The sequence below is a fragment of the Sminthopsis crassicaudata genome, chromosome 6, assembly GCF_048593235.1.
Source record: "Sminthopsis crassicaudata isolate SCR6 chromosome 6, ASM4859323v1, whole genome shotgun sequence".
Taxonomy (NCBI): Eukaryota; Metazoa; Chordata; class Mammalia; order Dasyuromorphia; family Dasyuridae; genus Sminthopsis; species Sminthopsis crassicaudata.
Genome location: NC_133622.1, coordinates 130715958 through 130788046, shown reverse-complemented (window position 1 = coordinate 130788046; position 72089 = coordinate 130715958).

Genomic DNA, 72089 nt, shown 5'->3' with positions numbered 1-72089 from the left:
CTTTCCTTTGGGAAAATCCATTCCTTTAGATACTTGTTCCTCTCTATTTCCCATTCGATATAGTCTAGTGTTCCTGATGGTTCCTTTTCAATAGGGAACTATATAATTGATGTTAATTCTCTCCCATTTGCTTCAATGGAACTTTTTGGGCAAAATCCATCATCTTCATTATATCTAAAGCTGATCAAAGGATTCTTAACAGGAATCCTATACAGTGGCATGAGTGAACGTGCAGGCTATAGTTCCAGTTATTTCCTTTGGGAAAATCCATTCCTTTGGATACTTGTTCCTCTCTATTAGCCATTCAATTGAGTCTAGTGTTCCTGATGTTTCCTTTTCAATTGGGAACTATATAGTTGATGTTAATTCTCTCCTGTTTGCTTAATGGAACTTTCTGGGCAAAATCCATCATCTTCTTTATATCTAAAGCTGAACAAAAGATTCTTAACAGGAATCCTATACAGTGGAATGAATCAATGTGCAGGCAATATTTCCAGTTCTTTCTTTGAGGAAAATCCATTCCTTTGGATACTTGTCCCTCTCAATTTCCCATTCTATTGAGTCTGTGTTCCTGATGTTTCCTTTGCATTTAAGAACATTATAGTTGATGATAATTCTCACTTATTTCCTTCATTGGAACATTTTGGGCAAAATATATCTTATTCTTTATATCTAAAGCTGATCAAAGGATTCTTAACAGGAATCCTATACAGTGGAATGAGTAAATGTGCTGGCAATAGTTCCAGTCCTTTCCTTTGGGAAAATCCATTCCTTTAGATACTTGTTCCTCTCTATTTCCCATTCAATTGAGTCTAGTGTTCCTGATGGTTCCTTTTCAATAGGGAACTATATAATTGATGTTAATACTCTCCCCTTTGCTTCAATGGAACTTTCTGGGCAAAATCCATCATCGTCTTTATATCTAAAGTTGATCAAAGGTTTCTTAACAGGAATCCTACACAGTGGAATGAGTGAAAGTGCTGGCAATAGTTCTGTTATTTCCTTTGGGAAAATCCATTACTTTGGATACTGGTTCCTCTCTATTAGCCATTCAATTGAGTCTAGTGTTCCTGATGTTTCCTTTTCAATTGGGAACTATATAGTTGATGTTAATTCTCTCCTGTTTGCTTAATGGAACTTTCTGGGCAAAATCCATCATCTTCTTTATATCTAAAGGATTCTTAACAGGAATCCTATACAGTGGAATGAATCAATGTGCAGGCAATATTTCCAGTTCTTTCTTTGAGGAAAATCCATTCCTTTGGATACTTGTTCCTCTCTATTTCCCATTCTATTGAGTCTGTGTTCCTGATGTTTCCTTTGCATTTAAGAACATTATAGTTGATGATAATTCTCACTTATTTGCAACAATGGAACATTTTGGGCAAAATATATCTTCTTCTTTATATCTAAAGCTGGTCAAAGGATTCTTAACAGGAATCCTATACAGTGGAATGAGTAAATATGCAGGCAATAGTTCCAGTCCTTTCCTTTGTGAAAATCAATTCCTTTAGATACTTCTTCCTCTCTATTTCCCATTCAATTGAGTCTAGTGTTCCTGATGGTTCCTTTTCAATAGGGAACTATATAATTGATGTTAATTCTCTCCCATTGGCTTCAATGGAACTTTTTGGGCAAAATCCATCATCTTCTTTATATCTAAAGCTGATCAAAGGATTCTTAACAGGAATCCTATACAATGGAATGAGTAAATGTGCAGGCAATAGTTCCAGTCCTTTCCTTTGGGAAAATCCATTCCTTTAGATACTTGTTCCTCTCTATTTCCCATTCAATTTAGTCTAGTTTTCCTGATGGTTCCTTTTCAATAGGTAACTATATAATTGATGTTAATTCTCTCCCATTTGCCTCAATGGAACTTTTTGTGCAAAATTCATCATCTTCTTTATATCTAAAGCTGATCAAAGGATTCTTAACAGGAATCCTATACAGTGGAATGAGTAAATGTGCAAGATATAGTTCCAGTCCTTTGCTTTGGGAAAATCCATTCCTTTAGATACTTGTTCCTCTCTATTTCCCATTCTATTGAGTCTAGTGTTGCTGATGGTTCCTTTTCAATAGGGAACTATATAATTGATGTTAATTCTCTCCCATTTGCTTCAATGGAACTTTTTGGGCAATATCGATCATCTTCTTTATATCTAAAGCTGATCAAAGGATTCTTAACAGGAATCCTATACAGTGGCATGAGTTAACGTGCAGGCTATAGTTCCAGTTATTTCCTTTGGGAAAATCCATTCCTTTGGATACTTGTTCCTCTCTATTAGCCATTCAATTGAGTCTAGTGTTCCTGATGTTTCCTTTTCAATTGGGAACTATATAGTTGATGTTAATTCTCTCCTGTTTGCTTAATGGAACTTTCTTGGCAAAATCCATCATCTTCTTTATATCTAAAGCTGAACAAAAGATTCTTAACAGGAATCCTATACAGTGGAATGAATCAATGTGCAGGCAATATTTCCAGTTCTTTCTTTGAGGAAAATCCATTCCTTTGGATACTTGTTCCTATCTATTTCCCATTCTATTGAGTCTCTGTTCCTGATGGTTCCTTTTCAATTGGGAACTATATAATTGATGTTAATTCTCTCCCGTTTGCTTCAATGGACCTTTCTGGGTAAAATCCATCATCTTCTTTATATCTAAAGCTGATCAAAGGATTCTTAACAGGAATCCTATACAGTGGAATGAGTAAATGTGCAGGCAATAGTTCCAGTCCTTTCCTTTGGGAAAATCCATTCCTTTAGATACTTGTTCCTCTCTATTTCCCATTCAATTGAGTCTAGTGTCCCTGATGTTTCCTTTTCAATAGGGAACTATATAATTGAGGTTAATTCTCTCCCCTTTGCTTCAATGGAACTTTCTGGGCAAAATCCATCATCTTCTTTATATCTAAAGCTGATCAAAGGTTTCTTAACAAGAATCCTATACAGTGGCATAAGTGAACGTGCAGGCTATAGTTCCAGTTATTTCCTTTGGGAAAATCCATTCCTTTGGATACTTGTTCCTCTCTATTTCCCATTCTATTGAGTCTGTGTTCCTGATGTTTCCTTTGCATTTAAGAACATTATAGTTGATGATAATTCTCACTTATTTGCTTCAATGGAACATTTTGGGCAAAATATATCTTCTTCTTTATATCTAAAGCTGGTCAAAGGATTCTTAACAGGAATCCTATACAGTGGAATGAGTAAATGTGCAGGCAATAGTTCCAGTCCTTTCCTTTGTGAAAATCCATTCCTTTAGATTCTTGTTCCTCTCTATTTCCCATTCAATTTAGTCTAGTGTTCCTGATGGTTCCTTTTCAATAGGGAACTATATAATTGATGTTAATTCTCTCCCCTTTGCTTCAATGGAACTTTCTGGGCAAAATCCATCATCTTCTTTATATCTAAAGCTGTTCAAAGGATTCTTAACAGGAATCCTATACAGTGGAATGAATCAATGTGCAGGCAATATTTCCAGTTCTTTCTTTGAGGAAAATCCATTCCTTTAGATACTTGTTCCTCTCTATTTCACATTCAATTGAGTCTAGTGTTCCTGATGGTTCCTTTTCAATAGGGAACTCTATAATTGATGTTAATTGTCTCCCCTTTGCTTCAATGGAACTTTTTGGGCAAAATCCATCATCTTCTTTATATCTAAAGCTGATCAAAGGATTCTTAACAGGAATCCTATACAATGGAATGAGTAAATGTACAAGCTATATTTCCAGTCCTTTCCTTTGGGAAAATCCATTCCTTTAGATACTTGTTCCACTCTATTTCCCTTTCAATTTAGTCTAGTGTTTCTGATGGTTCCTTTTCAATAGGGAACTATATAATTGATGTTAATTCTCTCCCATTTGCCTCAATGGAACTTTTTGGGCAAAATCCATCATCTTCTTTATATCTAAAGCTGATCAAAGGATTCTTAAAAGAATCCTATACAGTGGAATGAGTAAATGTGCAGGCAATAGTTCCAGTCCTTTCCTTTGGGAAAATCCATTCCTTTAGATACTTGTTCCTCTCTATTTCCCATTCAATTGAGTCTAGTGTTCCTGATGTTTCCTTTTCAATGGGGAACTATATATTTGATGTTAATTCTCTCCCATTTGCTTCAATGGAATTTTTTGGGCAAAATCCATCATCTTCTGTATATATAAAGCTGATCAAAGGATTCTTAACAGGAATCCTATACAGTGGAATGAGTAAATGGACAGGCAATAATTCCAGTCCTTTCCTTTGGGAAAATCCATTCCTTTAGATACTTGTTCCTCTCTATTTCCTATTCTATTGAGTCTAGTGTCCCTGATGTTTCCTTTTCAATAGGGAACTTTATAATTGAGGTTAATTCTCTCCCCTTTGCTTCAATGGAACTTTCTGGGCAAAATCCATCATCTTCTTTATATCTAAAGCTGATCAAAGGTTTCTTAACAAGAATCCTATACAGTGGCATAAGTGAACGTGCAGGCTATAGTTCCAGTTATTTCCTTTGGGAAAATCCATTCCTTTGGATACTTGTTCCTCTCTATTTCCCATTCTATTGAGTCTGTGTTCCTGATGTTTCCTTTGCATTTAAGAACATTATAGTTGATGATAATTCTCACTTATTTGCTTCAATGGAACATTTTGGGCAAAATATATCTTCTTCTTTATATCTAAAGCTGGTCAAAGGATTCTTAACAGGAATCCTATACAGTGGAATGAGTAAATATGCAGGCAATAGTTCCAGTCCTTTCCTTTGTGATAATCCATTCCTTTAGATTCTTGTTCCTCTCTATTTCCCCTTCAATTTAGTCTAGTGTTCCTGATGGTTCCTTTTCAATAGGGAACTATATAATTGATGTTAATTCTCTCCCCTTTGCTTCAATGGAACTTTCTGGGCAAAATCCATCATCTTCTTTATATCTAAAGCTGATCAAAGGATTCTTAACAGGAATCCTATACAGTGGAATGAATCAATGTGCAGGCAATATTTCCAGTTCTTTCTTTGAGGAAAATCCATTCCTTTGGATACTTGTTCCTCTCTATTTCCCATTCTATTGAGTCTGTGTTCCTGATGTTTCCTTTGCATTTAAGAACATTATAGTTGATGATAATTCTCACTTATTTGCTTCAATGGAACTTTTTGGGCAAAATCCATCATCTTCTTTATATCTAAAGCTGATCAAAGGATTCTTAACAGGAATCCTATACAATGGAATGAGTAAATGTACAAGCTATAGTTCCAGTCCTTTCCTTTGGGAAAATCCATTCCTTTAGATACTTGTTCCACTCTATTTCCCTTTCAATTTAGTCTAGTGTTCCTGATGGTTCCTTTTCAATAGGGAACTATATAATTGATGTTAATTCTCTCCCATTTGCCTCAATGGAACTTTTTGGGCAAAATCCATCATCTTCTTTATATCTAAAGCTGATCAAAGGATTCTTAAAAGAATCCTATACAGTGGAATGAGTAAATCTGCAGGCAATAGTTCCAGTCCTTACCTTTGGGAAAATCCATTCCTTTAGATACTTGTTCCTCTCTATTTCCCATTCAATTGAGTCTAGTGTTCCTGATGTTTCCTTTTCAATGGGGAACTATATAATTGATGTAAATTCTCTCCCCTGTGCTTCAATGGAACTTTCTGGGCAAAATCCATCATCTTCTTTATATCTAAAGCTGATCAAAGGATTCTTAAAAGGAATCCTATACAGTGGAATGAATCAATGTGCAGGCAATATTTCCAGTTCTTTCTTTCAGGAAAATCCATTCCTTTGGATACTGGTTCCTCTCTATTAGCCTTTCAATTGAGTCTAGTGTTCCTGATGGTTCCTTTTCAATTGGGAACTATATAATTGATGTTAATTCTCTCCCGTTTGCTTCAATGGAACTTTCTGGGTAAAATCCATCATCTTCTTTATATCTAAAGCTGATCAAAGGATTCTTAACTGGAACCCTGTTCAGTGGAAAGAGTAAATGTGCAGGCAATAGTTCCAGTCCTTTCCTTTGGGAAAATCCATTCCTTTAGAATATTGTTCCTCTCTATTTCCCTTTCAATTTAGTCTAGTGTTGTGATGGTTCCTTTTCAATAGGGAACTATATAATTGATGTTAATTCTCTCCCCTTTGCTTCAATGGAACTTTTTGGGCAAAATCCATCATCTTCTTTATATCTAAAGCTGATCAAAGGATTCTTAACAGGAATCCTATACAATGGAATGAGTAAATGTGCAAGCTATAGTTCCAGTCCTTTCCTTTGGGAAAATCCATTCCTTTAGATACTTGTTCCTCTCTATTTCCCTTTCAATTTAGTCTAGTGTTCCTGATGGTTCCTTTTCAATAGGTAAATATATAATTGATGTTAATTCTCTCCCATTTGCCTCAATGGAACTTTTTGGGCAAAATCCATCATCTTCTTTATATCTAAAGCTGATCAAAGGATTCTTAACAGGAATCCTATACAGTGGAATGAGTAAATGTGCAGGCAATAGTTCCAGTCCTTTCCTTTGGGAAAATCCATTCCTTTAGATACTTGTTCCTCTCTATTTCCCATTCAATTGAGTCTAGTGTTCCTGATGTTTCCTTTTCAATAGGGAACTATATAATTGATGTTAATTCTCTCCCCTTTGCTTCAATGGAACTTTTTGGGCAAAATCCATCATCTTCTTTATATCTAAAGCTGATCAAAGGATTCTTAACAGGAATCCTATACAGTGGCATGAGTGAACGTGCAGGCTATAGTTCCAGTTATTTCCTTTGGGAAAATCCATTCCTTTGGATACTTGTTCCTCTCTATTAGCCATTCAATTGAGTCTAGTGTTCCTGATGTTTCCTTTTCAATTGGGAACTATATAGTTGATGTTAATTCTCTCCTGTTTGCTTAATTGAACTTTCTGGGCAAAATCCATCATCTTCTTTATATCTAAAGCTGAATAAAAGATTCTTAACAGGAATCCTATACAGTGGAATGAATCAATGTGCAGGCAATATTTCCAGTTCTTTCTTTGAGGAAAATCCATTACTTTGGATACTTGTTCCTCTCTATTTCCCATTCTATTGAGTCTGTGTTCCTGATGTTTCCTTTGCATTTAAGAACATTATAGTTGATGATAATTCTCACTTATTTCCTTCAATGGAACATTTTGGGCAAAATATATCTTATTCTTTATATCTAAAGCTGATCAAAGGATTCTTAAAAGGAATCCTATACAGAGGAATGAGTAAATGTGCAGGCAATAGTTCCAGTCCTTTCCTTTGGGAAAATCCATTCCTTTAGATACTTGTTCCTCTCTATTTCCCATTTAATTGAGTCTAGTGTTCCTGATGTTTCCTTTTCAATAGGGAACTATATAATTGATGTTAATTCCCTCCCATTTGCTTCAATGGAACTTTTTGGGCAAAATCCATCATCTTCTGTATATATAAAGCTGATCCAAGGATTCTTAACAGGAATCCTATACAGTGGAATGAGTAAATGTGCAGGCAATAGTTCCAGTCCTTTCCTTTGGGAAAATCCATTCCTTTAGATACTTGTTCCTCTCTATTTCCTATTCTATTGAGTCTAGTGTTCCTGATGGTTCCTTTTCAATAGGGAACTATATAATTGTTGTTAATTCTCTCCCATTTGCTTCAATGGAACTTTTTGGGCAAAATCCATCATCTTCTTTATATCTAAAGCTGATCAAAGGATTCTTAACAGGAATCCTATACAATGGCATGAAGGAACGTGCAGGCCATAGTTCCAGTTATTTCCTTTGGGAAAATCCATTCCTTTGGATACTTGTTCCTCTCTATTAGCCATTCAATTGAGTCTAGTTTTCCTGATGTTTCCTTTTCAATTGGGAACTATATAGTTGTTGTTAATTCTCTCCTGTTTGCTTAATGGAACTTAATGGGCAAAATCCATCATCTTCTTTATATCTAAAGCTGAACAAAAGATTCTTAACAGGAATCCTATACAGTGGAATGAATCAATGTGCAGGCAATATTTCCAGTTCTTTCTTTGAGGAAAATCCATTCCTTTGGATACTTGTTCCTCTCTATTTCCCATTCTATTGAGTCTGTTTTCCTGATGTTTCCTTTGCATTTAAGAACATTATAAATGATGATAATTCTCACTTATTTGCTTCAATGGAACATTTTGGGCAAAATATATCTTCTTCTTTATATCTAAAGCTGATCAAAGGATTCTTAACAGGAATCCTATACAGTGGAATGAGTAAATATGCAGGCAATAGTTCCAGTCCTTTCCTTTGGGAAAATCCATTCCTTTAGATACTTGTTCCTCTCTATATCCCATTCAATTGAGTCTAGTGTTCCTGATGTTTCCTTTTCAATGGGGAACTATATAATTGATGTAAATTCTCTCCCCTTTGCTTCAATGGAACTTTCTGGGCAAAATCCATCATCTTCTTTATATCTAAAGCTGATCAAAGGATTCTTAACAGGAATCCTATACAGTGGAATGAATCAATGTGCAGGCAATATTTCCAGTTCTTTCTTTGAGGAAAATCCATTCCTTTGGATACTGGTTCCTCTCTATTAGCCTTTCAATTGAGTCTAGTGTTCCTGATGGTTCCTTTTCAATTGGGAACTATATAATTGATGTTAATTCTCTCCCGTTTGCTTCAATGGAACTTTCTGGGTAAAATCCATCATCTTCTTTATATCTAAAGCTGATCAAAGGATTCTTAACTGGAACCCTGTTCAGTGGAAAGAGTAAATGTGCAGGCAATAGTTCCAGTCCTTTCCTTTGGGAAAATCCATTCCTTTAGAATATTGTTCCTCTCTATTTCCCTTTCAATTTAGTCTAGTGTTCCTGATGGTTCCTTTTCAATAGGGAACTATATAATTGATGTTAATTCTCTCCCCTTTGCTTCAATGGAACTTTTTGGGCAAAATCCATCATCTTCTTTATATCTAAAGCTGATCAAAGGATTCTTAACAGGAATCCTATACAATGGAATGAGTAAATGTGCAAGCTATAGTTCCAGTCCTTTCCTTTGGGAAAATCCATTCCTTTAGATACTTGTTCCTCTCTATTTCCCTTTCAATTTAGTCTAGTGTTCCTGATGGTTCCTTTTCAATAGGTAAATATATAATTGATGTTAATTCTCTCCCATTTGCCTCAATGGAACTTTTTGGGCAAAATCCATCATCTTCTTTATATCTAAAGCTGATCAAAGGATTCTTAACAGGAATCCTATACAGTGGCATGAGTGAACGTGCAGGCTATAGTTCCAGTTATTTCCTTTGGGAAAATCCATTCCTTTGGATACTTGTTCCTCTCTATTAGCCATTCAATTGAGTCTAGTGTTCCTGATGTTTCCTTTTCAATTGGGAACTATATAGTTGATGTTAATTCTCTCCTGTTTGCTTAATGGAACTTTCTGGGCAAAATCCATCATCTTCTTTATATCTAAAGCTGAATAAAAGATTCTTAACAGGAATCCTATACAGTGGAATGAATCAATGTGCAGGCAATATTTCCAGTTCTTTCTTTGAGGAAAATCCATTACTTTGGATACTTGTTCCTCTCTATTTCCCATTCTATTGAGTCTGTGTTCCTGATGTTTCCTTTGCATTTAAGAACATTATAGTTGATGATAATTCTCACTTATTTCCTTCAATGGAACATTTTGGGCAAAATATATCTTATTCTTTATATCTAAAGCTGATCAAAGGATTCTTAAAAGGAATCCTATACAGAGGAATGAGTAAATGTGCAGGCAATAGTTCCAGTCCTTTCCTTTGGTAAAATCCATTCCTTTAGATACTTGTTCCTCTCTATTTCCCATTCAATTTAGTCTAGTGTTCCTGATGGTTCCTTTTTAATAGGGAACTATATAATTGATGTTAATTCTCTCCCCTTTGCTTCAATGGAACTTTCTGGGCAAAATCCATCATCTTCTTTATATCTAAAGCTGATCAAAGGATTCTTAACTGGAACCCTGTTCAGTGGAAAGAGTAAATGTGCAGGCAATAGTTCCAGTCCTTTCCTTTGGGAAAATCCATTCCTTTAGAATATTGTTCCTCTCTATTTCCCTTTCAATTTAGTCTAGTGTTGTGATGGTTCCTTTTCAATAGGGAACTATATAATTGATGTTAATTCTCTCCCCTTTGCTTCAATGGAACTTTTTGGGCAAAATCCATCATCTTCTTTATATCTAAAGCTGATCAAAGGATTCTTAACAGGAATCCTATACAATGGAATGAGTAAATGTGCAAGCTATAGTTCCAGTCCTTTCCTTTGGGAAAATCCATTCCTTTAGATACTTGTTCCTCTCTATTTCCCTTTCAATTTAGTCTAGTGTTCCTGATGGTTCCTTTTCAATAGGTAAATATATAATTGATGTTAATTCTCTCCCATTTGCCTCAATGGAACTTTTTGGGCAAAATCCATCATCTTCTTTATATCTAAAGCTGATCAAAGGATTCTTAACAGGAATCCTATACAGTGGAATGAGTAAATGTGCAGGCAATAGTTCCAGTCCTTTCCTTTGGGAAAATCCATTCCTTTAGATACTTGTTCCTCTCTATTTCCCATTCAATTGAGTCTAGTGTTCCTGATGTTTCCTTTTCAATAGGGAACTATATAATTGATGTTAATTCTCTCCCCTTTGCTTCAATGGAACTTTTTGGGCAAAATCCATCATCTTCTTTATATCTAAAGCTGATCAAAGGATTCTTAACAGGAATCCTATACAGTGGCATGAGTGAACGTGCAGGCTATAGTTCCAGTTATTTCCTTTGGGAAAATCCATTCCTTTGGATACTTGTTCCTCTCTATTAGCCATTCAATTGAGTCTAGTGTTCCTGATGTTTCCTTTTCAATTGGGAACTATATAGTTGATGTTAATTCTCTCCTGTTTGCTTAATGGAACTTTCTGGGCAAAATCCATCATCTTCTTTATATCTAAAGCTGAATAAAAGATTCTTAACAGGAATCCTATACAGTGGAATGAATCAATGTGCAGGCAATATTTCCAGTTCTTTCTTTGAGGAAAATCCATTCCTTTGGATACTTGTTGGTCTCTATTTCCCATTCTATTGAGTCTGTGTTCCTGATGTTTCCTTTGCATTTAAGAACATTATAGTTGATGATAATTCTCACTTATTTGCAACAATGGAACATTTTGGGCAAAATATATCTTCTTCTTTATATCTAAAGCTGGTCAAAGGATTCTTAACAGGAATCCTATACAGTGGAATGAGTAAATATGCAGGCAATAGTTCCAGTCCTTTCCTTTGTGAAAATCCATTCCTTTAGATACTTCTTCCTCTCTATTTCCCATTCAATTGAGTCTAGTGTTCCTGATGGTTCCTTTTCAATAGGGAACTATATAATTGATGTTAATTCTCTCCCATTTGCTTCAATGGAACTTTTTGGGCAAAATCCATCATCTTCTGTATATATAAAGCTGATCCAAGGATTCTTAACAGGAATCTTATACAATGGAATGAGTAAATGTGCAGGCAATAATTCCAGTCCTTTCCTTTGGGAAAATCCATTCCTTTAGATACTTGTTCCTCTCTATATCCCATTCAATTGAGTCTAGTGTTCCTGATGTTTCCTTTTCAATGGGGAACTATATATTTGATGTTAATTCTCTCCCATTTGCTTCAATGGAATTTTTTGGGCAAAATCCATCATCTTCTGTATATATAAAGCTGATCAAAGGATTCTTAACAGGAATCCTATACAGTGGAATGAGTAAATGGACAGGCAATAATTCCAGTCCTTTCCTTTGGGAAAATCCATTCCTTTAGATACTTGTTCCTCTCTATTTCCTATTCTATTGAGTCTAGTGTTCCTGATGGTTCCTTTTCAATAGGGAACTATATAATTGATGTTAATTCTCTCCCATTTGCTTCAATGGAACTTTTTGGGCAAAATCCATCATCTTCTTTATATCTAAAGCTGATCAAAGGATTCTTAACAGGAATCCTATACAGTGGAATGAGTAAATGTGCAGGCAATAGTTCCAGTCCTTTCCTTTGGGAAAATCCATTCCTTTAGATACTTGTTCCTCTCTATTTCCCATTTAATTGAGTCTAGTGTTCCTGATGTTTCCTTTTCAATAGGGAACTATATAATTGATGTTAATTCCCTCCCATTTGCTTCAATGGAACTTTTTGGGCAAAATCCATCATCTTCTGTATATATAAAGCTGATCCAAGGATTCTTAACAGGAATCCTATACAGTGGAATGAGTAAATGTGCAGGCAATAGTTCCAGTCCTTTCCTTTGGGAAAATCCATTCCTTTAGATACTTGTTCCTCTCTATTTCCTATTCTCTTGAGTCTAGTGTTCCTGATGGTTCCTTTTCAATAGGGAACTATATAATTGTTGTTAATTCTCTCCCATTTGCTTCAATGGAACTTTTTGGGCAAAATCCATCATCTTCTTTATATCTAAAGCTGATCAAAGGATTCTTAACAGGAATCCTATACAGTGGCATGAAGGAACGTGCAGGCCATAGTTCCAGTTATTTCCTTTGGGAAAATCCATTCCTTTGGATACTTGTTCCTCTCTATTTCCCATTCTATTGAGTCTGTTTTCCTGATGTTTCCTTTGCATTTAAGAACATTATAGTTGATGATAATTCTCACTTATTTGCTTCAATGGAACATTTTGGGCAAAATATATCTTCTTCTTTATATCTAAAGCTGATCAAAGGATTCTTAACAGGAATCCCATACAGTGGAATGAGTAAATATGCAGGCAATAGTTCCAGTCCTTTCCTTTGGGAAAATCCATTCCTTTAGATACTTGTTCCTCTCTATATCCCATTCAATTGAGTCTAGTGTTCCTGATGTTTCCTTTTCAATGGGGAACTATATAATTGATGTAAATTCTCTCCCCTTTGCTTCAATGGAACTTTCTGGGCAAAATCCATCATCTTCTTTATATCTAAAGCTGATCAAAGGATTCTTAACAGGAATCCTATACAGTGGAATGAGTCAATGTGCAGGCAATATTTCCAGTTCTTTCTTTGAGGAAAATCCATTCCTTTGGATACTGGTTCCTCTCTATTAGCCTTTCAATTGAGTCTAGTGTTCCTGATGGTTCCATTTCAATTGGGAACTATATAATTGATGTTAATTCTCTCCCGTTTGCTTCAATGGAACTTTCTGGGTAAAATCCATCATCTTCTTTATATCTAAAGCTGATCAAAGGATTCTTAACAGGAATCCTATACAGTGGCATGAGTGAACGTGCAGGCTATAGTTCCAGTTATTTCCTTTGGGAAAATCCATTCCTTTGGATACTTGTTCCTCTCTATTAGCCATTCAATTGAGTCTAGTGTTCCTGATGTTTCCTTTTCAATTGGGAACTATATAGTTGATGTTAATTCTCTCCTGTTTGCTTAATGGAACTTTCTGGGCAAAATCCATCATCTTCTTTATATCTAAAACTGAATAAAAGATTCTTAACAGGAATCCTATACAGTGGAATGAATCAATGTGCAGGCAATATTTCCAGTTCTTTCTTTGAGGAAAATCCATTACTTTGGATACTTGTTCCTCTCTATTTCCCATTCTATTGAGTCTGTGTTCCTGATGTTTCCTTTGCATTTAAGAACATTATAGTTGATGATAATTCTCACTTATTTCCTTCAATGGAACATTTTGGGCAAAATATATCTTATTCTTTATATCTAAAGCTGATCAAAGGATTCTTAAAAGGAATCCTATACAGAGGAATGAGTAAATGTGCAGGCAATAGTTCCAGTCCTTTCCTTTGGTAAAATCCATTCCTTTAGATACTTGTTCCTCTCTATTTCCCATTCAATTTAGTCTAGTGTTCCTGATGGTTCCTTTTCAATAGGGAACTATATAATTGATGTTAATTCTCTCCCCTTTGCTTCAATGGAACTTTCTGGGCAAAATCCATCATCTTCTTTATATCTAAAGCTGATCAAAGGTTTCTTAACAGGAATCCTACACAGTGGAATGAGTGAAAGTGCTGGCAATAGTTCTGTTATTTCCTTTGGGAAAATCCATTCCTTTGGATACTGGTTCCTCTCTATTAGGCATTCAATTGAGTCTAGTGTTCCTGATGTTTCCTTTTCAATAGGGAACTATATAATTGATGTTAATTCTCTCCCCTTTGCTTCAATGGAACTTTCTGGGCAAAATCCATCATCTTCTTTATATCTAAAGCTGATCAAAGGTTTCTTAACAGGAATCCTACACAGTGGAATGAGTGAAAGTGCTGGCAAATAGTTCTGTTATTTCCTTTGGGGAAAAGCCATTCCTTTGGATACTGGTTCCTCTCTATTAGGCATTCAATTGAGTCTAGTGTTCCTGATGTTTCCTTTTCAATTGGGAACTATATAATTGATGTTAATTCTCTCCCATTTGCTTCATTGGAATTTTTTGGGCAAAATCTATCATCTTCTGTATATCTAAATCAGATCAAAGGATTCTTTTTTTTTTTTTTAATTTTTTTTATTATATATATATATATTTTATAATATTATCCCTTGCATTCATTTTTCCAAATTACCCCCCCTTCCCTTATTCCCTCCCCCCGACGACAGGCAATACCATACATTTTACATGTGTTACAATATAGTCTAAGTACAATACATGTGTGTGAATATCATTTTCTTGTTGCACAATAAACATTAGGATCCGAAGGTACATGCAACCTGGGCAGACAGATATTAGTGCTAACAATTTCTCATTCCCCTCCCAGTGTTTCTTCTCTGGGTGTATCTACCTCTGTCCATCATTGATCAACTGAAGTGAGTTGGATCTTCTTTATGTTGAAGATTTCCACTTCCATCAGAATACATCCTCATACAGTATCGTTGTTGAAGTGTACAGTGATCTTCTGGTTCTGCTCATTTCACTCAGCATCAGTTAGATTTAAGTTCTCCTCCAACCCTCTCTGTATTCCTCCTGCTGGTCATTTCTTACTGAGCAATAATATTCCATAACTTTCATATACCACAATTTACCCAACCATTCTCCAACTGATGGACATCCATTTATCTTCCAGTTTCTAGCTACAACAAAAAGAGCTGCGACAAACATTTTGGCACATATATGTCTCTTTCCGCTCTTTAGTATTTCTTTGGGATATAATCCCAGTAGTAGCGCTGCTGGGTCAAAGGGTATGCACAGTTTGACAACTTTTTGGGCATAATTCCAGATTGCTCTCCAGAATGGCTGGATTCTTTCACAACTCCACCAGCAATGTATTAGTGTCCCAATTTCCCCACATCCCCTCCAACATTTGTCATTATTTGTTCCTGTCATCTTAGCCAATCTGACAGGTGTGTAGTGGTATCTCAGAGTGGTCTTAATTTGCATTTCTCTGATCAGTAGTGATTTGGAACACTCTTTCATGTGAGTGGATATAGTTTCAATTTCTTCCTCTGAGAATTGTCTGTTCATATCCTTTGACCATTTATCAATTGGAGAATGGTTTGGTTTCTTATAAATTATGGTCAGTTCTCTATATATTTTGGAAATGAGACCTTTGTCAGAACCTTTGTTTTTAAAAATATTTTCCCAATTTGTTACTTCCCTTCTAATCTGGTTTGCATTAGTATTATTTGTACAGACACTTTTTAGTTTGATGTAATCAAAATCTTCTTAACAGGAATCCTATACAGTGGAATGAATCAATGTGCAGGCAATATTTCCAGTTCTTTCTTTGAGGAAAATCCATTCCTTTGGATACTTGTTGGTCTCTATTTCCCATTCTATTGAGTCTGTGTTCCTGATGTTTCCTTTGCATTTAAGAACATTATAGTTGATGATAATTCTCACTTATTTGCAACAATGGAACATTTTGGGCAAAATATATCTTCTTCTTTATATCTAAAGCTGGTCAAAGGATTCTTAACAGGAATCCTATACAGTGGAATGAGTAAATATGCAGGCAATAGTTCCAGTCCTTTCCTTTGTGAAAATCCATTCCTTTAGATACTTCTTCCTCTCTATTTCCCATTCAATTGAGTCTAGTGTTCCTGATGGTTCCTTTTCAATAGGGAACTATATAATTGATGTTAATTCTCTCCCATTTGCTTCAATGGAACTTTTTGGGCAAAATCCATCATCTTCTGTATATATAAAGCTGATCCAAGGATTCTTAACAGGAATCTTATACAATGGAATGAGTAAATGTGCAGGCAATAATTCCAGTCCTTTCCTTTGGGAAAATCCATTCCTTTAGATACTTGTTCCTCTCTATATCCCATTCAATTGAGTCTAGTGTTCCTGATGTTTCCTTTTCAATGGGGAACTATATATTTGATGTTAATTCTCTCCCATTTGCTTCAATGGAATTTTTTGGGCAAAATCCATCATCTTCTGTATATATAAAGCTGATCAAAGGATTCTTAACAGGAATCCTATACAGTGGAATGAGTAAATGGACAGGCAATAATTCCAGTCCTTTCCTTTGGGAAAATCCATTCCTTTAGATACTTGTTCCTCTCTATTTCCTATTCTATTGAGTCTAGTGTTCCTGATGGTTCCTTTTCAATAGGGAACTATATAATTGATGTTAATTCTCTCCCATTTGCTTCAATGGAACTTTTTGGGCAAAATCCATCATCTTCTTTATATCTAAAGCTGATCAAAGGATTCTTAACAGGAATCCTATACAGTGGAATGAGTAAATGTGCAGGCAATAGTTCCAGTCCTTTCCTTTGGGAAAATCCATTCCTTTAGATACTTGTTCCTCTCTATTTCCCATTTAATTGAGTCTAGTGTTCCTGATGTTTCCTTTTCAATAGGGAACTATATAATTGATGTTAATTCCCTCCCATTTGCTTCAATGGAACTTTTTGGGCAAAATCCATCATCTTCTGTATATATAAAGCTGATCCAAGGATTCTTAACAGGAATCCTATACAGTGGAATGAGTAAATGTGCAGGCAATAGTTCCAGTCCTTTCCTTTGGGAAAATCCATTCCTTTAGATACTTGTTCCTCTCTATTTCCTATTCTCTTGAGTCTAGTGTTCCTGATGGTTCCTTTTCAATAGGGAACTATATAATTGTTGTTAATTCTCTCCCATTTGCTTCAATGGAACTTTTTGGGCAAAATCCATCATCTTCTTTATATCTAAAGCTGATCAAAGGATTCTTAACAGGAATCCTATACAGTGGCATGAAGGAACGTGCAGGCCATAGTTCCAGTTATTTCCTTTGGGAAAATCCATTCCTTTGGATACTTGTTCCTCTCTATTTCCCATTCTATTGAGTCTGTTTTCCTGATGTTTCCTTTGCATTTAAGAACATTATAGTTGATGATAATTCTCACTTATTTGCTTCAATGGAACATTTTGGGCAAAATATATCTTCTTCTTTATATCTAAAGCTGATCAAAGGATTCTTAACAGGAATCCCATACAGTGGAATGAGTAAATATGCAGGCAATAGTTCCAGTCCTTTCCTTTGGGAAAATCCATTCCTTTAGATACTTGTTCCTCTCTATATCCCATTCAATTGAGTCTAGTGTTCCTGATGTTTCCTTTTCAATGGGGAACTATATAATTGATGTAAATTCTCTCCCCTTTGCTTCAATGGAACTTTCTGGGCAAAATCCATCATCTTCTTTATATCTAAAGCTGATCAAAGGATTCTTAACAGGAATCCTATACAGTGGAATGAGTCAATGTGCAGGCAATATTTCCAGTTCTTTCTTTGAGGAAAATCCATTCCTTTGGATACTGGTTCCTCTCTATTAGCCTTTCAATTGAGTCTAGTGTTCCTGATGGTTCCATTTCAATTGGGAACTATATAATTGATGTTAATTCTCTCCCGTTTGCTTCAATGGAACTTTCTGGGTAAAATCCATCATCTTCTTTATATCTAAAGCTGATCAAAGGATTCTTAACTGGAACCCTGTTCAGTGGAAAGAGTAAATGTGCAGGCAATAGTTCCAGTCCTTTCCTTTGGGAAAATCCATTCCTTTAGAATATTGTTCCTCTCTATTTCCCTTTCAATTTAGTCTAGTGTTCCTGATGGTTCCTTTTCAATAGGGAACTATATAATTGATGTTAATTCTCTCCCCTTTGCTTCAATGGAACTTTTTGGGCAAAATCCATCATCTTCTTTATATCTAAAGGATTCTTAACAGGAATCCTATACAGTGGAATGAATCAATGTGCAGGCAATATTTCCAGTTCTTTCTTTGAGGAAAATCCATTCCTTTGGATACTTGTTCCTCTCTGTTTCCCATTCTATTGAGTCTGTGTTCCTGATGTTTCCTTTGCATTTAAGAACATTATAGTTGATGATAATTCTCACTTATTTGCAACAATGGAACATTTTCGGCAAAATATATCTTCTTCTTTATATCTAAAGCTGGTCAAAGGATTCTTAACAGGAATCCTATACAGTGGAATGAGTAAATATGCAGGCAATAGTTCCAGTCCTTTCCTTTGTGAAAATCCATTCCTTTAGATACTTCTTCCTCTCTATTTCCCATTCAATTGAGTCTAGTGTTCCTGATGGTTCCTTTTCAATAGGTAACTATATAATTGATGTTAATTCTCTCCCATTTGCCTCAATGGAACTTTTTGTGCAAAATTCATCATCATCTTTATATCTAAAGCTGATCAAAGGATTCTTAACAGGAATCCTATACAGTGGAATGAATAAATGTGCAAGCAATAGTTCCAGTCCTTTGCTTTGGGAAAATCCATTCCTTTAGATACTTGTTCCTCTCTATTTCCCATTCTATTGAGTCTAGTGTTGCTGATGGTTCCTTTTCAATAGGGAACTATATAATTGATGTTAATTCTCTCCCATTTGCTTCAATGGAACTTTTTGGGCAAAATCCATCATCTTCTTTATATCTAAAGCTGATCAAAGGATTCTTAACAGGAATCCTATACAGTGGCATGAGTGAACGTGCAGGCTATAGTTCCAGTTATTTCCTTTGGGAAAATCCATTCCTTTAGATACTTGTTCCTCTCTATTAGCCATTCAATTGAGTCTAGTGTTCCTGATGTTTCCTTTTCAATTGGGAACTATATAGTTGATGTTAATTCTCTCCTGTTTGCTTAATGGAACTTTCTGGGCAAAATCCATCATCTTCTTTATATCTAAAGCTGAACAAAAGATTCTTAACAGGAATCCTATACAGTGGAATGAATCAATGTGCAGGCAATATTTCCAGTTCTTTCTTTGAGGAAAATCCATTCCTTTGGATACTTGTCCCTCTCAATTTCCCATTCTATTGAGTCTGTGTTCCTGATGTTTCCTTTGCATTTAAGAACATTATAGTTGATGATAATTCTCACTTATTTCCTTCAATGGAACATTTTGGGCAAAATATATCTTATTCTTTATATCTAAAGCTGATCAAAGGATTCTTAACAGGAATCCTATACAGAGGAATGAGTAAATGTGCTGGCAATAGTTCCAGTCCTTTCCTTTGGGAAAATCCATTCCTTTAGATACTTGTTCCTCTCTATTTCCCATTCAATTTAGTCTAGTGTTCCTGATGGTTCCTTTTCAATAGGGAACTATATAATTGATGTTAATTCTCTCCCCTTTGCTTCAATGGAACTTTCTGGGCAAAATCCATCATCTTCTTTATATCTAAAGCTGATCAAAGGTTTCTTAACAGGAATCCTACACAGTGGAATGAGTGAAAGTGCTGGCAATAGTTCTGTTATTTCCTTTGGGAAAATCCATTCCTTTGGATACTGGTTCCTCTCTATTAGCCATTCAATTGAGTCTAGTGTTCCTGATGTTTCCTTTTCAATTGGGAACTATATAGTTGATGTTAATTCTCTCCTGTTTGCTTAATGGAACTTTCTGGGCAAAATCCATCATCTTCTTTATATCTAAAGCTGAACAAAAGATTCTTAACAGGAATCCTATACAGTGGAATGAATCAATGTGCAGGCAATATTTCCAGTTCTTTCTTTGAGGAAAATCCATTCCTTTGGATACTTGTCCCTCTCAATTTCCCATTCTATTGAGTCTGTGTTCCTGATGTTTCCTTTGCATTTAAGAACATTATAGTTGATGATAATTCTCACTTATTTCCTTCAATGGAACATTTTGGGCAAAATATATCTTATTCTTTATATCTAAAGCTGATCAAAGGATTCTTAACAGGAATCCTATACAGAGGAATGAGTAAATGTGCTGGCAATAGTTCCAGTCCTTTCCTTTGGGAAAATCCATTCCTTTAGATACTTGTTCCTCTCTATTTCCCATTCAATTTAGTCTAGTGTTCCTGATGGTTCCTTTTCAATAGGGAACTATATAATTGATGTTAATTCTCTCCCCTTTGCTTCAATGGAACTTTCTGGGCAAAATCCATCATCTTCTTTATATCTAAAGCTGATCAAAGGTTTCTTAACAGGAATCCTACACAGTGGAATGAGTGAAAGTGCTGGCAATAGTTCTGTTATTTCCTTTGGGAAAATCCATTCCTTTGGATACTGGTTCCTCTCTATTAGCCATTCAATTGAGTCTAGTGTTCCTGATGTTTCCTTTTCAATTGGGAACTATATAGTTGATGTTAATTCTCTCCTGTTTGCTTAATGGAACTTTCTGGGAAAAATCCATCATCTTCTTTATATCTAAAGGATTCTTAACAGGAATCCTATACAGTGGAATGAATCAATGTGCAGGCAATATTTCCAGTTCTTTCTTTGAGGAAAATCCATTCCTTTGGATACTTGTTCCTCTCTATTTCCCATTCTATTGAGTCTGTGTTCCTGATGTTTCCTTTGCATTTAAGAACATTATAGTTGATGATAATTCTCACTTATTTGCAACAATGGAACATTTTCGGCAAAATATATCTTCTTCTTTATATCTAAAGCTGGTCAAAGGATTCTTAACAGGAATCCTATACAGTGGAATGAGTAAATATGCAGGCAATAGTTCCAGTCCTTTCCTTTGTGAAAATCCATTCCTTTAGATACTTCTTCCTCTCTATTTCCCATTCAATTGAGTCTAGTGTTCCTGATGGTTCCTTTTCAATAGGGAACTATACAATTGATGTTAATTCTCTCCCATTTGCTTCAATGGAACTTTTTGGGCAAAATCCATCATCTTCTGTATATATAAAGCTGATCCAAGGATTCTTAACAGGAATCTTATACAATGGAATGAGTAAATGTGCAGGCAATAGTTCCAGTCCTTTCCTTTGGGAAAATCCATTCCTTTAGATACTTGTTCCTCTCTATTTCCCATTCTATTGAGTCTAGTGTTCCTGATGGTTCCTTTTCAATAGGGAACTATATAATTAATGTTAATTCTCTCCCATTTGCTTCAATGGAACTTTTTGGGCAAAATCCATCATCTTCTTTATATCTAAAGCTGATCAAAGGATTCTTAACAGGAATCCTATACAGTGGCATGAGTGAACGTGCAGGCTATAGTTCCAGTTATTTCCTTTGGGAAAATCCATTCCTTTAGATACTTGTTCCTCTCTATTAGCCATTCAATTGAGTCTAGTGTTCCTGATGTTTCCTTTTCAATTGGGAACTATATAGTTGATGTTAATTCTCTCCTGTTTGCTTAATGGAACTTTCTGGGCAAAATCCATCATCTTCTTTATATCTAAAGCTGAACAAAAGATTCTTAACAGGAATCCTATACAGTGGAATGAATCAATGTGCAGGCAATATTTCCAGTTCTTTCTTTGAGGAAAATCCATTCCTTTGGATACTTGTCCCTCTCAATTTCCCATTCAATTGAGTCTGTGTTCCTGATGTTTCCTTTGCATTTAAGAACATTATAGTTGATGATAATTCTCACTTATTTCCTTCAATGGAACATTTTGGGCAAAATATATCTTATTCTTTATATCTAAAGCTGATCAAAGGATTCTTAACAGGAATCCTATACAGAGGAATGAGTAAATGTGCTGGCAATAGTTCCAGTCCTTTCCTTTGGGAAAATCCATTCCTTTAGATACTTGTTCCTCTCTATTTCCCATTCAATTTAGTCTAGTGTTCCTGATGGTTCCTTTTCAATAGGGAACTATATAATTGATGTTAATTCTCTCCCCTTTGCTTCAATGGAACTTTCTGGGCAAAATCCATCATCTTCTTTATATCTAAAGCTGATCAAAGGTTTCTTAACAGGAATCCTACACAGTGGAATGAGTGAAAGTGCTGGCAATAGTTCTGTTATTTCCTTTGGGAAAATCCATTCCTTTGGATACTGGTTCCTCTCTATTAGCCATTCAATTGAGTCTAGTGTTCCTGATGTTTCCTTTTCAATTGGGAACTATATAGTTGATGTTAATTCTCTCCTGTTTGCTTAATGGAACTTTCTGGGCAAAATCCATCATCTTCTTTATATCTAAAGGATTCTTAACAGGAATCCTATACAGTGGAATGAATCAATGTGCAGGCAATATTTCCAGTTCTTTCTTTTAGGAAAATCCATTCCTTTGGATACTTGTTCCTCTCTATTTCCCATTCTATTGAGTCTGTGTTCCTGATGTTTCCTTTGCATTTAAGAACATTATAGTTGATGATAATTCTCACTTATTTGCAACAATGGAACATTTTCGGCAAAATATATCTTCTTCTTTATATCTAAAGCTGGTCAAAGGATTCTTAACAGGAATCCTATACAGTGGAATGAGTAAATATTCAGGCAATAGTTCCAGTCCTTTCCTTTGTGAAAATCCATTCCTTTAGATACTTCTTCCTCTCTATTTCCCATTCAATTGAGTCTAGTGTTCCTGATGGTTCCTTTTCAATAGGGAACTATATAATTGATGTTAATTCTCTCCCATTTGCTTCAATGGAACTTTTTGGGCAAAATCCATCATCTTCTGTATATATAAAGCTGATCCAAGGATTCTTAACAGGAATCTTATACAATGGAATGAGTAAATGTGCAGGCAATAGTTCCAGTCCTTTCCTTTGGGAAAATCCATTCCTTTAGATACTTGTTCCTCTCTATTTCCCATTCAATTGAGTCTAGTGTTCCTGATGGTTCCTTTTCAATAGGGAACTATATAATTAATGTTAATTCTCTCCCATTTGCTTCAATGGAACTTTTTGGGCAAAATCCATCATCTTCTTTATATCTAAAGCTGATCAAAGGATTCTTAACAGGAATCCTATACAGTGGCATGAGTGAACGTGCAGGCTATAGTTCCAGTTATTTCCTTTGGGAAAATCCATTCCTTTAGATACTTGTTCCTCTCTATTAGCCATTCAATTGAGTCTAGGGTTCCTGATGTTTCCTTTTCAATTGGGAACTATATAGTTGATGTTAATTCTCTCCTGTTTGCTTAATGGTACTTTCTGGGCAAAATCCATCATCTTCTTTATATCTAAAGCTGAACAAAAGATTCTTAACAGGAATCCTATACAGTGGAATGAATCAATGTGCAGGCAATATTTCCAGTTCTTTCTTTGAGGAAAATCCATTCCTTTGGATACTTGTCCCTCTCAATTTCCCATTCTATTGAGTCTGTGTTCCTGATGTTTCCTTTGCATTTAAGAACATTATAGTTGATGATAATTATCACTTATTTGCAAAAATGGAACATTTTGGGCAAAATATATCTTCTTCTTTATATCTAAAGCTGGTCAAAGGATTCTTAACAGGAATCCTATACAGTGGAATGAGTAAATATGCAGGCAATAGTTCCAGTCCTTTCCTTTGTGAAAATCCATTCCTTTAGATACTTCTTCCTCTCTATTTCCCATTCAATTGAGTCTAGTGTTCCTGATGGTTCCTTTTCAATAGGGAACTATATAATTGATGTTAATTCTCTCCCCTTTGCTTCAATGGAACTTTCTGGGCAAAATCCATCATCTTCTTTATATCTAAAGCTAATCAAAGGTTTCTTAACAGGAATCCTACACAGTGGAATGAGTGAAAGTGCTGGCAATAGTTCTGTTATTTCCTTTGGGAAAATCCATTCCTTTGGATACTGGTTCCTCTCTATTAGCCATTCAATTGAGTCTAGTGTTCCTGATGTTTCCTTTTCAATTGGGAACTATATAGTTGATGTTAATTCTCTCCTGTTTGCTTAATGGAACTTTCTGGGCAAAATCCATCATCTTCTTTATATCTAAAGGATTCTTAACAGGAATCCTATACAGTGGAATGAATCAATGTGCAGGCAATATTTCCAGTTCTTTCTTTGAGGAAAATCCATTCCTTTGGATACTTGTTCCTCTCTATTTCCCATTCTATTGAGTCTGTGTTCCTGATGTTTCCTTTGCATTTAAGAACATTATAGTTGATGATAATTATCACTTATTTGCAACAATGGAACATTTTGGGCAAAATATATCTTCTTCTTTATATCTAAAGCTGGTCAAAGGATTCTTAACAGGAATCCTATACAGTGGAATGAGTAAATATGCAGGCAATAGTTCCAGTCCTTTCCTTTGTGAAAATCCATTCCTTTAGATACTTGTTCCTCTCTATTTCCCATTCAATTGAGTCTAGTGTTCCTGATGGTTCCTTTTCAATAGGGAACTATATAATTGATGTTAATTCTCTCCCATTGGCTTCAATGGAACTTTTTGGGCAAAATCCATCATCTTTTTTATATCTAAAGCTGATCAAAGGATTCTTAACAGGAATCCTATACAATGGAATGAGTAAATGTGCAGGCAATAGTTCCAGTCCTTTCCTTTGGGAAAATCCATTCCTTTAGATACTTGTTCCTCTCTATTTCCCATTCAATTTAGTCTAGTTTTCCTGATGGTTCCTTTTCAATAGGTAACTATATAATTGATGTTAATTCTCTCCCATTTGCCTCAATGGAACTTTTTGGGCAAAATCCATCATCTTCTTTATATCTAAAGCTGATCAAAGGATTCTTAACAGGAATCCTATACAATGGAATGAGTAAATGTGCAGGCAATAGTTCCAGTCCTTTCCTTTGGGAAAATCCATTCCTTTGGATACTTGTTCCTCTCTATTTCCCATTCAATATAGTCTAGTGTTCCTGATGGTTCCTTTTCAATAGGGAACTATATAATTGATGTTAATTCTCTCCCATTTGCTTCAATGGAACTTTTTGGGCAAAATCCATCATCTTCTTTATATCTAAAGCTGATCAAAGGATTCTTAACAGGAATCCTATACAGTGGCATGAGTGAACGTGCAGGCTATAGTTCCAGTTATTTCCTTTGGGAAAATCCATTCCTTTGGATACTTGTTCCTCTCTATTAGCCATTCAATTGAGTCTAGTGTTCCTGATGTTTCCTTTTCAATTGGGAACTATATAGTTGATGTTAATTCTCTCCTGTTTGCTTAATGGAACTTTCTGGGCAAAATCCATCATCTTCTTTATATCTAAAGCTGAACAAAAGATTCTTAACAGGAATCCTATACAGTGGAATGAATCAATGTGCAGGCAATATTTCCAGTTCTTTCTTTGAGGAAAATCCATTCCTTTGGATACTTGTCCCTCTCAATTTCCCATTCAATTGAGTCTGTGTTCCTGATGTTTCCTTTGCATTTAAGAACATTATAGTTGATGATAATTCTCACTTATTTCCTTCAATGGAACATTTTGGGCAAAATATATCTTATTCTTTATATCTAAAGCTGATCAAAGGATTCTTAACAGGAATCCTATACAGAGGAATGAGTAAATGTGCTGGCAATAGTTCCAGTCCTTTCCTTTGGGAAAATCCATTCCTTTAGATACTTGTTCCTCTCTATTTCCCATTCAATTTAGTCTAGTGTTCCTGATGGTTCCTTTTCAATAGGGAACTATATAATTGATGTTAATTCTCTCCCCTTTGCTTCAATGGAACTTTCTGGGCAAAATCCATCATCTTCTTTATATCTAAAGCTGATCAAAGGTTTCTTAACAGGAATCCTACACAGTGGAATGAGTGAAAGTGCTGGCAATAGTTCTGTTATTTCCTTTGGGAAAATCCATTCCTTTGGATACTGGTTCCTCTCTATTAGCCATTCAATTGAGTCTAGTGTTCCTGATGTTTCCTTTTCAATTGGGAACTATATAGTTGATGTTAATTCTCTCCTGTTTGCTTAATGGAACTTTCTGGGCAAAATCCATCATCTTCTTTATATCTAAAGGATTCTTAACAGGAATCCTATACAGTGGAATGAATCAATGTGCAGGCAATATTTCCAGTTCTTTCTTTTAGGAAAATCCATTCCTTTGGATACTTGTTCCTCTCTATTTCCCATTCTATTGAGTCTGTGTTCCTGATGTTTCCTTTGCATTTAAGAACATTATAGTTGATGATAATTCTCACTTATTTGCAACAATGGAACATTTTCGGCAAAATATATCTTCTTCTTTATATCTAAAGCTGGTCAAAGGATTCTTAACAGGAATCCTATACAGTGGAATGAGTAAATATGCAGGCAATAGTTCCAGTCCATTCCTTTGTGAAAATCCATTCCTTTAGATACTTCTTCCTCTCTATTTCCCATTCAATTGAGTCTAGTGTTCCTGATGGTTCCTTTTCAATAGGGAACTATATAATTGATGTTAATTCTCTCCCATTTGCTTCAATGGAACTTTTTGGGCAAAATCCATCATCTTCTGTATATATAAAGCTGATCCAAGGATTCTTAACAGGAATCTTATACAATGGAATGAGTAAATGTGCAGGCAATAGTTCCAGTCCTTTCCTTTGGGAAAATCCATTCCTTTAGATACTTGTTCCTCTCTATTTCCCATTCAATTGAGTCTAGTGTTCCTGATGGTTCCTTTTCAATAGGGAACTATATAATTAATGTTAATTCTCTCCCATTTGCTTCAATGGAACTTTTTGGGCAAAATCCATCATCTTCTTTATATCTAAAGCTGATCAAAGGATTCTTAACAGGAATCCTATACAGTGGCATGAGTGAACGTGCAGGCTATAGTTCCAGTTATTTCCTTTGGGAAAATCCATTCCTTTAGATACTTGTTCCTCTCTATTAGCCATTCAATTGAGTCTAGTGTTCCTGATGTTTCCTTTTCAATTGGGAACTATATAGTTGATGTTAATTCTCTCCTGTTTGCTTAATGGAACTTTCTGGGCAAAATCCATCATCTTCTTTATATCTAAAGCTGAACAAAAGATTCTTAACAGGAATCCTATACAGTGGAATGAATCAATGTGCAGGCAATATTTCCAGTTCTTTCTTTGAGGAAAATCCATTCCTTTGGATACTTGTCCCTCTCAATTTCCCATTCTATTGAGTCTGTGTTCCTGATGTTTCCTTTGCATTTAAGAACATTATAGTTGATGATAATTATCACTTATTTGCAACAATGGAACATTTTGGGCAAAATATATCTTCTTCTTTATATCTAAAGCTGGTCAAAGGATTCTTAACAGGAATCCTATACAGTGGAATGAGTAAATATGCAGGCAATAGTTCCAGTCCTTTCCTTTGTGAAAATCCATTCCTTTAGATACTTCTTCCTCTCTATTTCCCATTGAATTGAGTCTAGTGTTCCTGATGGTTCCTTTTCAATAGGGAACTATATAATTGATGTTAATTCTCTCCCCTTTGCTTCAATGGAACTTTCTGGGCAAAATCCATCATCTTCTTTATATCTAAAGCTGATCAAAGGTTTCTTAACAGGAATCCTACACAGTGGAATGAGTGAAAGTGCTGGCAATAGTTCTGTTATTTCCTTTGGGAAAATCCATTCCTTTGGATACTGGTTCCTCTCTATTAGCCATTCAATTGAGTCTAGTGTTCCTGATGTTTCCTTTTCAATTGGGAACTATATAGTTGATGTTAATTCTCTCCTGTTTGCTTAATGGAACTTTCTGGGCAAAATCCATCATCTTCTTTATATCTAAAGGATTCTTAACAGGAATCCTATACAGTGGAATGAATCAATGTGCAGGCAATATTTCCAGTTCTTTCTTTGAGGAAAATCCATTCCTTTGGATACTTGTTCCTCTCTATTTCCCATTCTATTGAGTCTGTGTTCCTGATGTTTCCTTTGCATTTAAGAACATTATAGTTGATGATAATTATCACTTATTTGCAACAATGGAACATTTTGGGCAAAATATATCTTCTTCTTTATATCTAAAGCTGGTCAAAGGATTCTTAACAGGAATCCTATACAGTGGAATGAGTAAATATGCAGGCAATAGTTCCAGTCCTTTCCTTTGTGAAAATCCATTCCTTTAGATACTTGTTCCTCTCTATTTCCCATTCAATTGAGTCTAGTGTTCCTGATGGTTCCTTTTCAATAGGGAACTATATAATTGATGTTAATTCTCTCCCATTGGCTTCAATGGAACTTTTTGGGCAAAATCCATCATCTTCTTTATATCTAAAGCTGATCAAAGGCTTCTTAACAGGAATCCTATACAATGGTATGAGTAAATGTGCAGGCAATAGTTCCAGTCCTTTCCTTTGGGAAAATCCATTCCTTTAGATACTTGTTCCTCTCTATTTCCCATTCAATTTAGTCTAGTTTTCCTGATGGTTCCTTTTCAATAGGTAACTATATAATTGATGTTAATCCTCTCCCATTTGCTTCAATGGAACTTTTTGGGCAAAATCCATCATCTTCTTTATATCTAAAGCTGATCAAAGGATTCTTAACAGGAATCCTATACAATGGCATGAGTGAACGTGCCGGCTATAGTTCCAGTTATTTCCTTTGGGAAAATCCATTCTTTGGATACTTGTTCCTCTCTATTAGCCATTCAATTGAGTCTAGTGTTCCTGATGGTTCCTTTTCAATTGGATACTATATAGTTGATGTTAATTCTCTCCTGTTTGCTTAATGGAACTTTCTGGGCAAAATCCATCATCTTCTTTATATCTAAAGCTGAACAAAAGATTCTTAACAGGAATCCTATACAGTGGAATGAATCAATGTGCAGGCAATATTTCCAGTTCTTTCTTTGAGGAAAATCCATTCCTTTGGATACTTGTTCCTCTCTATTTCCCATTCAATTGAGTCTAGTGTTCCTGATGGTTCCTTTTAAATAGGGAACTATATAATTGATGTTAATTCTCTCCCATTTGCTTCAATGGAACTTTTTGGGCAAAATCCTTCATCTTCTGTATATCTAAAGCTGATCAAAGGATTCTTACCAGGAATCCTATACAGTGGAATGAGTAAATGTGCAGGCAATACTTCCAGTCCTTTCCTTTGGGAAAATCCATTCCTTTAGATACTTGTTCCTCTCTATTTCCCATTCAATTGAGTCTAGTGTTCCTGATGGTTCCTTTTCAATAGGGAACTATATAATTGATGTTAATTCTCTCCCATTTGTTTCAATGGAACTTTTTGGGCAAAATCCATCATCTTCTGTATATCTAAAGCTGATCAAAGGATTCTTAATAGGAGTCCTATACAGTGGCATAAGTTAACGTGCAGGCTATAGTTCCAGTTATTTCCTTTGGGAAAATCCATTCCTTTGGATACCTGTTCCTCTCTATTTCCCATTCTATTGAGTCTGTGTCCCTGATGTTTCCTCTTCAATTGGGAACTATATAGTTGATGTTAATTCTCTCCCATTTGCTTCATTGGAATTTTTTGGGCAAAATCTATCATCTTCTGTATATCTAAATCAGATCAAAGGATTCTTAATAGGAATCCTACACAGTGGAATGAGTGAATGTGCAGGCAATAGTTCCAGTTACTTCCTTTGGGAAAATGCATTCCTTTGGATACTTGTTCCTCTCTATTTCCCATTCTATTGAGTCTGTGTCCCTGATGTTTCCTTTTCAATTGGGAACTATATAGTTGATGTTAATTCTCTCCCATTTGCTTCAATGGAACTTTTTGGGCAAAATCCATCATCTTCTTTATATCGAAAGCTGATCAAAGGATTCTTAACAGGAATCCTATACAGTGGCATAAGTGAACGTGCAGGCTATAGTTCCAGTTATTTCCTTTGGGAAAATCCATTCCTTTGGATACTTGTTCCTCTCTATTTCCCATTCTATTGAGTCTGTGTCCCTGATGTTTCCTTTTGAATTGGGAACTATATAATTGATGTTAATTCTCTCCCATTTGCTTCAATGGAACTTTTTGTGAAAAATCCATCATCTTCTGTATATCTGAAGCAGATCAAAGGATTCTTAACCGGAATCCTACACAGTGGAATGAGTGAAAGTGCTGGCAATAGTTCTGTTATTTCCTTTGGGAAAATCCATTCCTTTGGATACTGGTTCCTCTCTATTAGGCATTCAATTGAGTCTAGTGTTCCTGATGTTTCCTTTTCAATTGGGAACTATATAGTTGATGTTAATTCTCTCCCATTTGCTTCATTGGAATTTTTTGGGCAAAATCTATCATCTTCTGTATATCTAAATCAGATCAAAGGATTCTTTTTTTTTTTTTTTTTTTTAAATTTTTTTTATTATATATATATATATATTATAATATTATCCCTTGTATTCATTTTTCCAAATTACCCCCCCTCCCTTATTCCCTCCCCCCGACGACAGGCAATACCATACATTTTACATGTGTTACAATATAGTCTAAGTACAATACATGTGTGTGAATATCATTTTCTTGTTGCACAATAAACATTAGAATCCGAAGGTACATGCAACCTGGGCAGACAGATATTAGTGCTAACAATTTTCATTCCCCTCCCAGTGTTTCTTCTCTGGGTGTATCTACCTCTGTCCATCATTGATCAACTGGAAGTGAGTTGGATCTTCTTTATGTTGAAGATTTCCACTTCCATCAGAATACATCCTCATACAGTATCGTTGTTGAAGTGTACAGTGATCTTCTGGTTCTGCTCATTTCACTCAGCATCAGTTGATTTAAGTCTCTCCAACCCTCTCTGTATTCCTCCTGCTGGTCATTTCTTACTGAGCAATAATATTCCATAACTTTCATATACCACAATTTACCCAACCATTCTCCAACTGATGGACATCCATTTATCTTCCAGTTTCTAGCTACAACAAAAAGAGCTGCGACAAACATTTTGGCACATATATGTCTCTTTCCGCTCTTTAGTATTTCTTTGGGATATAATCCCAGTAGTAGCGCTGCTGGGTCAAAGGGTATGCACAGTTTGACAACTTTTTGGGCATAATTCCAGATTGCTCTCCAGAATGGCTGGATTCTTTCACAACTCCACCAGCAATGTATTAGTGTCCCAATTTCCCCACATCCCCTCCAACATTTGTCATTATTTGTTCCTGTCATCTTAGCCAATCTGACAGGTGTGTAGTGGTATCTCAGAGTGGTCTTAATTTGCATTTCTCTGATCAGTAGTGATTTGGAACACTCTTTCATGTGAGTGGATATAGTTTCAATTTCTTCCTCTGAGAATTGTCTGTTCATATCCTTTGACCATTTATCAATTGGAGAATGGTTTGGTTTCTTATAAATTATGGTCAGTTCTCTATATATTTTGGAAATGAGACCTTTGTCAGAACCTTTGTTTTTAAAAATATTTTCCCAATTTGTTACTTCCCTTCTAATCTTGTTTGCATTAGTATTATTTGTACAGACACTTTTTAGTTTGATGTAATCAAAATCTTCTTAACAGGAATCCTATACAGTGGAATGAATCAATGTGCAGGCAATATTTCCAGTTCTTTCTTTGAGGAAAATCCATTCCTTTGGAAACTTGTTCCTCTCTATTTCCCATTCTATTGAGTCTGTGTTCCTGATGTTTCCTTTGCATTTAAGAACATTATAGTTGATGATAATTCTCACTTATTTGCAACAATGGAACATTTTGGGCAAAATATATCTTCTTCTTTATATCTAAAGCTGGTCAAAGGATTCTTAACAGGAATCCTATACAGTGGAATGAGTAAATATGCAGGCAATAGTTCCAGTCCTTTCCTTTGTGAAAATCCATTCCTTTAGATACTTGTTCCTCTCTATTTCCCATTCAATTTAGTCTAGTGTTCCTGATGGTTCCTTTTCAATAGGGAACTATATAGTTGATGTTAATTCTCTCCCATTTGCTTCATTGGAATTTTTTGGGCAAAATCTATCATCTTCTGTATATCTAATTCAGATCAAAGGATTCTTAATAGGAATCCTACATAGTGGAATGAGTGAATGTGCAGGCAATAGTTCCAGTTATTTCCTTTGGGAAAATCCATTCCTTTGGATACTTGTTCCTCTCTATTTCCCATTCTATTGAGTCTGTGTCCCTGATGTTTCCTTTTCAATTGGGAACTATAGAGTTGATGTTAATTCTCTCCCATTTGCTTCAATGGAACTTTTTGGGCAAAATCCATCATCTTCTTTATATCTAAAGCTGAATAAAAGATTCTTAACAGGAATCCTATACAGTGGAATGAATCAATGTGCAGGCAATATTTCCAGGTCTTTCTTTGAGGAAAATCCACTTGTCCCTCTCAATTTCCCATTCTATTGAGTCTGTGTTCCTGATGTTTCCTTTGCATTTAAGAACATTATAGTTGATGATAATTCTCACTTATTTCCTTCAATGGAACATTTTGGGCAAAATATATCTTATTCTTTATATCTAAAGCTGATCAAAGGATTGTTAACAGGAATCCTATACAGAGGAATGAGTAAATGTGCTGGCAATAGTTCTGTTATTTCCTTTGGGACAATCCATTCCTTTGGATACTGGTTCCTCTCTATTAGCCATTCAATTGAGTCTAGTGTTCCTGATGTTTCCTTTTCAATTGGGAACTATATAGTTGATGTTAATTCTCTCCTGTTTGCTTAATGGAACTTTCTGGGCAAAATCCATCATCTTCTTTATATCTAATGGATTCTTAACAGGAATCCTATACAGTGGAATGAATCAATGTGCAGGCAATATTTCCAGTTCTTTCTTTGAGGAAAATCCATTCCTTTGGATACTTGTTTCTCTCTATTTCCCATTCTATTGAGTCTGTGTTCCTGATGTTTCCTTTGCATTTAAGAACATTATAGTTGATGATAATTCTCACTTATTTGCAACAATGGAACTTTTTGGGCAAAATATATCTTCTTCTTTATATCTAAAGCTGGTCAAAGGATTCTTAACAGGAATCCTATACAGTGGAATGAGTAAATATGCAGGCAATAGTTCCAGTCCTTTCCTTTGTGAAAATCCATTCCTTTAGATACTTCTTCCTCTCTATTTCCCATTCAATTGAGTCTAGTATTCCTGATGGTTCCTTTTCAATAGGGAACTATATAATTGATGTTAATTCTCTCCCATTTGCTTCAATGGAACTTTTTGGGCAAAATCCATCATCTTCTGTATATATAAAGCTGATCCAAGGATTCTTAACAGGAATCTTATACAATGGAATGAGTAAATGTGCAGGCAATAGTTCTAGTCCTTTCCTTTGGGAAAATCCATTCCTTTAGATACTTGTTCCTCTCTATTTCCCATTCAATTTAGTCTAGTGTTCCTGATGGTTCCTTTTCAATAGGGAACTATATAATTGATGTTAATTCTCTCCCATTTGCTTCAATGGAACTTTTTGGGCAAAATCCATCATCTTCTTTATATCTAAAGCTGATCAAAGGATTCTTAACAGGAATCCTATACAGTGGAATGAGTGAACGTGCAGGCTATAGTTCCAGTTATTTCCTTTGGGAAAATCCATTCCTTTAGATACTTGTTCCTCTCTATTAGCCATTCAATTGAGTCTAGTGTTCCTGATGTTTCCTTTTCAATTGGGAACTATATAGTTGATGTTAATTCTCTCCTGTTTGCTTAATGGAACTTTCTGGGCAAAATCCATCATCTTCTTTATATCTAAAGCTGAACAAAAGATTCTTAACAGGAATCCTATACAGTGGAATGAATCAATGTGCAGGCAATATTTCCAGTTCTTTCTTTGAGGAAAATCCATTCCTTTGGATACTTGTCCCTCTCAATTTCCCATTCTATTGAGTCTGTGTTCCTGATGTTTCCTTTGCATTTAAGAACATTATAGTTGATGATAATTCTCAATTATTTCCTTCAATGGAACATTTTGGGCAAAATATATCTTATTCTTTATATCTAAAGCTGATCAAAGGATTGTTAACAGGAATCCTATACAGAGGAATGAGTAAATGTGCTGGCAATAGTTCTGTTATTTCCTTTGGGACAATCCATTCCTTTGGATACTGGTTCCTCTCTATTAGCCATTCAATTGAGTCTAGTGTTCCTGATGTTTCCTTTTCAATTGGGAACTATATAGTTGATGTTAATTCTCTCCTGTTTGCTTAATGGAACTTTCTGGGCAAAATCCATCATCTTCTTTATATCTAAAGGATTCTTAACAGGAATCCTATACAGTGGAATGAATCAATGTGCAGGCAATATTTCCAGTTCTTTCTTTGAGGAAAATCCATTCCTTTGGATACTTGTTCCTCTCTATTTCCCATTCTATTGAGTCTGTGTTCCTGATGTTTCCTTTGCATTTAAGAACATTATAGTTCATGATAATTCTCACTTATTTGCAACAATGGAACATTTTGGGCAAAATATATCTTCTTCTTTATATCTAAAGCTGGTCAAAGGATTCTTAACAGGAATCCTATACAGTGGAATGAGTAAATATGCAGGCAATAGTTCCAGTCCTTCCCTTTGTGAAAATCCATTCCTTTAGATACTTCTTCCTCTCTATTTCCCATTCAATTGAGTCTAGTGTTCCTGATGGTTCCTTTTCAATAGGGTACTATATAATTGATGTTAATTCTCTCCCATTTGCTTCAATGGAACTTTTTGGGCAAAATCCATCATCTTCTGTATATATAAAGCAGATCCAAGGATTCTTAACAGGAATCTTATACAATGGAATGAGTAAATGTGCAGGCAATAGTTCCAGTCCTTTCCTTTGGGAAAATCCATTCCTTTAGATACTTGTTCCTCTCTATTTCCCATTCAATTTAGTCTAGTGTTCCTGATGGTTCCTTTTCAATAGGGAACTATATAATTAATGTTAATTCTCTCCCATTTGCTTCAATGGAACTTTTTGGGCAAAATCCATCATCTTCTTTATATCTAAAGCTGATCAAAGGATTCTTAACAGGAATCCTATACAGTGGCATGAGTGAACGTGCAGGCTATAGTTCCAGTTATTTCCTTTGGGAAAATCCATTCCTTTAGATACTTGTTCCTCTCTACTAGCCATTCAATTGAGTCTAGTGTTCCTGATGTTTCCTTTTCAATTGGGAACTATATAGTTGATGTTAATTCTCTCCTGTTTGCTTAATGGAACTTTCTGGGCAAAATCCATCATCTTCTTTATATCTAAAGCTGAACAAAAGATTCTTAACAGGAATCCTATACAGTGGAATGAATCAATGTGCAGGCAATATTTCCAGTTCTTTCTTTGAGGAAAATCCATTCCTTTGGATACTTGTCCCTCTCAATTTCCCATTCTATTGAGTCTGTGTTCCTGATGTTTCCTTTGCATTTAAGAACATTATAGTTGATGATAATTCTCACTTATTTCCTTCAATGGAACATTTTGGGCAAAATATATCTTATTCTTTATATCTAAAGCTGATCAAAGGATTCTTAACAGGAATCCTATACAGAGGAATGAGTAAATGTGCTGGCAATAGTTCCAGTCCTTTCCTTTGGGAAAATCCATTCCTTTAGATACTTGTTCCTCTCTATTTCCCATTCAATTTAGTCTAGTGTTCCTGATGGTTCCTTTTCAATAGGGAACTATATAATTGATGTTAATTCTCTCCCCTTTGCTTCAATGGAACTTTCTGGGCAAAATCCATCATATTCTTTATATCTAAAGCTGATCAAAGGTTTCTTAACAGGAATCCTACACAGTGGAATGAGTGAAAGTGCTGGCAATAGTTCTGTTATTTCCTTTGGGAAAATCCATTCCTTTGGATACTGGTTCCTCTCTATTAGCCATTCAATTGAGTCTAGTGTCCCTGATGTTTCCTTTTCAATTGGGAACTATATAGTTGATGTTAATTCTCTCCTGTTTGCTTAATGGAACTTTCTGGGCAAAATCCATCATCTTCTTTATATCTAAAGGATTCTTAACAGGAATCCTATACAGTGGAATGAATCAATGTGCAGGCAATATTTCCAGTTCTTTCTTTTAGGAAAATCCATTCCTTTGGATACTTGTTCCTCTCTATTTCCCATTCTATTGAGTCTGTGTTCCTGATGTATCCTTTGCATTTAATAACATTATAGTTGATGATAATTCTCACTTATTTGCAACAATGGAACATTTTGGGCAAAATATATCTTCTTCTTTATATCTAAAGCTGGTCAAAGGATTCTTAACAGGAATCCTATACAGTGGAATGAGTAAATATGCAGGCAATAGTTCCAGTCCTTTCCTTTGTGAAAATCCATTCCTTTAGATACTTCTTCCTCTCTATTTCCCATTCAATTGAGTCTAGTGTTCCTGATGGTTCCTTTTCAATAGGGAACTATATAATTGATGTTAATTCTCTCCCATTTGCTTCAATGGAACTTTTTGGGCAAAATCCATCATCTTCTGTATATATAAAGCTGATCCAAGGATTCTTAACAGGAATCCTATACAGTGGCATGAGTGAACGTGCAGGCTATAGTTCCAGTTATTTCCTTTGGGAAAATCCATTCCTTTGGATACTTGTTCCTCTCTATTAGCCATTCAATTGAGTCTAGTGTTCCTGATGTTTCCTTTTCAATTGGGAACTATATAGTTGATGTTAATTCTCTCCTGTTTGCTTAATGGAACTTTCTGGGCAAAATCCATCATCTTCTTTATATCTAAAGCTGAACAAAAGATTCTTAACAGGAATCCTATACAGTGGAATAAATCAATGTGCAGGCAATATTTCCAGTTCTTTCTTTGAGGAAAATCCATTCCTTTGGATACTTGTCCCTCTCAATTTCCCATTCTATTGAGTCTGTGTTCCTGATGTTTCCTTTGCATTTAAGAACATTATAGTTGATGATAATTCTCACTTATTTCCTTCAATGGAATATTTTGGGCAAAATATATCTTATTCTTTATATCTAAAGCTGATCAAAGGATTCTTAACAGGAATCCTATACAGAGGAATGAGTAAATGTGCTGGCAATAGTTCCAGTCCTTTCCTATGGGAAAATCCATTCCTTTAGATACTTGTTCCTCTTTATTTCCCATTCAATTTAGTCTAGTGTTCCTGACGGTTCCTTTTCAATAGGGAACTATATAGTTGATGTTAATTCTCTCCCATTTGCCTCAATGGAACTTTTTGTGCAAAATTCATCATCTTCTTTATATCTAAAGCTGATCAAAGGATTCTTAACAGGAATCCTATACAGTGGAATGAGTAAATGTGCAAGCAATAGTTCCAGTCCTTTGCTTTGGGAAAATCCATTCCTTTAGATACTTGTTCCTCGCTATTTCCCATTCAATTGAGTCTAGTGTTCCTGATGTTTCCTTTTCAATGGGGAACTATATAATTGATGTTAATTCTCTCCCATTTGCTTCAATGGAACTTTTTGGGCAAAATCCATCATCTTCTGTATATATAAAGCTGATCAAAGGATTCTTACCAGGAATCCTATACAGTGGAATGAGTAAATGTGCACGCAATAGTTCCAGTCCTTTCCTTTGGGAAAATCCATTCCTTTAGATACTTGTTCCTCTCTATTTCCCATTCTATTTAGTCTAGTGTTGCTGATGGTTCCTTTTCAATAGGGAACTATATAATTGATGTTAATTCTCTCCCATTTGCTTCAATGGAACTTTTTGGGCAAAATCCATCATCTTCTTTATATCTAAAGCTGATCAAAGGATTCTTAACAGGAATCCTATACAGTGGCATGAGTGAACGTGCAGGCTATAGTTCCAGTTATTTCCTTTGGGAAAATCCATTCCTTTGGATACTTGTTCCTCTCTATTAGCCATTCAATTGAGTCTAGTGTTCCTGATGTTTCCTTTTCAATTGGGAACTATATAGTTGATGTTAATTCTCTCCTGTTTGCTTAATGGAACTTTCTTGGCAAAATCCATCATCTTCTTTATATCTAAAGCTGAACAAAAGATTCTTAACAGGAATCCTATACAGTGGAATGAATCAATGTGCAGGCAATATTTCCAGTTCTTTCTTTGAGGAAAATCCATTCCTTTGGATACTTGTTCCTATCTATTTCCCATTCTATTGAGTCTCTGTACCTGATGTTTCCTTTGCATTTAAGAACATTATAGTTGATGATAATTCTCACTTATTTGCTTCAATGGAACCTTTTGGGCAAAATATATCGTCTTCTTTATATCTAAAGCTGGTCAAAGGATTCTTAACAGGAATCCTATACAGTGGAATGAGTAAATATGCAGGCAATAGTTCCAGTCCTTTCCTTTGTGAAAATCCATTCCTTTAGATACTTGTTCCTCTCTATTTCCCATTCAATTTAGTCTAGTGTTCCTGATGGTTCCTTTTCAATAGGGAACTATATAATTGATGTTAATTCTCTCCCCTTTGCTTCAATGGAACTTTTTGGGCAAAATCCATCATCTTCTTTATATCTAAAGCTGATCAAAGGATTCTTAACAGGAATCCTATACAGTGGAATGAATCAATGTGCAGGCAATATTTCCAGTTCTTTCTTTGAGGAAAATCCATTCCTTTGGATACTTGTTCCTCTCTATTTCCCATTCAATTGAGTATAGTGTTCCTGATGGTTACTTTTCAATTGGGAACTATATAATTGATGTTAATTCTCTCCCGTTTGCTTCAATGGACCTTTCTGGGTAAAATCCATCATCTTCTTTATATCTAAAGCTGATCAAAGGATTCTTAACAGGAATCCTATACAGTGGAATGAGTAAATGTGCAGGCAATAGTTCCAGTCCTTTCCTTTGGGAAAATCCATTCCTTTAGATACTTGTTCCTCTCTATTTTCCATTCAATTGAGTCTAGTGTCCCTGATGTTTCCTTTTCAATAGGGAACTATATAATTGAGGATAATTCTCTCCCCTTTGCTTCAATGGAACTTTCTGGGCAAAATCCATCATCTTCTTTATATCTAAAGCTGATCAAAGGTTTTTTAACAAGAATCCTATACAGTGGCATAAGTGAACGTGCAGGCTATAGTTCCAGTTATTTCCTTTGGGAAAATCCATTCCTTTGGATACTTGTTCCTCTCTATTTCCCATTCTATTGAGTCTGTGTTCCTGATGTTTCCTTTCCATTTAATAACATTATAGTTGATGATAATTCTCACTTATTTGCTTCAATGGAACCTTTTGGGCAAAATATATCTTCTTCTTTATATCTAAAGCTGGTCAAAGGATTCTTAACAGGAATCCTATACAGTGGAATGAGTAAATATGCAGGCAATAGTTCCAGTCCTTTCCTTTGTGAAAATCCATTCCTTTAGATACTTGTTCCTCTCTATTTCCCATTCAATTTAGTCTAGTGTTCCTGATGGTTCCTTTTCAATAGGGAACTATATAATTGATGTTAATTCTCTCCCCTTTGCTTCAATGGAACTTTTTGGGCAAAATCCATCATCTTCTTTATATCTAAAGCTGATCAAAGGATTCTTAACAGGAATCCTATACAGTGGAATGAATCAATGTGCAGGCAATATTTCCAGTTCTTTCTTTGAGGAAAATCCATTACTTTGGATACTTGTTCCTCTCTATTTCCCATTCAATTGAGTATAGTGTTCCTGATGGTTCCTTTTCAATTGGGAAGTATATAATTGATGTTAATTCTCTCCCGTTTGCTTCAATGGACCTTTCTGGGTAAAATCCATCATCTTCTTTATATCTAAAGCTGATCAAAGGATTCTTAACAGGAATCCTATACAGTGGAATGAGTAAATGTGCAGGCAATAGTTCCAGTCCTTTCCTTTGGGAAAATCCATTCCTTTAGATACTTGTTCCTCTCTATTTCCCATTCAATTGAGTCTAGTGTCCCTGATGTTTCCTTTTCAATAGGGAACTATATAATTGAGGTTAATTCTCTCCCCTTTGCCTCAATGGAACTTTCTGGGCAAAATCCATCATCTTCTTTATATCTAAAGCTGATCAAAGGTTTCTTAACAAGAATCCTATACAGTGGCATAAGTGAACGTGCAGGCTATAGTTCCAGTTATTTCCTTTGGGAAAATCCATTCCTTTGGATACTTGTTCCTCTCTATTTCCCATTCTATTGAGTCTGTGTTCCTGATGTTTCCTTTGCATTTAAGAACATTATAGTTGATGATAATTCTCACTTATTTGCTTCAATGGAACATTTTGGGCAAAATATATCTTCTTCTTTATATCTAAAGCTGGTCAAAGGATTCTTAACAGGAATCCTATACAGTGGAATGAGTAAATATGCAGGCAATAGTTCCAGTCCTTTCCTTTGTGAAAATCCATTCCTTTAGATTCTTGTTCCTCTCTATTTCCCATTCAATTTAGTCTAGTGTTCCTGATGGTTCCTTTTCAATAGGGAACTATATAATTGATGTTAATTCTCTCACCTTTGCTTCAATGGAACTTTCTGGGCAAAATCCATCATCTTCTTTATATCTAAAGCTGATCAAAGGATTCTTAACAGGAATCCTATACAGTGGAATGAATCAATGTGCAGGCAATATTTCCAGTTCTTTCTTTGAGGAAAATCCATTCCTTTAGATACTTGTTCCTCTCTATTTCACATTCAATTGAGTCTAGTGTTCCTGATGGTTCCTTTTCAATAGGGAACTCTATAATTGATGTTAATTCTCTCCCCTTTGCTTCAATGGAACTTTTTGGGCAAAATCCATCATCTTCTTTATATCTAAAGCTGATCAAAGGATTCTTAACAGGAATCCTATACAATGGAATGAGTAAATGTACAAGCTATAGTTCCAGTCCTTTCCTTTGGGAAAATCCATTCCTTTAGATACTTGTTCCATTCTATTTCCCTTTCAATTTAGTCTAGTGTTCCTGATGGTTCCTTTTCAATAGGGAACTATATAATTGATGTTAATTCTCTCCCATTTGCCTCAATGGAACTTTTTGGGCAAAATCCATCATCTTCTTTATATCTAAAGCTGATCAAAGAATTCTTAAAAGAATCCTATACAGTGGAATGAGTAAATGTGCAGGCAATAGTTCCAGTCCTTTCCTTTGGAAAAATCCATTCCTTTAGATACTTGTTCCTCTCTATTTCCCATTCAATTGAGTCTAGTGTTCCTGATGTTTCCTTTTCAATGGGGAACTATATATTTGATGTTAATTCTCTCCCATTTGCTTCAATGGAATTTTTTGGGCAAAATCCATCATCTTCTGTATATATAAAGCTGATCAAAGGATTCTTAACAGGAATCCTATACAGTGGAATGAGTAAATGGACAGGCAATAATTCCAGTCCTTTCCTTTGGGAAAATCCATTCCTTTAGATACTTGTTCCTCTCTATTTCCTATTCTATTGAGTCTAGTGTCCCTGATGTTTCCTTTTCAATAGGGAACTATATAATTGAGGTTAATTCTCTCCCCTTTGCTTCAATGGAACTTTCTGGGCAAAATCCATCATCTTCTTTATATCTAAAGCTGATCAAAGGTTTCTTAACAAGAATCCTATACAGTGGCATAAGTGAACGTGCAGGCTATAGTTCCAGTTATTTCCTTTGGGAAAATCCATTCCTTTGGATACTTGTTCCTCTCTATTTCCCATTCTATTGAGTCTGTGTTCCTGATGTTTCCTTTGCATTTAAGAACATTATAGTTGATGATAATTCTCACTTATTTGCTTCAATGGAACATTTTGGGCAAAATATATCTTCTTCTTTATATCTAAAGCTGGTCAAAGGATTCTTAACAGGAATCCTATACAGTGGAATGAGTAAATATGCAGGCAATAGTTCCAGTCCTTTCCTTTGTGAAAATCCATTCCTTTAGATTCTTGTTCCTCTCTATTTCCCATTCAATTTAGTCTAGTGTTCCTGATGGTTCCTTTTCAATAGGGGACTATATAATTGATGTTAATTCTCTCCCCTTTGCTTCAATGGAACTTTCTGGGCAAAATCCATTATCTTCTTTATATCTAAAGCTGATCAAAGGATTCTTAACAGGAATCCTATACAGTGGAATGAATCAATGTGCAGGCAATATTTCCAGTTCTTTCTTTGAGGAAAATCCATTCCTTTGGATACTTGTTCCTCTCTATTTCACATTCAATTGAGTCTAGTGTTCCTGATGGTTCCTTTTCAATAGGGAACTCTATAATTGATGTTAATTCTCTCCCCTTTGCTTCAATGGAACTTTTTGGGCAAAATCCAACATCTTCTTTATATCTAAAGCTGATCAAAGGATTCTTAACAGGAATCCTATACAATGGAATGAGTAAATGTACAAGCTATAGTTCCAGTCCTTTCCTTTGGGAAAATCCATTCCTTTAGATACTTGTTCCACTCTATTTCCCTTTCAATTTAGTCTAGTGTTCCTGATGGTTCCTTTTCAATAGGGAACTATATAATTGATGTTAATTCTCTCCCATTTGCCTCAATGGAACTTTTTGGGCAAAATCCATCATCTTCTTTATATCTAAAGCTGATCAAAGGATTCTTAACAGGAATCCTATACAATGGAATGAGTAAATGTACAAGCTATAGTTCCAGTCCTTTCCTTTGGGAAAATCCATTCCTTTAGATACTTGTTCCATTCTATTTCCCTTTCAATTTAGTCTAGTGTTCCTGATGGTTCCTTTTCAATAGGGAACTATATAATTGATGTTAATTCTCTCCCATTTGCCTCAATGGAACTTTTTGGGCAAAATCCATCATCTTCTTTATATCTAAAGCTGATCAAAGGATTCTTAAAAGAATCCTATACAGTGGAATGAGTAAATGTGCAGGCAATAGTTCCAGTCCTTTCCTTTGGAAAAATCCATTCCTTTAGATACTTGTTCCTCTCTATTTCCCATTCAATTGAGTCTAGTGTTCCTGATGTTTCCTTTTCAATGGGGAACTATATATTTGATGTTAATTCTCTCCCATTTGCTTCAATGGAATTTTTTGGGCAAAATCCATCATCTTCTGTATATATAAAGCTGATCAAAGGATTCTTAACAGGAATCCTATACAGTGGAATGAGTAAATGGACAGGCAATAATTCCAGTCCTTTCCTTTGGGAAAATCCATTCCTTTAGATACTTGTTCCTCTCTATTTCCTATTCTATTGAGTCTAGTGTCCCTGATGTTTCCTTTTCAATAGGGAACTATATAATTGAGGTTAATTCTCTCCCCTTTGCTTCAATGGAACTTTCTGGGCAAAATCCATCATCTTCTTTATATCTAAAGCTGATCAAAGGTTTCTTAACAAGAATCCTATACAGTGGCATAAGTGAACGTGCAGGCTATAGTTCCAGTTATTTCCTTTGGGAAAATCCATTCCTTTGGATACTTGTTCCTCTCTATTTCCCATTCTATTGAGTCTGTGTTCCTGATGTTTCCTTTGCATTTAAGAACATTATAGTTGATGATAATTCTCACTTATTTGCTTCAATGGAACATTTTGGGCAAAATATATCTTCTTCTTTATATCTAAAGCTGGTCAAAGGATTCTTAACAGGAATCCTATACAGTGGAATGAGTAAATATGCAGGCAATAGTTCCAGTCCTTTCCTTTGTGAAAATCCATTCCTTTAGATTCTTGTTCCTCTCTATTTCCCATTCAATTTAGTCTAGTGTTCCTGATGGTTCCTTTTCAATAGGGAACTATATAATTGATGTTAATTCTCTCCCCTTTGCTTCAATGGAACTTTCTGGGCAAAATCCATCATCTTCTTTATATCTAAAGCTGATCAAAGGATTCTTAACAGGAATCCTATACAGTGGAATGAATCAATGTGCAGGCAATATTTCCAGTTCTTTCTTTGAGGAAAATCCATTCCTTTGGATACTTGTTCCTCTCTATTTCACATTCAATTGAGTCTAGTGTTCCTGATGGTTCCTTTTCAATAGGGAACTCTATAATTGATGTTAATTCTCTCCCCTTTGCTTCAATGGAACTTTTTGGGCAAAATCCAACATCTTCTTTATATCTAAAGCTGATCAAAGGATTCTTAACAGGAATCCTATACAATGGAATGAGTAAATGTACAAGCTATAGTTCCAGTCCTTTCCTTTGGGAAAATCCATTCCTTTAGATACTTGTTCCACTCTATTTCCCTTTCAATTTAGTCTAGTGTTCCTGATGGTTCCTTTTCAATAGGGAACTATATAATTGATGTTAATTCTCTCCCATTTGCCTCAATGGAACTTTTTGGGCAAAATCCATCATCTTCTTTATATCTAAAGCTGATCAAAGGATTCTTAAAAGAATCCTATACAGTGGAATGAGTAAATGTGCAGGCAATAGTTCCAGTCCTTACCTTTGGGAAAATCCATTCCTTTAGATACTTGTTCCTCTCTATTTCCCATTCAATTGAGTCTAGTGTTCCTGATGTTTCCTTTTCAATGGGGAACTATATATTTGATGTTAATTCTCTCCCATTTGCTTCAATGGAATTTTTTGGGCAAAATCCATCATCTTCTGTATATATAAAGCTGATCAAAGGATTCTTAACAGGAATCCTATACAGTGGAATGAGTAAATGGACAGGCAATAATTCCAGTCCTTTCCTTTGGGAAAATCCATTCCTTTAGATACTTGTTCCTCTCTATTTCCTATTCTATTGAGTCTAGTGTTCCTGATGGTTCCTTTTCAATAGGGAACTATATAATTGATGTTAATTCTCTCCCATTTGCTTCAATGGAACTTTTTGGGCAAAATCCATCATCTTCTTTATATCTAAAGCTGATCAAAGGATTCTTAACAGGAATCCTATACAATGGAATGAGTAAATGTGCAGGCAATAGTTCCAGTCCTTTCCTTTGGGAAAATCCATTCCTTTATATACTTGTTCCTCTCTATTTCCCATTTAATTGAGTCTAGTGTTCCTGATGTTTCCTTTTCAATAGGGAACTATATAATTGATGTTAATTCCCTCCCATTTGCTTCAATGGAACTTTTTGGGCAAAATCCATCATCTTCTGTATATATAAAGCTGATCCAAGGATTCTTAACAGGAATCCTATACAGTGGAATGAGTAAATGTTCAGGCAATAGTTCCAGTCCTTTCCTTTGGGAAAATCCATTCCTTTGGATACTTGTTCCTCTCTATTTCACATTCAATTGAGTCTAGTGTTCCTGATGGTTCCTTTTCAATAGGGAACTCTATAATTGATGTTAATTCTCTCCCCTTTGCTTCAATGGAACTTTTTGGGCAAAATCCAACATCTTCTTTATATCTAAAGCTGATCAAAGGATTCTTAACAGGAATCCTATACAATGGAATGAGTAAATGTACAAGCTATAGTTCCAGTCCTTTCCTTTGGGAAAATCCATTCCTTTAGATACTTGTTCCACTCTATTTCCCTTTCAATTTAGTCTAGTGTTCCTGATGGTTCCTTTTCAATAGGGAACTATATAATTGATGTTAATTCTCTCCCATTTGCCTCAATGGAACTTTTTGGGCAAAATCCATCATCTTCTTTATATCTAAAGCTGATCAAAGGATTCTTAACAGGAATCCTATACAGTGGAATGAATCAATGTGCAGGCAATATTTCCAGTTCTTTCTTTGAGGAAAATCCATTCCTTTGGATACTTGTTCCTCTCTATTTCCCATTCAATTGAGTATAGTGTTCCTGATGTTTCCTTTTCAATGGGGAACTATATATTTGATGTTAATTCTCTCCCATTTGCTTCAATGGAATTTTTTGGGCAAAATCCATCATCTTCTTTATATCTAAAGCTGATCAAAGGATTCTTAAAAGAATCCTATACAGTGGAATGAGTAAATGTGCAGGCAATAGTTCCAGTCCTTTCCTTTGGAAAAATCCATTCCTTTAGATACTTGTTCCTCTCTATTTCCCATTCAATTGAGTCTAGTGTTCCTGATGTTTCCTTTTCAATGGGGAACTATATATTTGATGTTAATTCTCTCCCATTTGCTTCAATGGAATTTTTTGGGCAAAATCCATCATCTTCTGTATATATAAAGCTGATCAAAGGATTCTTAACAAGAATCCTATACAGTGGAATGAGTAAATGGACAGGCAATAATTCCAGTCCTTTCCTTTGGGAAAATCCATTCCTTTAGATACTTGTTCCTCTCTATTTCCTATTCTATTGAGTCTAGTGTCCCTGATGTTTCCTTTTCAATAGGGAACTATATAATTGAGGTTAATTCTCTCCCCTTTGCTTCAATGGAACTTTCTGGGCAAAATCCATCATCTTCTTTATATCTAAAGCTGATCAAAGGTTTCTTAACAAGAATCCTATACAGTGGCATAAGTGAACGTGCAGGCTATAGTTCCAGTTATTTCCTTTGGGAAAATCCATTCCTTTGGATACTTGTTCCTCTCTATTTCCCATTCTATTGAGTCTGTGTTCCTGATGTTTCCTTTCCATTTAATAACATTATAGTTGATGATAATTCTCACTTATTTGCTTCAATGGAACCTTTTGGGCAAAATATATCTTCTTCTTTATATCTAAAGCTGGTCAAAGGATTCTTAACAGGAATCCTATACAGTGGAATGAGTAAATATGCAGGCAATAGTTCCAGTCCTTTCCTTTGTGAAAATCCATTCCTTTAGATACTTGTTCCTCTCTATTTCCCATTCAATTTAGTCTAGTGTTCCTGATGGTTCCTTTTCAATAGGGAACTATATAATTGATGTTAATTCTCTCCCCTTTGCTTCAATGGAACTTTTTGGGCAAAATCCATCATCTTCTTTATATCTAAAGCTGATCAAAGGATTCTTAACAGGAATCCTATACAGTGGAATGAATCAATGTGCAGGCAATATTTCCAGTTCTTTCTTTGAGGAAAATCCATTACTTTGGATACTTGTTCCTCTCTATTTCCCATTCAATTGAGTATAGTGTTCCTGATGGTTCCTTTTCAATTGGGAAGTATATAATTGATGTTAATTCTCTCCCGTTTGCTTCAATGGACCTTTCTGGGTAAAATCCATCATCTTCTTTATATCTAAAGCTGATCAAAGGATTCTTAACAGGAATCCTATACAGTGGAATGAGTAAATGTGCAGGCAATAGTTCCAGTCCTTTCCTTTGGGAAAATCCATTCCTTTAGATACTTGTTCCTCTCTATTTCCCATTCAATTGAGTCTAGTGTCCCTGATGTTTCCTTTTCAATAGGGAACTATATAATTGAGGTTAATTCTCTCCCCTTTGCCTCAATGGAACTTTCTGGGCAAAATCCATCATCTTCTTTATATCTAAAGCTGATCAAAGGTTTCTTAACAAGAATCCTATACAGTGGCATAAGTGAACGTGCAGGCTATAGTTCCAGTTATTTCCTTTGGGAAAATCCATTCCTTTGGATACTTGTTCCTCTCTATTTCCCATTCTATTGAGTCTGTGTTCCTGATGTTTCCTTTGCATTTAAGAACATTATAGTTGATGATAATTCTCACTTATTTGCTTCAATGGAACATTTTGGGCAAAATATATCTTCTTCTTTATATCTAAAGCTGGTCAAAGGATTCTTAACAGGAATCCTATACAATGGAATGAGTAAATATGCAGGCAATAGTTCCAGTCCTTTCCTTTGTGAAAATCCATTCCTTTAGATTCTTGTTCCTCTCTATTTCCCATTCAATTTAGTCTAGTGTTCCTGATGGTTCCTTTTCAATAGGGAACTATATAATTGATGTTAATTCTCTCACCTTTGCTTCAATGGAACTTTCTGGGCAAAATCCATCATCTTCTTTATATCTAAAGCTGATCAAAGGATTCTTAACAGGAATCCTATACAGTGGAATGAATCAATGTGCAGGCAATATTTCCAGTTCTTTCTTTGAGGAAAATCCATTCCTTTAGATACTTGTTCCTCTCTATTTCACATTCAATTGAGTCTAGTGTTCCTGATGGTTCCTTTTCAATAGGGAACTCTATAATTGATGTTAATTCTCTCCCCTTTGCTTCAATGGAACTTTTTGGGCAAAATCCATCATCTTCTTTATATCTAAAGCTGATCAAAGGATTCTTAACAGGAATCCTATACAATGGAATGAGTAAATGTACAAGCTATAGTTCCAGTCCTTTCCTTTGGGAAAATCCATTCCTTTAGATACTTGTTCCATTCTATTTCCCTTTCAATTTAGTCTAGTGTTCCTGATGGTTCCTTTTCAATAGGGAACTATATAATTGATGTTAATTCTCTCCCATTTTCCTCAATGGAACTTTTTGGGCAAAATCCATCATCTTCTTTATATCTAAAGCTGATCAAAGGATTCTTAAAAGAATCCTATACAGTGGAATGAGTAAATGTGCAGGCAATAGTTCCAGTCCTTTCCTTTGGAAAAATCCATTCCTTTAGATACTTGTTCCTCTCTATTTCCCATTCAATTGAGTCTAGTGTTCCTGATGTTTCCTTTTCAATGGGGAACTATATATTTGATGTTAATTCTCTCCCATTTGCTTCAATGGAATTTTTTGGGCAAAATCCATCATCTTCTGTATATATAAAGCTGATCAAAGGATTCTTAACAAGAATCCTATACAGTGGAATGAGTAAATGGACAGGCAATAATTCCAGTCCTTTCCTTTGGGAAAATCCATTCCTTTAGATACTTGTTCCTCTCTATTTCCTATTCTATTGAGTCTAGTGTCCCTGATGTTTCCTTTTCAATAGGGAACTATATAATTGAGGTTAATTCTCTCCCCTTTGCTTCAATGGAACTTTCTGGGCAAAATCCATCATCTTCTTTATATCTAAAGCTGATCAAAGGTTTCTTAACAAGAATCCTATACAGTGGCATAAGTGAACGTGCAGGCTATAGTTCCAGTTATTTCCTTTGGGAAAATCCATTCCTTTGGATACTTGTTCCTCTCTATTTCCCATTCTATTGAGTCTGTGTTCCTGATGTTTCCTTTGCATTTAAGAACATTATAGTTGATGATAATTCTCACTTATTTGCTTCAATGGAACATTTTGGGCAAAATATATCTTCTTCTTTATATCTAAAGCTGGTCAAAGGATTCTTAACAGGAATCCTATACAGTGGAATGAGTAAATATGCAGGCAATAGTTCCAGTCCTTTCCTTTGTGAAAATCCATTCCTTTAGATTCTTGTTCCTCTCTATTTCCCATTCAATTTAGTCTAGTGTTCCTGATGGTTCCTTTTCAATAGGGAACTATATAATTGATGTTAATTCTCTCCCCTTTGCTTCAATGGAACTTTCTGGGCAAAATCCATCATCTTCTTTATATCTAAAGCTGATCAAAGGATTCTTAACAGGAATCCTATACAGTGGAATGAATCAATGTGCAGGCAATATTTCCAGTTCTTTCTTTGAGGAAAATCCATTCCTTTGGATACTTGTTCCTCTCTATTTCACATTCAATTGAGTCTAGTGTTCCTGATGGTTCCTTTTCAATAGGGAACTCTATAATTGATGTTAATTCTCTCCCCTTTGCTTCAATGGAACTTTTTGGGCAAAATCCAACATCTTCTTTATATCTAAAGCTGATCAAAGGATTCTTAACAGGAATCCTATACAATGGAATGAGTAAATGTACAAGCTATAGTTCCAGTCCTTTCCTTTGGGAAAATCCATTCCTTTAGATACTTGTTCCACTCTATTTCCCTTTCAATTAATCTAGTGTTCCTGATGGTTCCTTTTCAATAGGGAACTATATAATTGATGTTAATTCTCTCCCATTTGCCTCAATGGAACTTTTTGGGCAAAATCCATCATCTTCTTTATATCTAAAGCTGATCAAAGGATTCTTAAAAGAATCCTATACAGTGGAATGAGTAAATGTGCAGGCAATAGTTCCAGTCCTTACCTTTGGGAAAATCCATTCCTTTAGATACTTGTTCCTCTCTATTTCCCATTCAATTGAGTCTAGTGTTCCTGATGTTTCCTTTTCAATGGGGAACTATATATTTGATGTTAATTCTCTCCCATTTGCTTCAATGGAATTTTTTGGGCAAAATCCATCATCTTCTGTATATATAAAGCTGATCAAAGGATTCTTAACAGGAATCCTATACAGTGGAATGAGTAAATGGACAGGCAATAATTCCAGTCCTTTCCTTTGGGAAAATCCATTCCTTTAGATACTTGTTCCTCTCTATTTCCTATTCTATTGAGTCTAGTGTTCCTGATGGTTCCTTTTCAATAGGGAACTATATAATTGATGTTAATTCTCTCCCATTTGCTTCAATGGAACTTTTTGGGCAAAATCCATCATCTTCTTTATATCTAAAGCTGATCAAAGGATTCTTAACAGGAATCCTATACAGTGGAATGAGTAAATGTGCAGGCAATAGTTCCAGTCCTTTCCTTTGGGAAAATCCATTCCTTTATATACTTGTTCCTCTCTATTTCCCATTTAATTGAGTCTAGTGTTCCTGATGTTTCCTTTTCAATAGGGAACTATATAATTGATGTTAATTCCCTCCCATTTGCTTCAATGGAACTTTTTGGGCAAAATCCATCATCTTCTGTATATATAAAGCTGATCCAAGGATTCTTAACAGGAATCCTATACAGTGGAATGAGTAAATGTTCAGGCAATAGTTCCAGTCCTTTCCTTTGGGAAAATCCATTCCTTTGGATACTTGTTCCTCTCTATTTCACATTCAATTGAGTCTAGTGTTCCTGATGGTTCCTTTTCAATAGGGAACTCTATAATTGATGTTAATTCTCTCCCCTTTGCTTCAATGGAACTTTTTGGGCAAAATCCAACATCTTCTTTATATCTAAAGCTGATCAAAGGATTCTTAACAGGAATCCTATACAATGGAATGAGTAAATGTACAAGCTATAGTTCCAGTCCTTTCCTTTGGGAAAATCCATTCCTTTAGATACTTGTTCCACTCTATTTCCCTTTCAATTTAGTCTAGTGTTCCTGATGGTTCCTTTTCAATAGGGAACTATATAATTGATGTTAATTCTCTCCCATTTGCCTCAATAGAACTTTTTGGGCAAAATCCATCATCTTCTTTATATCTAAAGCTGATCAAAGGATTCTTAAAAGAATCCTATACAGTGGAATGAGTAAATGTGCAGGCAATAGTTCCAGTCCTTACCTTTGGGAAAATCCATTCCTTTAGATACTTGTTCCTCTCTATTTCCCATTCAATTGAGTCTAGTGTTCCTGATGTTTCCTTTTCAATGGGGAACTATATATTTGATGTTAATTCTCTCCCATTTGCTTCAATGGAATTTTTTGGGCAAAATCCATCATCTTCTGTATATATAAAGCTGATCAAAGGATTCTTAACAGGAATCCTATACAGTGGAATGAGTAAATGGACAGGCAATAATTCCAGTCCTTTCCTTTGGGAAAATCCATTCCTTTAGATACTTGTTCCTCTCTATTTCCTATTCTATTGAGTCTAGTGTTCCTGATGGTTCCTTTTCAATAGGGAACTATATAATTGATGTTAATTCTCTCCCATTTGCTTCAATGGAACTTTTTGGGCAAAATCCATCATCTTCTTTATATCTAAAGCTGATCAAAGGATTCTTAACAGGAATCCTATACAGTGGAATGAGTAAATGTGCAGGCAATAGTTCCAGTCCTTTCCTTTGTGAAAATCCATTCCTTTAGATACTTGTTCCTCTCTATTTCCCATTCAATTTAGTCTAGTGTTCCTGATGGTTCCTTTTCAATAGGGAACTATATAATTGATGTTAATTCTCTCCCCTTTGCTTCAATGGAACTTTTTGGGCAAAATCCATCATCTTCTTTATATCTAAAGCTGATCAAAGGATTCTTAACAGGAATCCTATACAGTGGAATGAATCAATGTGCAGGCAATATTTCCAGTTCTTTCTTTGAGGAAAATCCATTCCTTTGGATACTTGTTCCTCTCTATTTCCCATTCAATTGAGTATAGTGTTCCTGATGGTTACTTTTCAATTGGGAACTATATAATTGATGTTAATTCTCTCCCGTTTGCTTCAATGGACCTTTCTGGGTAAAATCCATCATCTTCTTTATATCTAAAGCTGATCAAAGGATTCTTAACAGGAATCCTATACAGTGGAATGAGTAAATGGACAGGCAATAATTCCAGTCCTTTCCTTTGGGAAAATCCATTCCTTTAGATACTTGTTCCTCTCTATTTCCTATTCTATTGAGTCTAGTGTTCCTGATGGTTCCTTTTCAATAGGGAACTATATAATTGATGTTAATTCTCTCCCATTTGCTTCAATGGAACTTTTTGGGCAAAATCCATCATCTTCTTTATATCTAAAGCTGATCAAAGGATTCTTAACAGGAATCCTATACAGTGGAATGAGTAAATGTGCAGGCAATAGTTCCAGTCCTTTCCTTTGGGAAAATCCATTCCTTTATATACTTGTTCCTCTCTATTTCCCATTTAATTGAGTCTAGTGTTCCTGATGTTTCCTTTTCAATAGGGAACTATATAATTGATGTTAATTCCCTCCCATTTGCTTCAATGGAACTTTTTGGGCAAAATCCATCATCTTCTGTATATATAAAGCTGATCCAAGGATTCTTAACAGGAATCCTATACAGTGGAATGAGTAAATGTTCAGGCAATAGTTCCAGTCCTTTCCTTTGGGAAAATCCATTCCTTTGGATACTTGTTCCTCTCTATTTCACATTCAATTGAGTCTAGTGTTCCTGATGGTTCCTTTTCAATAGGGAACTCTATAATTGATGTTAATTCTCTCCCCTTTGCTTCAATGGAACTTTTTGGGCAAAATCCAACATCTTCTTTATATCTAAAGCTGATCAAAGGATTCTTAACAGGAATCCTATACAATGGAATGAGTAAATGTACAAGCTATAGTTCCAGTCCTTTCCTTTGGGAAAATCCATTCCTTTAGATACTTGTTCCACTCTATTTCCCTTTCAATTTAGTCTAGTGTTCCTGATGGTTCCTTTTCAATAGGGAACTATATAATTGATGTTAATTCTCTCCCATTTGCCTCAATGGAACTTTTTGGGCAAAATCAATCATCTTCTTTATATCTAAAGCTGATCAAAGGATTCTTAAAAGAATCCTATACAGTGGAATGAGTAAATGTGCAGGCAATAGTTCCAGTCCTTACCTTTGGGAAAATCCATTCCTTTAGATACTTGTTCCTCTCTATTTCCCATTCAATTGAGTCTAGTGTTCCTGATGTTTCCTTTTCAATGGGGAACTATATATTTGATGTTAATTCTCTCCCATTTGCTTCAATGGAATTTTTTGGGCAAAATCCATCATCTTCTGTATATATAAAGCTGATCAAAGGATTCTTAACAGGAATCCTATACAGTGGAATGAGTAAATGGACAGGCAATAATTCCAGTCCTTTCCTTTGGGAAAATCCATTCCTTTAGATACTTGTTCCTCTCTATTTCCTATTCTATTGAGTCTAGTGTTCCTGATGGTTCCTTTTCAATAGGGAACTATATAATTGATGTTAATTCTCTCCCATTTGCTTCAATGGAACTTTTTGGGCAAAATCCATCATCTTCTTTATATCTAAAGCTGATCAAAGGATTCTTAACAGGAATCCTATACAGTGGAATGAGTAAATGTGCAGGCAATAGTTCCAGTCCTTTCCTTTGTGAAAATCCATTCCTTTAGATACTTGTTCCTCTCTATTTCCCATTCAATTTAGTCTAGTGTTCCTGATGGTTCCTTTTCAATAGGGAACTATATAATTGATGTTAATTCTCTCCCCTTTGCTTCAATGGAACTTTTTGGGCAAAATCCATCATCTTCTTTATATCTAAAGCTGATCAAAGGATTCTTAACAGGAATCCTATACAGTGGAATGAATCAATGTGCAGGCAATATTTCCAGTTCTTTCTTTGAGGAAAATCCATTCCTTTGGATACTTGTTCCTCTCTATTTCCCATTCAATTGAGTATAGTGTTCCTGATGGTTACTTTTCAATTGGGAACTATATAATTGATGTTAATTCTCTCCCGTTTGCTTCAATGGACCTTTCTGGGTAAAATCCATCATCTTCTTTATATCTAAAGCTGATCAAAGGATTCTTAACAGGAATCCTATACAGTGGAATGAGTAAATGTGCAGGCAATAGTTCCAGTCCTTTCCTTTGGGAAAATCCATTCCTTTAGATACTTGTTCCTCTCTATTTTCCATTCAATTGAGTCTAGTGTCCCTGATGTTTCCTTTTCAATAGGGAACTATATAATTGAGGATAATTCTCTCCCCTTTGCTTCAATGGAACTTTCTGGGCAAAATCCATCATCTTCTTTATATCTAAAGCTGATCAAAGGTTTTTTAACAAGAATCCTATACAGTGGCATAAGTGAACGTGCAGGCTATAGTTCCAGTTATTTCCTTTGGGAAAATCCATTCCTTTGGATACTTGTTCCTCTCTATTTCCCATTCTATTGAGTCTGTGTTCCTGATGTTTCCTTTCCATTTAATAACATTATAGTTGATGATAATTCTCACTTATTTGCTTCAATGAAACCTTTTGGGCAAAATATATCTTCTTCTTTATATCTAAAGCTGGTCAAAGGATTCTTAACAGGAATCCTATACAGTGGAATGAGTAAATATGCAGGCAATAGTTCCAGTCCTTTCCTTTGTGAAAATCCATTCCTTTAGATACTTGTTCCTCTCTATTTCCCATTCAATTTAGTCTAGTGTTCCTGATGGTTCCTTTTCAATAGGGAACTATATAATTGATGTTAATTCTCTCCCCTTTGCTTCAATGGAACTTTTTGGGCAAAATCCATCATCTTCTTTATATCTAAAGCTGATCAAAGGATTCTTAACAGGAATCCTATACAGTGGAATGAATCAATGTGCAGGCAATATTTCCAGTTCTTTCTTTGAGGAAAATCCATTACTTTGGATACTTGTTCCTCTCTATTTCCCATTCAATTGAGTATAGTGTTCCTGATGGTTCCTTTTCAATTGGGAAGTATATAATTGATGTTAATTCTCTCCCGTTTGCTTCAATGGACCTTTCTGGGTAAAATCCATCATCTTCTTTATATCTAAAGCTGATCAAAGGATTCTTAACAGGAATCCTATACAGTGGAATGAGTAAATGTGCAGGCAATAGTTCCAGTCCTTTCCTTTGGGAAAATCCATTCCTTTAGATACTTGTTCCTCTCTATTTCCCATTCAATTGAGTCTAGTGTCCCTGATGTTTCCTTTTCAATAGGGAACTATATAATTGAGGTTAATTCTCTCCCCTTTGCCTCAATGGAACTTTCTGGGCAAAATCCATCATCTTCTTTATATCTAAAGCTGATCAAAGGTTTCTTAACAAGAATCCTATACAGTGGCATAAGTGAACGTGCAGGCTATAGTTCCAGTTATTTCCTTTGGGAAAATCCATTCCTTTGGATACTTGTTCCTCTCAATTTCCCATTCTATTGAGTCTGTGTTCCTGATGTTGCCTTTGCATTTAAGAACATTATAGTTGATGATAATTCTCACTTATTTGCTTCAATGGAACATTTTGGGCAAAATATATCTTCTTCTTTATATCTAAAGCTGGTCAAAGGATTCTTAACAGGAATCCTATACAGTGGAATGAGTAAATATGCAGGCAATAGTTCCAGTCCTTTCCTTTGTGAAAATCCATTACTTTAGATTCTTGTTCCTCTCTATTTCCCATTCAATTTAGTCTAGTGTTCCTGATGGTTCCTTTTCAATAGGGAACTATATAATTGATGTTAATTCTCTCACCTTTGCTTCAATGGAACTTTCTGGGCAAAATCCATCATCTTCTTTATATCTAAAGCTGTTCAAAGGATTCTTAACAGGAATCCTATACAGTGGAATGAATCAATGTGCAGGCAATATTTCCAGTTCTTTCTTTGAGGAAAATCCATTCCTTTAGATACTTGTTCCTCTCTATTTCACATTCAATTGAGTCTAGTCTTCCTGATGGTTCCTTTTCAATAGGGAACTCTATAATTGATGTTAATTCTCTCCCCTTTGCTTCAATGGAACTTTTTGGGCAAAATCCATCATCTTCTTTATATCTAAAGCTGATCAAAGGATTCTTAACAGGAATCCTATACAATGGAATGAGTAAATGTACAAGCTATAGTTCCAGTCCTTTCCTTTGGGAAAATCCATTCCTTTAGATACTTGTTCCATTCTATTTCCCTTTCAATTTAGTCTAGTGTTCCTGATGGTTCCTTTTCAATAGGGAACTATATAATTGATGTTAATTCTCTCCCATTTGCCTCAATGGAACTTTTTGGGCAAAATCCATCATCTTCTTTATATCTAAAGCTGATCAAAGGATTCTTAAAAGAATCCTATACAGTGGAATGAGTAAATGTGCAGGCAATAGTTCCAGTCCTTTCCTTTGGAAAAATCCATTCCTTTAGATACTTGTTCCTCTCTATTTCCCATTCAATTGAGTCTAGTGTTCCTGATGTTTCCTTTTCAATGGGGAACTATATATTTGATGTTAATTCTCTCCCATTTGCTTCAATGGAATTTTTTGGGCAAAATCCATCATCTTCTGTATATATAAAGCTGATCAAAGGTTTCTTAACAGGAATCCTATACAGTGGAATGAGTAAATGGACAGGCAATAATTCCAGTCCTTTCCTTTGGGAAAATCCATTCCTTTAGATACTTGTTCCACTCTATTTCCTATTCTATTGAGTCTAGTGTCCCTGATGTTTCCTTTTCAATAGGGAACTATATAATTGAGGTTAATTCTCTCCCCTTTGCTTCAATGGAACTTTCTGGGCAAAATCCATCATCTTCTTTATATCTAAAGCTGATCAAAGGTTTCTTAACAAGAATCCTATACAGTGGCATAAGTGAACGTGCAGGCTATAGTTCCAGTTATTTCCTTTGGGAAAATCCATTCCTTTGGATACTTGTTCCTCTCTATTTCCCATTCTATTGAGTCTGTGTTCCTGATGTTTCCTTTGCATTTAAGAACATTATAGTTGATGATAATTCTCACTTATTTGCTTCAATGGAACCTTTTGGGCAAAATATATCTTCTTCTTTATATCTAAAGCTGGTCAAAGGATTCTTAACAGGAATCCTATACAGTGGAATGAGTAAATATGCAGGCAATAGTTCCAGTCCTTTCCTTTGTGAAAATCCATTCCTTTAGATACTTGTTCCTCTCTATTTCCCATTCAATTTAGTCTAGTGTTCCTGACGGTTCCTTTTCAATAGGGAACTATATAATTGATGTTAATTCTCTCCCCTTTGCTTCAATGGAACTTTCTGGGCAAAATCCATCATCTTCTTTATATCTAAAGCTGATCAAAGGATTCTTAAAAGAATCCTATACAGTGGAATGAGTAAATGTGCAGGCAATAGTTCCAGTCCTTACCTTTGGGAAAATCCATTCCTTTAGATACTTGTTCCTCTCTATTTCCCATTCAATTGAGTCTAGTGTTCCTGATGTTTCCTTTTCAATGGGGAACTATATATTTGATGTTAATTCTCTCCCATTTGCTTCAATGGAATTTTTTGGGCAAAATCCATCATCTTCTGTATATATAAAGCTGATCAAAGGATTCTTAACAGGAATCCTATACAGTGGAATGAGTAAATGGACAGGCAATAATTCCAGTCCTTTCCTTTGGGAAAATCCATTCCTTTAGATACTTGTTCCTCTCTATTTCCTATTCTATTGACTCTAGTGTTCCTGATGGTTCCTTTTCAATAGGGAACTATATAATTGTTGTTAATTCTCTCCCATTTGCTTCAATGGAACTTTTTGGGCAAAATCCATCATCTTCTTTATATCTAAAGCTGATCAAAGGATTCTTAACAGGAATCCTATACAGTGGCATGAAGGAACGTGCAGGCCATAGTTCCTGTTATTTCCTTTGGGAAAATCCATTCCTTTGGATACTTGTTCCTCTCTATTAGCCATTCAATTGAGTCTAGTGTTCCTGATGTTTCCTTTTCAATTGGGAACTATATAGTTGTTGTTAATTCTCTCCTGTTTGCTTAATGGAACTTAATGGGCAAAATCCATCATCTTCTTTATATCTAAAGCTGAACAAAAGATTCTTAACAGGAATCCTATACAGTGGAATGAATCAATGTGCAGGCAATATTTCCAGTTCTTTCTTTGAGGAAAATCCATTCCTTTGGATACTTGTTCCTCTCTATTTCCCATTCTATTGAGTCTGTTTTCCTGATGTTTCCTTTGCATTTAAGAACATTATAGTTGATGATAATTCTCACTTATTTGCTTCAATGGAACATTTTGGGCAAAATATATCTTCTTCTTTATATCTAAAGCTGATCAAAGGATTCTTAACAGGAATCCTATACAGTGGAATGAGTAAATATGCAGGCAATAGTTCCAGTCCTTTCCTTTGGGAAAATCCATTCCTTTAGATACTTGTTCCTCTCTATATCCCATTCAATTGAGTCTAGTGTTCCTGATGTTTCCTTTTCAATGGGGAACTATATAATTGATGTAAATTCTCTCCCCTTTGCTTCAATGGAACTTTCTGGGCAAAATCCATCATCTTCTTTATATCTAAAGCTGATCAAAGGATTCTTAACAGGAATCCTATACAGTGGAATGAATCAATGTGCAGGCAATATTTCCAGTTCTTTCTTTGAGGAAAATCCATTCCTTTGGATACTGGTTCCTCTCTATTAGCCTTTCATTTGAGTCTAGTGTTCCTGATGGTTCCTTTTCAATTGGGAACTATATAATTGATGTTAATTCTCTCCCGTTTGCTTCAATGGAACTTTCTGGGTAAAATCCATCATCTTCTTTATATCTAAAGCTGATCAAAGGATTCTTAACTGGAACCCTGTTCAGTGGAAAGAGTAAATGTGCAGGCAATAGTTCCAGTCCTTTCCTTTGGGAAAATCCATTCCTTTAGAATATTGTTCCTCTCTATTTCCCATTCAATTTAGTCTAGTGTTCCTGATGGTTCCTTTTCATTTGGGAACTATATAATTGATGTTAATTCTCTCCCATTTGCTTCAATGGAACTTTTTGGGCAAAATCCATCATCTTCTTTATATCTAAAGCTGATCAAAGGATTCTTAACAGGAATCCTATACAATGGAATGAGTAAATGTGCAAGCTATAGTTCCAGTCCTTTCCTTTGGGAAAATCCATTCCTTTAGATACTTGTTCCTCTCTATTTCCCATTCAATTGAGTCTAGTGTTCCTGATGTTTCCTTTTCAATTGGGAACTATATAGTTGATGTTAATTCTCTCCTGTTTGCTTAATGGAACTTTCTGGGCAAAATCCATCATCTTCTTTATATTTAAAGCTGAATAAAAGATTCTTAACAGGAATCCTATACAGTGGAATGAATCAATGTGCAGGCAATATTTCCAGTTCTTTCTTTGAGGAAAATCCATTCCTTTGGATACTGGTTCCTCTCTATTAGCCTTTCATTTGAGTCTAGTGTTCCTGATGGTTCCTTTTCAATTGGGAACTATATAATTGTTGTTAATTCTCTCCCATTTGCTTCAATGGAACTTTTTGGGCAAAATCCATCATCTTCTTTATATCTAAAGCTGATCAAAGGATTCTTAACAGGAATCCTATACAGTGGCATGAAGGAACGTGCAGGCCATAGTTCCTGTTATTTCCTTTGGGAAAATCCATTCCTTTGGATACTTGTTCCTCTCTATTAGCCATTCAATTGAGTCTAGTGTTCCTGATGTTTCCTTTTCAATTGGGAACTATATAGTTGTTGTTAATTCTCTCCTGTTTGCTTAATGGAACTTAATGGGCAAAATCCATCATCTTCTTTATATCTAAAGCTGAACAAAAGATTCTTAACAGGAATCCTATACAGTGGAATGAATCAATGTGCAGGCAATATTTCCAGTTCTTTCTTTGAGGAAAATCCATTCCTTTGGATACTTGTTCCTCTCTATTTCCCATTCTATTGAGTCTGTTTTCCTGATGTTTCCTTTGCATTTAAGAACATTATAGTTGATGATAATTCTCACTTATTTGCTTCAATGGAACATTTTGGGCAAAATATATCTTCTTCTTTATATCTAAAGCTGATCAAAGGATTCTTAACAGGAATCCTATACAGTGGAATGAGTAAATATGCAGGCAATAGTTCCAGTCCTTTCCTTTGGGAAAATCCATTCCTTTAGATACTTGTTCCTCTCTATATCCCATTCAATTGAGTCTAGTGTTCCTGATGTTTCCTTTTCAATGGGGAACTATATAATTGATGTAAATTCTCTCCCCTTTGCTTCAATGGAACTTTCTGGGCAAAATCCATCATCTTCTTTATATCTAAAGCTGATCAAAGGATTCTTAACAGGAATCCTATACAGTGGAATGAATCAATGTGCAGGCAATATTTTCAGTTCTTTCTTTGAGGAAAATCCATTCCTTTGGATACTGGTTCCTCTCTATTAGCCTTTCATTTGAGTCTAGTGTTCCTGATGGTTCCTTTTCAATTGGGAACTATATAATTGATGTTAATTCTCTCCCGTTTGCTTCAATGGAACTTTCTGGGTAAAATCCATCATCTTCTTTATATCTAAAGCTGATCAAAGGATTCTTAACTGGAACCCTGTTCAGTGGAAAGAGTAAATGTGCAGGCAATAGTTCCAGTCCTTTCCTTTGGGAAAATCCATTCCTTTAGAATATTGTTCCTCTCTATTTCCCATTCAATTTAGTCTAGTGTTCCTGATGGTTCCTTTTCATTTGGGAACTATATAATTGATGTTAATTCTCTCCCATTTGCTTCAATGGAACTTTTTGGGCAAAATCCATCATCTTCTTTATATCTAAAGCTGATCAAAGGATTCTTAACAGGAATCCTATACAATGGAATGAGTAAATGTGCAAGCTATAGTTCCAGTCCTTTCCTTTGGGAAAATCCATTCCTTTAGATACTTGTTCCTCTCTATTTCCCATTCAATTGAGTCTAGTGTTCCTGATGTTTCCTTTTCAATTGGGAACTATATAGTTGATGTTAATTCTCTCCTGTTTGCTTAATGGAACTTTCTGGGCAAAATCCATCATCTTCTTTATATCTAAAGCTGAATAAAAGATTCTTAACAGGAATCCTATACAGTGGAATGAATCAATGTGCAGGCAATATTTCCAGTTCTTTCTTTGAGGAAAATCCATTACTTTGGATACTTGTTCCTCTCTATTTCCCATTCTATTGAGTCTGTGTTCCTGATGTTTCCTTTGCATTTAAGAACATTATAGTTGATGATAATTCTCACTTATTTCCTTCAATGGAACATTTTGGGCAAAATATATCTTATTCTTTATATCTAAAGCTGATCAAAGGATTCTTAAAAGGAATCCTATACAGAGGAATGAGTAAATGTGCAGGCAATAGTTCCAGTCCTTTCCTTTGGTAAAATCCATTCCTTTAGATACTTGTTCCTCTCTATTTCCCATTCAATTTAGTCTAGTGTTCCTGATGGTTCCTTTTCAATAGGGAACTATGTAATTGATGTTAATTCTCTCCCCTTTGCTTCAATGGAACTTTCTGGGCAAAATCCATCATCTTCTTTATATCTAAAGCTGATCAAAGGTTTCTTAACAGGAATCCTACACAGTGGAATGAGTGAAAGTGCTGGCAATAGTTCTGTTATTTCCTTTGGGAAAATCCATTCCTTTAGATACTTGTTCCTCTCTATTTCCCATTCATTTTAGTCTAGTTTTCCTGATGGTTCCTTTTCAATAGGTAACTATATAATTGATGTTAATTCTCTCCCATTTGCCTCAATGGAACTTTTTGTGCAAAATTCATCATCTTCTTTATATCTAAAGCTGATCAAAGGATTCTTAACAGGAATCCTATACAGTGGAATGAGTAAATGTGCAAGCAATAGTTCCAGTCCTTTGCTTTGGGAACATCCATTCCTTTAGATACTTTTTCCTCTCTATTTCCCATTCAATTGAGTCTAGTGTTCCTGATGTTTCCTTTTCAATGGGGAACTATATAATTGATGTTAATTCTCTCCCATTTGCTTCAATGGAACTTTTTGGGCAAAATCCATCATCTTCTGTATATATAAAGCTGATCAAAGGATTCTTACCAGGAATCCTATACAGTGGAATGAATAAATGTGCACGCAATAGTTCCAGTCCTTTCCTTTGGGAAAATCCATTCCTTTAGATACTTGTTCCTCTCTATTTCCCATTCTATTGAGTCTAGTGTTGCTGATGGTTCCTTTTCAATAGGGAACTATATAATTGATGTTAATTCTCTCCCATTTGCTTGAATGGAACTTTTTGGGCAAAATCCATCATCTTCTGTATATCTAAAGCTGATCAAAGGATTCTTAACAGGAATCCTATACAGTGGCATGAGTGAACGTGCAGGCTATAGTTCCAGTTATTTCCTTTGGGAAAATCCATTCCTTTGGATACTTGTTACTCTCTATTAGCCATTCAATTGAGTCTAGTGTTCCTGATGTTTCCTTTTCAATTGGGAACTATATAGTTGATGTTAATTCTCTCCTGTTTGCTTAATGGAACTTTCTTGGCAAAATCCATCATCTTCTTTATATCTAAAGCTGAACAAAAGATTCTTAACAGGAATCCTATACAGTGGAATGAATCAATGTGCAGGCAATATTTCCAGTTCTTTCTTTGAGGAAAATCCATTCCTTTGGATACTTGTTCCTATCTATTTCCCATTCTATTGAGTCTCTGTTCCTGATGTTTCCTTTGCATTTAAGAACATTATAGTTGATGATAATTCTCACTTATTTGCTTCAATGGAACATTTTGGGCAAAATATAGCTTCTTCTTTATATCTAAAGCTGATCAAAGGATTCTTAACAGGAATCCTATACAGTGGAATGAGTAAATGTGCAGGCAATAGTTCCAGTCCTTTCCTTTGTGAAAATCCATTGCTTTAGATACTTGTTCCTCTGTATTTCCCATTCAATTTAGTCTAGTGTTCCTGATGGTTCCTTTTCAATAGGGAACTATATAATTGATGTTAATTCTCTCCCCTTTGCTTCAATGGAACTTTCTGGGCAAAATCCATCATCTTCTTTATATATAAAGCTGATCAAAGGTTTCTTAACAAGAATCTTATACAGTGGCATAAGTGAACGTGCAGGCTATAGTTCCAGTTATTTCCTTTGGGAAAATCTATTCCTTTGGATACTAGTTCCTCTCTATTTCCCATTCTATTGAGTCTGTGTTCCTGATGTTTCCTTTCCATTTAAGAACATTATAGTTGATGATAATTCTCACTTATTTGCTTCAATGGAACCTTTTGGGCAAAATATATCTTCTTCTTTATATCTAAAGCTGGTCAAAGGATTCTTAACAGGAATCCTATACAGTGGAATGAGTAAATATGCAGGCAATAGTTCCAGTCCTTTCCTTTGTGAAAATCCATTCCTTTAGATACTTGTTCCTCTCTATTTCCCATTCAATTTAGTCTAGTGTTCCTGATGGTTCCTTTTCAATAGGGAACTATATAATTGATGTTAATTCTCTCCCCTTTGCTTCAATGGAACTTTTTGGGCAAAATCCATCATCTTCTTTATATCTAAAGCTGATCAAAGGATTCATAACAGGAATCCTATACAGTGGAATGAATCAATTTGCAGGCAATATTTCCAGTTCTTTCTTTGAGGAAAATCCATTCCTTTGGATACTTGTTCCTCTCTATTTCCCATTCAATTGAGTATAGTGTTCCTGATGGTTACTTTTCAATTGGGAACTATATAATTGATGTTAATTCTCCCCGTTTGCTTCAATGGACCTTTCTGGGTAAAATCCATCATCTTCTTTATATCTAAAGCTGATCAAAGGATTCTTAACAGGAATCCTATACAGTGGAATGAGTAAATGCCCAGGCAATAGTTCCAGTCCTTTCCTTTGGGAAAATCCATTCCTTTAGATACTTGTTCCTCTCCATTTTCCATTCAATTGAGTCTAGTGTCCCTGATGTTTCCTTTTCAATAGGGAACTATATAATTGAGGATAATTCTCTCCCCTTTGCTTCAATGGAACTTTCTGGGCAAAATCCATCATCTTCTTTATATCTAAAGCTGATCAAAGGTTTTTTAACAAGAATCCTATACAGTGGCATAAGTGAACGTGCAGGCTATAGTTCCAGTTATTTCCTTTGGGAAAATCCATTCCTTTGGATACTTGTTCCTCTCTATTTCCCATTCTATTGAGTCTGTGTTCCTGATGTTTCCTTTGCATTTAAGAACATTATAGTTGATGATAATTGTCACTTATTTGCTTCAATGGAACATTTTGGGCAAAATATATCTTCTTCTTTATATCTAAAGCTGGTCAAAGGATTCTTAACAGGAATCCTATACAGTGGAATGAGTAAATATGCAGGCAAGAGTTCCAGTCCTTTCCTTTGTGAAAATCCATTCCTTTAGATTCTTGTTCCTCTCTATTTCCCATTCAATTTAGTCTAGTGTTCCTGATGGTTCCTTTTCAATAGGGAACTATATAATTGATGTTAATTCTCTCCCCTTTGCTTCAATGGAACTTTCTGGGCAAAATCCATCATCTTCTTTATATCTAAAGCTGATCAAAGGATTCTTAACAGGAATCCTATACAGTGGAATGAATCAATGTGCAGGCAATATTTCCAGTTCTTTCTTTGAGGAAAATCCATTCCTTTGGATACTGATTCCTCTCTATTAGCCTTTCAATTGATTCTAGTTTTCCTGATGGTTCCTTTTCAATAGGGAACTATATAATTGATGTTAATTCTCTCCCATTTGCCTCAATGGAACTTTTTGGGCAAAATCCATCATCTTCTTTATATCTAAAGCTGATCAAAGGATTCTTAACAGGAATCCTATACAGTGGAATGAGTAAATGTGCAGGCAATAGTTCCAGTCCTTTCCTTTGGGAAATTCCATTCCTTTAGATACTTGTTCCTCTCTATTTCCCATTCAATTGAGTCTAGTGTTCCTGATGTTTCCTTTTCAATGGGGAACTATATATTTGATGTTAATTCTCTCCCATTTGCTTCAATGGAATTTTTTGGGCAAAATCCATCATCTTCTGTATATATAAAGCTGATCAAAGGATTCTTAACAGGAATCCTATACAGTGGAATGAGTAAATGGACAGGCAATAGTTCCAGTCCTTTCCTTTGGGAAAATCCATTCCTTTAGATACTTGTTCCTCTCTATTTCCTATTCTATTGAGTCTAGTGTTCCTGATGGTTCCTTTTCAATAGGGAACTATATAATTGATGTTAATTCTCTCCCATTTGCTTCAATGGAACTTTTTGGGCAAAATCCATCATCTTCTTTATATCTAAAGCTGATCAAAGGATTTTTAACAGGAATCCTATACAGTGGAATGAGTAAATGTGCAGGCAATAGTTCCAGTCCTTTCCTTTGGGAAAATCCATTCCTTTAGATACTTGTTCCTCTCTATTTCGCATTTAATTGAGTGTAGTGTTCCTGATGTTTCCTTTTCAATAGGGAACTATATAATTGATGTTAATTCCCTCCCATTTGCTTCAATGGAACTTTTTGGGCAAAATCCATCATCTTCTGTATATATAAAGCTGATCCAAGGATTCTTAACAGGAATCCTATACAGTGGAATGAGTAAATGTGCAGGCAATAGTTCCAGTCCTTTCCTTTGGGAAAATCCATTCCTTTAGATACTTGTTCCTCTCTATTTCCCATTCAATTGAGTCTAGTGTTCCTGATGTTTCCTTTTCAATAGGGAACTATATAATTGATGTTAATTCTCTCCCATTTGCTTCAATGGAACTTTTTGGGCAAAATCCATCATCTTCTTTATATCTAAAGCTGATCAAAGGATTCTTAACAGGAATCCTATACAGTGGCATGAAGGAACGTGCAGGCCATAGTTCCAGTTATTTCCTTTGGGAAAATCCATTCCTTTGGATACTTGTTCCTCTCTATTAGCCATTCAATTGAGTCTAGTGTTCCTGATGTTTCCTTTTCAATTGGGAACTATATAGTTGTTGTTAATTCTCTCCTGTTTGCTTAATGGAACTTAATGGGAAAATCCATCATCTTCTTTATATCTAAAGCTGAACAAAAGATTCTTAACAGGAATCCTATACAGTGGAATGAATCAATGTGCAGGCAATATTTCCAGTTCTTTCTTTGAGGAAAATCCATTCCTTTGGATACTTGTTCCTCTCTATTTCCCATTCTATTGAGTCTGTGTTCCTGATGTTTCCTTTGCATTTAAGAACATTATAGTTGATGATAATTCTCACTTATTTGCTTCAATGGAACATTTTGGGCAAAATATATCTTCTTCTTTATATCTAAAGCTGATCAAAGGATTCTTAACAGGAATCCTATACAGTGGAATGAGTAAATATGCAGGCAATAGTTCCAGTCCTTTCCTTTGTGAAAATCCATTCCTTTAGATACTTGTTCCTCTCTATATCCCATTCAATTGAGTCTAGTGTTCCTGATGTTTCCTTTTCAATGGGGAACTATATAATTGATGTAAATTCTCTCCCCTTTGCTTCAATGGAACTTTCTGGGCAAAATCCATCATCTTCTTTATATCTAAAGCTGATCAAAGGATTCTTAACAGGAATCCTATACAGTGGAATGAATCAATGTGCAGGCAATATTTCCAGTTCTTTCTTTGAGGAAAATCCATTCCTTTGGATACTGGTTCCTCTCTATTAGCCTTTCAATTGAGTCTAGTGTTCCTGATAGTTCCTTTTCAATTGGGAACTATATAATTGATGTTAATTCTCTCCCGTTTGCTTCAATGGAACTTTCTGGGTAAAATCCATCATCTTCTTTATATCTAAAGCTGATCAAAGGATTCTTAACTGGAACCCTGTACAGTGGAATGAGTAAATGTGCAGGCAATAGTTCCAGTCCTTTCCTTTGGGAAAATCCATTCCTTTAGAATATTGTTCCTCTCTATTTCCCATTCAATTTAGTCTAGTGTTCCTGATGGTTCCTTTTCAATAGGTAAGTATATAATTGATGTTAATTCTCTCCCATTTGCCTCAATGGAACTTTTTGGGCAAAATCCATCATCTTCTTTATATCTAAAGCTGATCAAAGGATTCTTAATAGGAATCCTATACAGTGGAATGAGTAAATGTGCAGACAATAGTTCCAGTCCTTTCCTTTGGGAAAATCCATTCCTTTAGATACTTGTTCCTCTCTATTTCCCATTCAATTGAGTCTAGTGTTCCTGATGTTTCCTTTTCAATGGGGAACTATATATTTGATGTTAATTCTCTCCCATTTGCTTCAATGGAATTTTTTGGGCAAAATCCATCATCTTCTGTATATATAAAGCTGATCAAAGGATTCTTAACAGGAATCCTATACAGTGGAATGAGTAAATGTGCAAGCTATAGTTCCAGTCCTTTCCTTTGGGAAAATCCATTCCTTTAGATACTTGTTCCTCTCTATTTCCCTTTCAATTTAGTCTAGTGTTCCTGATGGTTCCTTTTCAATAGGTAAGTATATAATTGATGTTAATTCTCTCCCATTTGCCTCAATGGAACTTTTTGGGCAAAATCCATCATCTTCTTTATATCTAAAGCTGATCAAAGGATTCTTAACAGGAATCCTATACAGTGGAATGAGTAAATGTGCAGGCAATAGTTCCAGTCCTTTCCTTTGGGAAAATCCATTCCTTTAGATACTTGTTCCTCTCTATTTCCCATTCAATTGAGTCTAGTGTTCCTGATGTTTCCTTTTCAATGGGGAACTATATATTTGATGTTAATTCTCTCCCATTTGCTTCAATGGAATTTTTTGGGCAAAAATCATCATCTTCTGTATATATAAAGCTGATCAAAGGATTCTTAACAGGAATCCTATACAGTGGAATGAGTAAATGTGCAAGCTATAGTTCCAGTCCTTTCCTTTGGGAAAATCCATTCCTTTAGATACTTGTTCCTCTCTATTTCCCTTTCAATTTAGTCTAGTGTTCCTGATGGTTCCTTTTCAATAGGTAAGTATATAATTGATGTTAATTCTCTCCCATTTGCCTCAATGGAACTTTTTGGGCAAAATCCATCATCTTCTTTATATCTAAAGCTGATCAAAGGATTCTTAACAGGAATCCTATACAGTGGAATGAGTAAATGTGCAGGCAATAGTTCCAGTCCTTTCCTTTGGGAAAATCCATTCCTTTAGATACTTGTTCCTCTCTATTTCCCATTCAATTGAGTCTAGTGTTCCTGATGTTTCCTTTTCAATAGGGAACTATATAATTGATGTTAATTCTCTCCCCTTTGCTTCAATGGAACTTTTTGGGCAAAATCCATCATCTTCTGTATATATAAAGCTGATCAAAGGATTCTTAACAGGAATCCTATACAGTGGAATGAATAAATGTGCAGGCAATAGTTCCAGTCCTTTCCTTTGGGAAAATCCATTCCTTTAGATACTTGTTCATCTCTATTTCCCATTCTATTGAGTCCAGTGTTCCTGATGGTTTCTTTTCAATAGGGAACTATATAATTGATGTTAATTCTCTCCCATTTGCTTCAATGGAACTTTTTGGGCAAAATCCATCATCTTCTTTATATCTAAAGCTGATCAAAGGATTCTTAACAGGAATCCTATACAGTGGCATGAAGGAACGTGCAGGCCATAGTTCCAGTTATTTCCTTTGGGAAAATCCATTCCTTTGGATACTTGTTCCTCTCTATTAGCCATTCAATTGAGTCTAGTGTTCCTGATGTTTCCTTTTCAATTGGGAACTATATAGTTGATGTTAATTCTCTCCTGTTTGCTTAATGGAACTTTCTGGGCAAAATCCATCATCTTCTTTATATCTAAAGCTGAATAAAAGATTCTTAACAGGAATCCTATACAGTGGAATGAATCAATGTGCAGGCAATATTTCCAGTTCTTTCTTTGAGGAAAATCCATTCCTTTGGATACTTGTTCCTCTCTATTTCCCATTCTATTGAGTCTGTGTTCCTGATGTTTCCTTTGCATTTAAGAACATTATAGTTGATGATAATTCTCACTTATTTCCTTCAATGGAACATTTTGGGCAAAATATATCTTATTCTTTATATCTAAAGCTGAACAAAGGATTCTTAACAGGAATCCTATACAGAGGAATGAGTAAATGTGCAGGCAATAGTTCCAGTCCTTTCCTTTGGGAAAATCCATTCCTTTAGATACTTGTTCCTCTCTATATCCCATTCAATATAGTCTAGTGTTCCTGATGTTTCCTTTTCAATGGGGAACTATATAATTGATGTAAATTCTCTCCCCTTTGCTTCAATGGAACTTTCTGGGCAAAATCCATCATCTTCTTTATATCTAAAGCTGATCAAAGGATTCTTAACAGGAATCCTATACAGTGCAATGAATCAATGTGCAGGCAATATTTCCACTTCTTTCTTTGAGGTAAATCCATTCCTTTGGATACTGGTTCCTCTCTATTAGCCTTTCAATTGAGTCTAGTGTTCCTGATGGTTCCTTTTCAATTGGGAACTATATAATTGATGTTAATTCGCTCCCGTTTGCTTCAATGGAACTTTCTGGGTAAAATCCATCATCTTCTTTATATCTAAAGCTGATCAAAGGATTCTTAACTGGAACCCTGTACAGTGGAATGAGTAAATGTGCAGGCAATAGTTCCAGTCCTTTCCTTTGGGAAAATCCATTCCTTTAGAATATTGTTCCTCTCTATTTCCCATTCAATTTAGTCTAGTGTTCCTGATGGTTCCTTTTCATTAGGGAACTATATAATTGATGTTAATTCTCTCCCCTTTGCTTCAATGGAACTTTTTGGGCAAAATCCATCATCTTCTTTATATCTAAAGCTGATCAAAGGATTCTTAACAGGAATCCTATACAATGGAATGAGTAAATGTGCAAGCTATAGTTCCAGTCCTTTCCTTTGGGAAAATCCATTCCTTTAGATACTTGTTCCTCTCTATTTCCCTTTCAATTTAGTCTAGTGTTCCTGATGGTTCCTTTTCAATAGGTAAGTATATAATTGATGTTAATTCTCTCCCATTTGCCTCAATGGAACTTTTTGGGCAAAATCCATCATCTTCTTTATATCTAAAGCTGATCAAAGGATTCTTAACAGGAATCCTATACAGTGGAATGAGTAAATGTGCAAGCTATAGTTCCAGTCCTTTCCTTTGGGAAAATCCATTCCTTTAGATACTTGTTCCTCTCTATTTCCCTTTCAATTTAGTCTAGTGTTCCTGATGGTTCCTTTTCAATAGGTAAGTATATAATTGATGATAATTCTCTCCCATTTGCCTCAATGGAACTTTTTGGGCAAAATCCATCATCTTCTTTATATCTAAAGCTGATCAAAGGATTCTTAACAGGAATCCTATACAGTGGAATGAGTAAATGTGCAGGCAATAGTTCTAGTCCTTTCCTTTGGGAAAATCCATTCCTTTAGATACTTGTTCCTCTCTATTTCCCATTCAATTGAGTCTAGTGTTCCTGATGTTTCCTTTTCAATAGGGAACTATATAATTGATGTTAATTCTCTCCCCTTTGCTTCAATGGAACTTTTTGGGCAAAATCCATCATCTTCTGTATATATAAAGCTGATCAAAGGATTCTTAACAGGAATCCTATACAGTGGCATGAGTGAACGTGCAGGCTATAGTTCCAGTTATTTCCTTTGGGAAAATCCATTCCTTTGGATACTTGTTCCTCTCTATTAGCCATTCAATTGAGTCTAGTGTTCCTGATGTTTCCTTTTCAATTGGGAACTATATAGTTGATGTTAATTCTCTCCTGTTTGCTTAATGGAACTTTCTGGGCAAAATCCATTATCTTCTTTATATCTAAAGCTGAATAAAAGATTCTTAACAGGAATCCTATACAGTGGAATGAATCAATGTGCAGGCAATATTTCCAGTTCTTTCTTTGAGGAAAATCCATTCCTTTGGATACTTGTTCCTCTCTATTTCCCATTCTATTGAGTCTGTGTTCCTGATGTTTCCTTTGCATTTAAGAACATTATAGTTGATGATAATTCTCACTTATTTCCTTCGATGGAACATTTTGGGCAAAATATATCTTATTCTTTATATCTAAAGCTGATCAAAGGATTCTTAACAGGAATCCTATACAGAGGAATGAGTAAATGTGCAGGCAATAGTTCCAGTCCTTTCCTTTGGGAAAATCCATTCCTTTAGATACTTGTTCCTCTCTATTTCCCATTCAATTTAGTCTAGTGTTCCTGATGGTTCCTTTTCAATAGGGAACTATGTAATTGATGTAAATTCTCTCCCCTTTGCTTCAATGGAACTTTCTGGGCAAAATCCATCATCTTCTTTATATCTAAAGCTGATCAAAGGATTCTTAACAGGAATCCTATACAGTGCAATGAATCAATGTGCAGGCAATATTTCCACTTCTTTCTTTGAGGAAAATCCATTCCTTTGGATACTGGTTCCTCTCTATTAGCCTTTCAATTGAGTCTGGTGTTCCTGATGGTTCCTTTTCAATAGGTAAGTATATAGTTGATGTTAATTCTCTCCCATTTGCCTCAATGGAACTTTTTGGGCAAAATCCATCATCTTCTTTATATCTAAAGCTGATCAAAGGATTCTTAATAGGAATCCTATACAGTGGAATGAGTAAATGTGCAGACAATAGTTCCAGTCCTTTCCTTTGTGAAAATCCATTCCTTTAGATACTTCTTCCTCTCTATTTCCCATTCAATTGAGTCTAGTGTTCCTGATGGTTCCTTTTCAATAGGGAACTATATAATTGATGTTAATTCTCTCCCATTTGCTTCAATGGAACTTTTTGGGCAAAATCCATCATCTTCTGTATATATAAAGCTGATCCAAGGATTCTTAACAGGAATCTTATACAATGGAATGAGTAAAAATGCAGGCAATAGTTCCAGTCCTTTCCTTTGGGAAAATCCATTCCTTTAGATACTTGTTCCTCTCTATTTCCCATTCAATTTAGTCTAGTGTTCCTGATGGTTTCTTTTCAATAGGTAACTATATAATTGATGTTAATTCTCTCCCATTTGCCTCAATGGAATTTTTCGGCAAAATTCATCATCTTCTTTATATCTAAAGCTGATCAAAGGATTCTTAACAGGAATCCTATACAGTGGAATGAGTAAATGTCCAAGCAATAGTTCCAGTCCTTTCCTTTGGGAAAATCCATTCCTTTAGATACTTGTTCCTCTCTATTTCCCATTCTATTGAGTCTAGTGTTCCTGATGGTTCCTTTTCAATAGGGAACTATATAATTGATGTTAATTCTCTCCCATTTGCTTCAATGGAACTTTTTGGGCAAAATCCATCATCTTCTTTATATCTAAAGCTGATCAAAGGATTCTTAACAGGAATCCTATACAGTGG